This window comes from Trematomus bernacchii, unplaced genomic scaffold (genome assembly GCF_902827165.1).
Source record: "Trematomus bernacchii unplaced genomic scaffold, fTreBer1.1, whole genome shotgun sequence".
Lineage (NCBI taxonomy): Eukaryota > Metazoa > Chordata > Actinopteri > Perciformes > Nototheniidae > Trematomus > Trematomus bernacchii.
The window spans coordinates 12,573,106-12,634,074 of NW_022987727.1; the positions used below are offsets into that span (position 1 = coordinate 12,573,106).

Here is a 60,969-nt window from a genome sequence, read left to right on the forward strand (position 1 = left end):
GTAACCCAAAATGTTAAACAGTAAGAGTAGTAGTCATATTTCGTGAACCCTTTGAAGAGTACTGTCACACCGGTGTGATCATTCTATAATACACAATTTAAGCCCGGGGGAGAAATGCTAACGCTAACGCTAGCGATCTTCTCTACTTCATGTTATCTGCACAAATGGTTGACATTAAACATTAAAAAGACCAGGCAGTTCAGAGAGAATCAAAGGAAGGCAGGCAGGCAGCTTTGCATGACTTTCTTCAGGACGTGTTTCATTGTGGTGATAGTGAGGGTAGTCAATCGTTTTGTTGACAAGACAGTAGTGACGGCCATCTTGGTGACGTGTGTTGTTCTGTGAGACCAGAGATGTAGTTCATTGAGCGTTTCACACAACAAATGTGTTACTTCACAGTTTTCCGACACTTTTTTTTTTTTTTGACTTGCAAAATTATCTTTTAAATTGACAAACATCATATGTGTAATTCGTGGCACAATTGAAACGGGATCGAAAGATAATCTTTCTCTCTCCATTAACTTCAATACATAATTTTTCCGAAATAAGGTCCCATGGAGGTCCACCGGAAGGGGAGGGACTTCGCCACTCTATTGCCGTTCGAAAGCGCTGGAGAAGCTGTAGTACATATGCCAGGCCTCTAGATGGTGCTGTTGCTCACTGAATCTGCCCTTGCAAAAACAGAGCTAACATTTTTCAAATTGAGCGAAATAAGGCATGGCTAAAATGCATGATCTGTTTGGTATTTTGAAAAAAAAAAGTATAAATATGCCTTATATAGGTATGGTCCTACACTATATTATTCAAATATAGCATGATAGGTCCACTTTAAGTTTTCAGAGTAATTGTTTCCTACAGAACATTTTGTGATTTTATTGAACCTGTTTGATTGGAAAATGTTAGAAAAAAGCTGTAAAATAACAGTATAGCTGTAGAACTTTAGGTTCGGTATTTATTTTAGTGTTTGATCATACAAATCTAATAAAAAAAAATGTAAAAAACAGTTTTTCTCATCAGAACTTTATTTAAGGTATTTGAATGTAACATTTTAAGACAATGGATTTTGAAAAGAGAGGAAAGTTTCCTCTAAAATCTTTAAGGACAATTTCTGTATACTAATTGCTTTTGCACTTTATTTCAGTTAAAGTATTTTTACTTTAATTTTATGGTTTTTGTTTGGCAGCCGCTGCTGCCAGTCATTTGACCATTTTTTTTACGGGTTTTTTGCCCGTAGAAGTTTTAGTGCTGGACTTTTATTAAAGGTTATTGACTGTAAAAAGAGCAGATAAATCTGTAAAATTACAGTGTTTTCCTGTAAAATCTTTTAGGACAATTCCCGTAAATTAATGGCTTATTCACTTTATTTCAGTTAAAGTATTTTACTTTAATTTAAGGGTTTTTGTTTGGCAGCCGCTGCTGCCAGTACTTTGACCGTTTTTTTACGATTTTTTTTTTTACAGTGCAGTACATCGTCATTGTATCACCTGAAGAGTCAGCACCCAACGGTTGCAGTGCATGGCAAAATCGCCATCCTCCCAACAAACTATTGTTTCTGTGTTTGCTAGGAGGAGCTGCAGTGATGTGCGTGCAGAGACAATAACTCAGAAGATTAGATTTAAGGTGGACAAGGAAATGACGCGGATAAATGTGCTGGACGGTGAGGGATTTTGCGAGATACTGAAATACATTGAACCAGGCTATTGCAGTTTACCATGGGGTCTATGGTGATGACCCAAGTTTGGAGAAACAGCAGTTTTCGCCATGTCCGCATTCGCTTCATATTTCTGCACTGTAGATTTGAATATGTCAAACTTGTGGTGGCACTAGAGGACAATTGAGGGGATAAGTGGTTCATCTTCTAGGTAACATGAATTTAAGTGGAGAATTGAATGGCAACGCATTGGATAGTTCTAAGAAAAACTATCATTAAAACTATCATTAAAAACAAAAGACATGCAACTACAGGACTGATAGATGGATGAGTCATAAAACAAATTATGCAACCAATCTTGTTTATCTTTTTCATTACATTTCCTCCCGTGCAGTTGAGATACCAGCGCTGCTGGAGCTAGACACCGTACCATTTCAGCGGCAAATAACACGAATTCTAGTTTAGATGGCTGATGTTTGGACACACTTCAGCTGTAATGCAAAAAAGGAGTGCCTTTCCATGTGGGGGTTGTTGGAAAGCACACCTGGACACATGAATAGGGGTTATTTGAGGTTCTTTCCAAGATTTTGAAGTTCATATGAGGACTTCATTTATAATGCTTTCTTCCTCATGTCATTATATGTTTTCCGCAGACATGTAGGGTACAACTTTGTTAAGCTCTGCCTCTGTACTTTTTAACAACCGCATATATACTTCTGCTCTTGATGCTTGCCTATTGTGACATTTAAGAGGTGCTCCTGGGGTCAGCTGAAGGGCAACACAGTTGTGAGTTTAGCACAAAATGAAATCCAATCCTACCTTACCTGCAGCGGAGGTGTACCTCTTTTTGGTCAGAGAGAGCCTCACTGCTTTCTAAAACCATTATATTTGAACTTTTCACCATGATTTGTTACAGAAAGTGGAGCCGGAAACTCACAAGATTGCAGGAAATGGAGGGGAAACACACCAACCAAGTAATTTGTGCCCAAACAACATTAAAAATAAAAACCTACCCAGTTGGCTTGAAGAGAACCACAGCAGTTGGGATAATGATCTGACACAGAATGTGAGAAGAGATTGGTTGATATGCTGGAGAGAGTATGCAGGCAGGTGTGTTCGAAGAGAGAGAGAGAGAAGTGCAGATTGGTGGCAGCTGTTTAGGTCAACCAGGGACCCAGGAGCCCACACACTCACACACACACATACTCAGAGGGGCAAACGGGGACACAAAAGTTACATGATGATAAGGAAACATACGGAAACAAAAGCCGTTATCAACTACAGTTTAGACTATAGAGAAATCTCAAGTGCCTTTCTTGAACCAAACTGACATGATAAAACTAAATGTGTTAGGAAGAGAACGTCCTGAATTGAAAGAACCTTTTAAAACAGTTTACAGCTGACACATCTTAACAGGGTAGATAATTAGTAACTATTATCTTAATTCTCCTGTCTATGATAAAAAGTATTTAACAAAATGACGGCCGTGTCAGTTTTTTAGCGTGGACCTGACGAATCCGTTGTATCTGAATTTGCTGTACTTGAAAGACAAAATTCGAACACATTCACAATGACTTCGGGTTTCAATCTTGTTTGTAATGTAAATGGAATAGAATATTCATTTGATTATGTACTTAATATCAATCTTAACCTTTACATGTATAGATTTTTTTCACAAATACAAATGTTCTCATTTTAGCTGCATTCGTCTGGTGGTCAAATGTCTAGATTTCAAATTATTATTTAATGAATTGCAGTTTTATTTTTTAAGATTTAAAGAGATAGCTTGGCTCACTTGGAACTGAATGATGTCTCCTCAGGGTGAGACACTTGTCTTGTTAACTGATTTATGTCAAAAGTATCTAAAAGTGGACCAAAAAGGTAACCTGCAGTGCAGACTCCCCCCGCCCCAAAAAAAAGTGGTTTGTTGGGACTGATCAAAGGTAAGGTTCTAGAAACACTTTGTTGCAGTTACCTTAAACTACTGTAGAATCCCGATCAAGGAAGATACAATAAACAAACTGTATTGATGGCAAACGGAAATGAACAACTGATTCAGTATAAATTACTTCAAAAATTATAAATAGATTACCAAACAATCCTTTTTATCTGTTTGTTGACTGACTCCAATTAGACAAAATGTGAGATAATCTCTAAAATAGGATTTAGCCCAAATTAGACAGAGTGGGATTACAGGGGAGCAGACAAACTAACGTGTATTTGCTTTTGGGTCTGGTTTTATCCCATGTTCCCATTTATGTTCTTCAATGTGTGCAAATTAGCAAATACATAATTGATAATGCTTCATTTTCATAAACAAACCTAACATGTCAGCAACCTCTTAATTAAAACATATGTAATTAACTGAATTTTCCTGGTGGTATCAATAAATTAACTTTTTACCCACCAGTTGGTTCACCCCTTTAAGAGACAACCATTTTTTTTTATCATTCCTGGCCTCTAATTATTCTGTCCAACCCAAGATTCAGAATATAGATTTGTTGTACTGTGATTTGCTCTTGACATATTCATGGTTGTTTACAATAATTGTGTGGAATTATAAATCCCATACGAAGCAGTGGAAAACAAACAACACAACATTCATTTTTTTCCGTGTGTTCGACCTACTTCCAACATATGGAGCTGTATGGTGATCCAGGGATGATGTCCATGTGTAATCAGAAAACCTGACATACTACTGGATTGATTTCAGTTACAGTCCTGCATCCAAAGTCCAGCTGGACATTGATTCACCACCGATGCTCTAGAGGCGGTCATATGTGAGTCTGGAAGCGCTGGGTCAAGTGGGTGTTCCCTGCTCACGTGTTAGGGATTGTGGTGTGTGTGTGTGTGTGTGTGTGTGTGTGTATTTGTATTAAGCTGTTAGTATAGACTAAGCTCTGGGACATTAGGTTTACGTATCCTCACAGAACCCCTCCGATGAGCTGCGGGTGGATGGAGCTATATGGAGCAGTCTGGGAGAGAGGGAGAGCAGAAAAACAATCACGCTTTTCTAACTTTAACGCAGAAATTCAGTGACCGTGGTAATCTCAGTTTAGATTAGATTCAATTTGTATCGCACCATAAAGAAAAAAAAACATGGCTTAATTACAGCAGCGCCATTTGCAGGTGTTAGGAATAATGCAACCAAGTGTAGACACAGTTTAGGTAAAAATGAATAAAAGACCATAAAGTGCATGGTTTTGCTCAAAAGGATAAAAAGATAAAATTGGTACACTGAATTAAAATATAAACCAAACACTCAATTTATCACACGTTGAAATCAAAAGCTATAGGACATTTATTGTGCACACTAAAGGCTTAATCCTCTAAAAGTTATTTGTATTTGCGCCCACGAAAAGCTGTATAAACCAAAACAAATATATATAGACAGATGAGGTCAAAAGGCCACATGCTTATACACAGAAGTTTCTCTACAAAAACAAAAAAAGGAAAAAAACAGCTGACTTAATTTGAAAAAACAAAACAAGATGAGCAGAAAAAAACTCACCAACCAGTAAACAATCTAAAAAAATAAAATACATTTTCAAATGAATTCAGTATTTTTGTTGAACACGTTTCAACTGCCAAGGTCATCCATCACCCGACAGGTGTGGCAAGAAACAAGAGCACATTTTTAGAGCAGCCTTTTATTGTGAACAGCCCAACACACACCTGTGTTAATCAGGCTGTTTAATCAGCATCTTGATAAGACACACCTGGCACCTGGATGGATGATGTTGGCAAAGGAAAAATGTGACTACAAACAACATACAACTTTGGGGGTTGAAAGAAAGAGCATCTGGCTATTTCTGTGCACAGAAAAAAGTCTTGGAATTTTTATTTAAATTGTGAAAAATGGGAGCAAAAAAGAAAATTGTTGTGACAGATTGTCAGATGGTGTTACGAACTCAGACACTTAGGATGTAGGACCCAATTGCACGACCCGGGAGACAGAGGTAAAGTATTAGTAAGATACTTTATTTTCCAAAATACAGCAATGAACAACAAAAAAGGTAACTATCAAATCTCTAACCGAGATGACAAAAATAGAGGAACAAAATGAAAGCGCTCACGTAGTGAGGAATCAAACTTTACAAGAGTACAAAGAGCATAGACCTGACCATAGCAAGAGACAATACGAACTGACAAAGAACACTTGGGAGACAGGGGAATATAAGCACAGGGTAACTAGACACAGGTGGGACCAATCAGGGGCGGGGCTGACATTGATGAGCACAGGAGACACAGGTGAAAATAATCAGGAAGCCTGGAATGAGAGAAAGCAAACGTAAATAACATGCATCTCTCTAGCATTTCTGTCGGTGCACAACAGTACCCCCCCCTCTAGGGCCAACTCCTGATGGCCCAGGCTGATTGTAAAAATCGTGGATAAGCGTCTTGTCTACGATAAATGACGCAGCTACCCAGCTTCTAGCCTCAGGACCGTAACCCTTCCAGTCTACCAGGAATTGCTTCCCCCTCCCCCTATTACGGACCTCCAGTAGCTTACGGACCTTGTAAACCTCACCCCCTTCAAAGAACTCGGGCGGTGGAGGGGGCTTGGAGGCGGGAACAAGTGTGCTCTCGTACACCGGCTTGATTTTACTGACGTGAAACGTCGGATGTACTCTCATAGTTCTGGGGAGTTGCAAGCGTACAGACACCGGGTTGATGACTCTGGACACTGGGAAAGGACCCACAAATCTCGGAGCCAGTTTCTTTGAGGCGACATGGAGTGGTAAGTCCTTAGTGGAAAGCCAAACATTTTGGCCTGGTCTGTAGGAGGGAGCGACCCTGCGATGGACGTCTGCAACAGCCTTCATCCGAGCTGAACTTCGGAGAAGAGCCTGGCGAGCACCAGCCCAAACTCGTCGACAACGTCTGATCATGGCATGAGCCGATGGAACCCTCACCTCTTCCTCGTTGTTAGAGGAAAAATGGAGGCTGGAAACCATTGACACAATGGAATGGAGAGAGACCTGTGGCTGCCGTAGGAAGAGTATTGTGGGCAAACTCGACCCATGTGAGGTGGTCACTCCAGGTAGTCTGGTTCCGGGAGACGAGACAACGTAGCGTAGTCTCTAGTTCCTGGTTCAGACGCTCCGACTGCCCATTTGACTGAGGATGATATCCTGATGACAAGCTGACGGTGGCACCTATGAGTCGACAAAACTCCTTCCAGAAAACGGAAATGAATTGTGGACCCCTGTCGGAAACAATGTCATCAGGGAATCCATGGATCCTGAATATGTGATTCATCATGACCTCTGCGGTGACTTTGGCAGAGGGAAGCTTGGTCAATGGGATGAAGTGAGCCATCTTTGAAAATCGATCCACCACTGTTAGGACCGTAGTCTTGCCTCTGGATGAAGGAAATCCTGTCACAAAATCCATTGAAATGTGTGACCAAGGACGTTGGGGAATCGGCAGGGGCTGGAGCAAGCCCATCTTGACTTGTGATGAGGTCTTATTACACGCACACACCGGACAAGCCGCTACGTACTCTGCCACATCTTTCTTCATGGCTGGCCACCAGAAACGTTGTTGTATCCTGAACATTGTCCTTGTTACCCCCGGATGGCACGAAAGCACAGATGAGTGAGCCCAGTGGATGACCTTGGAGTGAAGAGCCTCAGGAACAAACAGCAGATTGTTGGGACACTCGCTAGGTGCTGGATTCTTGACATTCGCCTTTTTTACTTCCGACTCCACTTGCCAGGAAAAGGCTCCGATCACACGGTTAAGTGGAAGGATGGTCTTGGGCTCTACCGCAAGTGGTTCCGGATCATAAAGACGAGACAAAGCATCGGGTTTTTGATTCTGAGACCCGGGACGAAAAGAGAGGGTGAAATTGAACCTACTAAAGAATAGTGTCCACCTGGCCTGACGGGAGTTGAGACGCTTAGCCTTTCTCATATATATATATATATATATATATATTAATATATATATATATTAATATATATATATATTAATATATATATATTAATATTAATATATTAATATATATATTAATATATATATATTAATATATATATATTTATATATATATATATATATATATATATATTAATATATATATATATTAATATATATATATTAATATATATATATATATATATATATATGAGAAAGGCTAAGCGTCTCAACTCCCGTCAGGCCAGGTGGACACTATTCTTTAGTAGGTTCAATTTCACCCTCTCTTTTCGTCCCGGGTCTCAGAATCAAAAACCCGATGCTTTGTCTCGTCTTTATGATCCGGAACCACTTGCGGTAGAGCATATATATATATATATATATATATATATATATATATATATATATATATATATATATATATATATATATATATATATATATATATATATATATATATATATATATATATATATATATATATATATATATTCCAGATTCTTGTGATCTGTCCAGACTAAAAACGGCTGCTCTGCACCCTCTAACCAGTGTCTCCATTCCTCGAGGGCAGCTTTTACAGCTAACAGTTCCTTGTTCCCCACGTCGTAATTCCGCTCTGCCGTTGTCAGTTTCCGCGACAGGTAAGCACATGGATGCATCTTGTTGTCTTCTGCAGAACGTTGAGACAGTACTCCTCCAATTCCCTCATTGGAAGCATCAACCTCGACCATAAACTGGCGCTGGGGATCTGGAATGGTGAGTATGGGGGCTGATGTGAATCTCTCTCTGAGACGTTGGAAAGCGAAGTCCGCCTGGGGAGTCCACTTGAAAGGAACCTTAGGAGAAGTCAGAACATGTAGAGGGGCAGCAACAGAACTGAAATTCCTAATAAACTTCCTATAGAAGTTAGCAAACCCTAGAAACTGTTGGACCTTCTTCCTGGAGTCTGGTGTAGGCCACTGGGATACTGCACTGATTTTAGCCGGATCCATTTGCATATGATTAGGTGAGATTATGTATCCTAAGAAGGATACCTCTTTTGTGTGGAACTCACACTTCTCTGCCTTGACATATAACTGATTCTCTAGCAGTTTCTGCAAAACCTGACGGACATGGTTAACATGAGACTTAGTGTCTGGGGAGAAAATCAGAATATCATCCAGATACACAAACACTGAAATATTCAAAAATTCCCGTAAAACCTCATTCACAAGAGCTTGAAACACAGCCGGTGCATTGCATAGTCCAAAGGGCATTACTAGATACTCATAGTGACCACTCTGAGTGTTGAATCCTGTCTTCCACTCATCCCCTTTTCTTATTCTAACCAAGTGATATGCATTTCTTAAATCTAACTTGGTGAATATTTTGGCAGTTTGAAGTAGTTCAAAGGCAGATGTCATGAGTGGCAGAGGATAGCGGTTCTTCACCGTAATGTCATTTAGTGGACTGTAGTCTATGCAAGGTCTCAGAGACCCGTCTTTCTTTCCCACAAAGAAACATCCCGCTCCGGCTGGAGAAGATGAAGGACGGATAATTCCTGATTTGAGTGAAGAGGAAATGTATTCGTCCATTGCTGCTCTCTCAGGTCTCGAAATCGAATAAAGTTTCCCCTTGGGAATGGGGGCTCCCGGTAAGAGATCAATGGGACAGTCAAAATCTCGGTGAGGAGGTAGCGACATGGCTTTGGATTTGTTAAAGGCTTCCTTTAAATCATGGTAACAGGAAGGTACCTTCTGTAGATCAGGATAGTCGGGGTGATCTATAATGATTTTACGAGAGTCTGTTGGTGCATGAACAGGTTGCGAAAGTTTACACCTGCCCATACAATCCTCTCCCCATTCCTTAATTTTCCCTGAACGCCAGTCAATGTGAGGATTGTGGATCTTTAGCCATGGAAACCCCAATATAATCGGGTGCTGAGCCGACTCAAAAATATGGAATTGCATGCTCTCGGTATGGTCCTTATTCACAGTAATCTGAATGGGCTCAGTGCAATGGGTGACTGTGAACAACAAGCGGCCGTCTAAGGCACTGGCATTAATAGGATGAGATAGCGGAACAGTCTTTATTTCTAGCTGATTTACTACGCCCCAGTCCATAAGACTTTCGTCAGCCCCTGAGTCTATTAACACACCCTGGTCAATGGTTTGATTGTTAATACAAATGTTTACCTGCGTAACAGGTCGAGGAGGAAAGTCTGCGGGAAACTTGCTCACCAGCGCCCTCCTTTTGACTGGTGAGCACGATCTTTTCCCGGGCATGAAGCGAGTTGATGATCCGACTGGCCGCAGTAGAAACAACAACCCTCCCGTAGACGGCGCTGCCTCTCCTCCAGAGAAAGCCTGGTTCTTCCCAGCTGCATGGATTCCCCGGAGTCATTCGGAAGTGTAATCCTCTGACGGTGTGGTAACATGGGCTGGACATCCTCGGCTGGCGGCGCGACCCACCAAGATGCATTCTGGGAGCTGGGAATAACGTCTCGGTTGCGTCGACGCTCCCTCTCTCTTTCCCGAAGACGGTTATCGATCCGGATGGCCACGGCGATGAGAGATTCCAGATCCCGGGGTGTCTCCAGTGGAGCCAGCTGGTCTTTTATCGGTTCCGAAAGTCCCGTCATGAAGGCGTCACGAAGAGCCGGAACATTCCATCCGCTGTCCGCTGCTGCTGTGCGAAACTCGATGGCGTAATCAACCACCTGGCGGTTGAGCTGGCGTATATGAAAAAGTTTTCTGCTGGCCTCTGTAGCAGGCGATGAGTGGTCAAAAATACGACTCAGTCTCTATGAAATCGGTCAATGAGTAACATAGTTCAGTTTCTCTTGACCATTCTGCAGTAGCCCAGGCTGCAGCTCTTCCCGTTAAATGACACAATAAACGCCACTTTACCATGGTCCGATGAAAAGGCTCCTGGGTTGTGTTGAAAATGCAGATCGCACTGTACCAAAAAGGCTCTGCAATTAGAAGAATCTCCGGAAAATCTCTCCGGAAGAGCCAGCCGTAAAGGGGAAGAAACAGCCTGACTTGGGAAATCAGCTGGAGCATTGACTGGCAACCTCTCAGTTGTGGATGACGTCACCGGAGGAGCAGTCTGTTGGTGAGTGAAAAAATGATTCATTTGGACAGCCAGTTGTTGCATCTGTGTGGATAATGCTTCCTGAATCCCGGCCTGGCGTCCTCTTAGTTCTTGCATTTCCTGGTTGACTAGGCCCAGCTGTTCCTCGTGATGAAAGATCTTCACGCCCTGTGCTGACAGCGCTGCGTGAAGCGTTCTTGGGTCGGCTGGGTCCATAATGGTCAGTTCGTTCTGTTACGAACTCAGACACTTAGGATGTAGGACCCAATTGCACGACCCGGGAGACAGAGGTAAAGTATTAGTAAGATACTTTATTTTCCAAAATACAGCAATGAACAACAAAAAAGGTAACTATCAAATCTCTAACCGAGATGACAAAAATAGAGGAACAAAATGAAAGCGCTCACGTAGTGAGGAATCAAACTTTACAAGAGTACAAAGAGCATAGACCTGACCATAGCAAGAGACAATACGAACTGACAAAGAACACTTGGGAGACAGGGGAATATAAGCACAGGGTAACTAGACACAGGTGGGACCAATCAGGGGCGGGGCTGACATTGATGAGCACAGGAGACACAGGTGAAAATAATCAGGAAGCCTGGAATGAGAGAAAGCAAACGTAAATAACATGCATCTCTCTAGCATTTCTGTCGGTGCACAACAGATGGATGGGTAGGTTGATAGATAGATAGATAGATAGATAGATAGATAGATAGATAGATAGATAGATAGATAGATAGATAGATAGATAGATAGATAGATAGATAGATAGATAGATAGATAGATAGATAGATAGATAGATAGATAGATAGATAGATAGATACATACATTGGCTGCGTCTCACTTCGGTTATTTCTAATTTCCTCGCTCCTCGGTCTCGGTATCACCGGAAGTTGATTTGTCTGCTCCATCTTGAATAGCGTCCCAGTGGCCTTATTTGTGCCGGAGGACCGAGGATCGAGGATCGAGGAGCGATAACGGAGGAGCGATAATCGAGGAACTACCAGACCATCCTCCGGTGAAATCCTCAGACACTCGCCCCGCCCCCTTACTGTGTATCGCTCACTGATTGGACGATGCAGCGCACGCACTGATCTGTTGCTTCTTTACATGAGAGCAGTTTCCCGGGGTCCTTCTCAGGTCGACTATTTTCATTTCCTCGGTCCTCGTTCCTCGGTATCACCGGAAGTTGATTTGTCTGCGCCATCTTGAGTAGCGTCCCATGGCTCTTATTTCTGCCAGAGGAGCGAGGAGCGATAACCGAGGAACCACCAGACCATCCTCCGGTGAAATCCTCAGATACTCTCCCCGCCCCCTTACTGTGTATCGCTCACTGATTGGACGATGCAGCGCATGCACTGATCTGATGCTTCTTGACATGAGAGCAGAGTTTCCCAGCGGAGTGAAGAAAACACATGAAACTCACGGGACTCACTCCTCAGTTTATACTGTGTTTTGTTTCAATGAATGCATCATTCAGTTACAAATATGTGATATATCTGAACAACAAAGTGGTCAAAAATTATTTTATTCATTTATTGGAAACATTTTCATGATCGCTTTTTCGTTTTACATTTTCATTTATTGTCATTTCCATTCAGTCAGTCATTAAGTGCTATTTAACATGTTAATTTGCTACATATCCACACAAACTAAGTGTGCAATCCAATGAATGTTAATCTAACTGGGTTTTGATAGATAACACATATCTCTTTTTCTTCTCTGAATTATTTTATTTCTATTGTGCACTCTAATCAATATTAATCCAACTATTGTTCGTTTATACATTTTAAGAATGGCGTTTATCTTTTTTGAGAATGAGTTCTTATTTTATTTAATGTATTTAGGTCTACAACAGATGATACAAATGTTTGTGTCAGTAAAAGTGTACTAACAGAGGCGGGGGTGTTTGTGAAAATAACGGGGACAGAGCTGCTGTCAGACGAACAGCTGTGCGGCGTCATCACAAACGGACGTCGCTTCACGTGACGCTCCGGAGGAAAGGACGTCCCATTGCTCTTAAAACTCATTTCCCTGCTTCTCGTGGTTTCCTTGCGTCTCTCCATGCTTCCCTGGTGGGAGGGACTAAACGCAGGGAAACGACGCAAGTGAGGGACGCAAGGATTCCATTTAATCGACCTGAGAAGGACCCCCAGCGGAGTGAAGAAAACACATGAAACTCACGAGAGTCACTCCTCAGTCTATAGTATACTGTGTTTTGTTTCAATTAATGTATAGTTTAGTTACATATGTGATATATCTGAACAACAAAGTGGTCAAAAATCATTTTATTCATTTATTGGAAACATTTTCATGATCGCTTTTTTCGTTTTACATTTTCATTTATTGTCATTTCCATTCAGTCCGTCATTAAGTGCTATTTAAAATGTTAATTTGCTACATATCCACACAAACAAACAAAGTGTGCAATCCAATGAATGTTAATCTAACTGGGTTTTGATAGATAACATATCTCTTTTTCTTCTCTCAATTATTTTATTTATATTGTGCACTCTAATCAATATTAATCCAACTATTGTTCGTTTATACATTTTAAGAATGGCGTTTATCTTTTTTGAGAATGAGTTCTTATTTTATTTAATATATTTGGGTCTACAACAGATGATACAAATGTTTATGTCGGTAAATGTGGCAGGGGTGTTTGTGAAAATAATGGGGACAGAGCTGGCTGCTGTCAGACGATCAGCTGTGCGGAGTCATCACAAACGGACGTCGCTTCACGTGACGCTCCGAGCTCTTAAAACTAATTTCCCGGGCTGCATCTCAGGTCGATTAAATGGAATCCTTGCGTCCCTCACTTACGTCGTTTCCCTGCGTTTAGTCCCTCCCACCAGGGAAGCATGGAGAGACGCAAGGAAACCACGAGAAGCAGGGAAATGAGTTTTAAGAGCAATGGGACGTCCTTTCCTCCGGAGCGTCACGTGAAGCGACGTCCGTTTGTGATGACGCCGCAAGTGAGGGGCGCAAGGATTTCATTTAACCGAAGTGAGATGCAGCCATTGATACATAGATAGATACGATATGCTGCCCCCACACGGCCTTTTAGCATTACTACAACTCTATAACTCTTGCAAAGATACAAAAGTATACCCAAGATAGGTCACACACCAATACAACCTTTATATGGTTTGTAGAAACCTAAACGCTTGTATACTAAACTTAAGTTGTACTGGGCCTGTTATGTATGAAATTATTAACTGGTTACTGGCAAAGAAAATGATGAGTGACTTTAAATCAAATCAAATCAAATCAGGTTTTATTTATATAGCACATTTAAAAGCGATTTTTGGTCGAGCCAAAGTGCTGTACATGTAATAAAAACACATTACTACAAATCACAATAAACGACAATAAATTACAACAGATATATCTTAAAAAACAAAATAAAAATAAAACACACGGAAAAGTCAGGAGTCGCACTCCGCTCTAACTAGAAAGCCAGAGAGAAGAAGTGTGTTTTTAGTTTTGATTTAAAAACCCCTAGGGTCTGGGCCGACCTCACATGGAGGGGCAGAGTGTTCCAGAGCCTAGGGCCAGCTGCTGCGAAGGCTCGGTGCCCTCTGGTTTTGAGCCTGGTCTTGGGCACTACCAGCAGCAGCTGGTCAGCAGACCTTAAAGCTCTGGCTGGGGTGTAACGCTGGAGCAGTTCAGCTATATAGGCCCGAGCCAGCCCATTTAGTGCTTTAAAAACAAATAAAAGGATTTTAAAATCCTTTAGTTGTCACAGACATGCAGTGACGCTGAGTAAAAGTTCAAACGTTTCCCTCTCACAATTTATTGGAGTAACTTCAGTCCTTTAAAGTAGCATAACATCTAAATACTCATTTAAAATACAATTACTGAGTAAATGTACTTAGTTACGTTACAGAAATTGTCAAGCGTTTACACAAGTATGGCTTATATTTGCCAATGACTGAAAATATAATAAAAGCTCAACGTTACCGTGGTTTATTACTGTTCAGGGGTAGTCTCTTATCTCGTTGTGCTCTCATACTCTCTTTGTACGTCAAAGTTTTGGATACATATATACACGTGCATGTCCTCAACATCAACGGTAGTTACTTATTTAGGTTCCAGGATGGTTAAGTTAACTGCGATGTTGCAGTAAGGTACAATATTGGTCTACATTCACTCCGCACCTTTTTTTTTTTAACTTAGGCTACATACTAGGCTTGTTTGAGACAAGCGAGACCTGCGCAGACCTGCGCAATTGCGATCAACGTCTTGCTAGTGCGTTGCATGATGGTTAGTCATTTTGTCCGACTTGCTCAGGAGGCTCGCCTACATGAGACGTTGAAATCTCGCGGGACAAAGACGCCCGCAGACTTGAGAGCGAGGCGCGGCGAGGCGGCGCAGTTTCTCTCCACGGGCTGCGGAAGCGAAATGCTTGATGGGAAACGACCAAGCCCCCAGGAAGTGCGCCGGACTCAGATGAAAATATTCGTGCTGGCCAAACGGCGGTACTACACTTCCTTTTGGTTGCCAGGCCCGGAAACACTTTTTCCCATTGACTTACATGGGGAAAGAGTGGTCTGTAAATCGTTGGATAATTTTTTTTAAACTAAATAAACTACCCAGTATGAACACTTGTATAGCCCTTATTAAAAACATTCGTTCCTCAAGTTGTAAAAATGTGCTAATAACGTTATTCTGAGAGTTATTTCCCTCTGCATTATGAACGCGCATCTAACCCACGGGACCGCGCCGCCCGGCACGTTCATGTTATGTGTTCAGCACTACATGCGTTTATCTTTACCCATGGATGCATAATAAGAACGGGCCCATATCGCCTTACTGCCAGCCCACGGAGCTGTAATAATGGATATATTGCACATGTTTGCTGTAATTCATCATTTGTAAAATAGTATACTACATGGGCTGTATGATTAAATCTTGTACCGTAAATGTTGTATTAAATAAAGTTAATATTACCGACGTAGATTAACGTCCCTGTAGCTTCTTATTGCACTAAGAAGCTTATTGCACTGTATATATATACATATAAAGTGCAATAATTCTTTCATGCTAAATGAAGCTCTGTTGCTTGGATATCACTAGATCCTGTTACAGCGTAATATAAAAGTACATAACGATTGATGTGTAAATTAGCATAATTACTAGCTAACCGCTAGCTGCTAACTGCCGCCTCGTTAATTTAAAATCTATCATAATAACAAACCATTACCATGCTGTCATGAACGTGCGGTGCTGTTACGTGTACGCAAATTGACGTGCTTGATGTGAACGAGCATTTTGGGGGGCATGGTTAAAGTTGCGCATGCGCTATGAGTGCACATACGGGTACTTCTCAGGCATGCCGGGTAATCTGTGACGTTTCGCTCTCTCAAAAGTTGGGCCATTTTATCATCATGCGCGAATAGAGTGGCGAAGTCCCTCCCCTTCTGGTGGACCTCCATGGGACCTTATTTCGGAAAAATTATGTATTGAAGTCAATGGAGAGAGAAAGATTATCTTTCGATCCCGTTTGAATTGTGCCACGAATTGCACATATGATGTTTGTCAATTTAAAAGATAATTTTGCAAGTAAAAAAAAAAAAAAGTGTCGTAAAACTGTGAAGTAACACATTTGTTTGTGTGAAACGCTCAATGAACTACATCTCTGGTCAACAACACACGTCACCAAGATGGCCGTCACTACTGTCTTGTCAACAAAACGATTGACTATCCTCACTATCACCACAATGAAACACGTCCAGAAGAATGTCATGCAAAGCTGCCTGCCTGCCTTCCTTTGATTCTCTCTGAACTGCCTGGTCGTTTTAATGTTTATTGTCAACCATTTGTGCAGATAGCATGAAGTAGAGAAGATCGCCGATGCTAACGTTAGCGTTAGCATTTCTCCCCCGGGCTTAAATGGTGTATTATAGAATGATCACACCGGTGACAGTACTATTCAAAGGGTTCACGAAATATGACTACTACTCTTACTGTTTAACATTTTGGGTTACTTAATGTTACTTCATGTTAAGGCTAATAAAGATGACAAGGCTGTAATGCTAACTAACGTGCTAGCTACTAGCTAGGTAGCTAACTTGATCAAGCCACTCCTGGTCGTTTCATCAGACGGGAAGCAAAAGAACGAGCAAGACCCATTGCTGGTATAATAACAACCTGGTACTAAGCACACAGGCATCTTGTTAAAGTTATCTTATCTTAGCCAGCGCCATATAGATAGATTATATCTATATTGCGCTGATCTTAGGTATCTGAATGGTGGAGGAAAACAATTGTGACATCACTTACGCGACTCTGGGATTTGTAGTCTTTCTAGTTACATATTTTTCATAGTCTTATATTTCAACAGTTTTACGACAAACTGTGACTTTTTTGACATGGAAATTATTTTTTAAGATTGACAAACATCATATGTGTAATTCATGGCACAATTCAAACGGGATCGAAAGATAAGTTTTCTCTCCCCATTGACTTCAATGCATAATTTTTCCGAAATAAGGTCCCATTACCCGGAAGTAAGTGGGCGTGACTTCGCCACTCTATGAGCAACTCTCATAGGAATGAATGAGGCCCCGCCTCCCACGCTGTATCCAGTTCTTATTATACATCCATGGAAACGACTCGCTGGTATCTCGAGCTGAGCGCTCATTGGTGGTTTTTACCCCGTGCTGGTGATGAAACTCTCCATTGGCTCGGCAAAAGTTTGTTGTTGTTTTGTGTCAGTTTTACGTCGCCACTTCCATTCACATTTTTCATCATTGTTCCACAATGTTTATCATCATGACATTAATATCTATATCTTTTATACTATACTTGCACTGCTTACCGTTTTCATACTTTATATATCTTAGCATATTCATATCCCTCACTGTGTATTCATCATTCAATTCATTCTATATTTTATTCTGTAGATTGTGTACATTACTTTTCACTTTACTGCTTTTTGCACTCCTGGTTAGAAGCTAAACTGCATTTCGTTGTCTCAGTACCTGTAATCTGTGCAATAACAATAAAGTTGAATCTAATCTTGAGCAGGAACAAATGTATTTACTTAGTACATATCTGACATTAACGATTAAACACATTTGTGCATGAAGAGAGAAACTTGCTCTGTCATAGGCCTACTGGGTCAGGCTACAAGGAAGTGGAGAGGAAAATATCACAAACAGAATACTACAGGATTGCTGGGAATATACAAAGTTCCAGGGGCGTGGGTTTGGCTGGACAAGTAAGGAGAGAACGAGGGCATATGGAGTGGAGACCATAAAGTTTGCCAAAGCAAGCCCATTTAGCAGTGTTCCCCCATGGCTTTCCCCAGAAGCTAATATAGATGTGAGTATCATAGAAAGGAAAAAAGAGTGGCAAATAAATGAAGTGGGAATTAAAACGAGTATGTACCTGAACGAACATATTACAATATTACAATTACCTCAAAATGTATACAGATGGATCTAAGAAGCAAGAATGCGTGGGGATAGGCGTGTATATACCAGAATTCAAAATATCAATCTCAAAACGAGTGTCACATAACTTATCAGTTTATACAGCAGAAATACTCGCAGCAATTATTGGGCTACAATAGGTTGAAGAGACCTGATAGGGTGGTGATATGCACAGACTCACTATCTGCTTTGGAAAGCATACAGTCGACAATAACTGTTAGAGAAGATTTCATTATTGAACTTAACCATTGCTTACTGAGACTTCAGAGAAGGGGAATAGATGTGCAGTTATGCTGGGTGCCTGCACATGAGGGGGTTCAAGGGAATGAGCATGCTGATAAATTAGCAAAAGATGCGTTACAGAAGGAAATAGCAATACAGTTTCACTGGAAAAGGAGAAGGAAAAGCAATAATTAAGAAGGGTATGGAAATATGGCAGAAAAGGTGGGAGGAAGATCAGAAAGGGAGGAGATACCACAAGTTACAGAAATCAGTCATAATAAAGATCTATACAGAAAGGAACAGATGGGAGGAGATCATCATCACTATAACTCAGATTGGATCATACAGGATTAAACGGCACAAGGTGTATAATGGTAAAAAGCGAAGTTGAAGAATGCAGGGGGTGTGGAGTGAAAGAAAATGTGGAACACATCGTATTACACTGCAACATGTACAAAACAGAGAGGGAAAAACTAAGAGACAGGGTCAGAGAGGCAGGAAGGGAGTGGAGCCTGATGAGGACACTGGGGACAGAAGGTGAGGGGGTAAGAGCTACCAGGAAGGCCATTCTTAAATATTTGAATGAAACGGGATTGATTGGAAGAATTTAAAACAACGTAAATACATGGTATAATTCCACCAGTGGTGATAGGATGATATGGTGATACACACTCTTGTACAGTAGGTGGCGGTATGCACCTTAAAGTTGTTTGCAATCCGCCAAAAACCGAGAGAAGAAGAAGAAGTTGATTCCGAGCTGTCCGACTTCAGGCGAGCTTTTTGAGACCTCCCCCGGCTGCAATCGGCTATTCTCGTCTACTTTCGAGGCGAGCCGCAGCTCGTCTCAAACAAGCCTATTGTATTTACGCAGCCACATATGCGGCGCTAACCTTAAGCATGCTAGCCAGCATGCTAAGCTAGACTCTGGTTATGTAACGAGGGTTCCAGACGGTGCACTGGCCCACGTTAGCTAATATCCCTATTGTACTTATAGTTGCGGCGTTTTACCCCGGAGTATAAGCAGGTGTACAACATATATAATACAAGTACGTGCCATGTGAGGATTTAAAATAGTTATAACATTATATTGTGACAGGCCATCCTGACGATACCATCTGGTCCCATGGTGTAATGGTTAGCACTCTGGACTTTGAATCCAGCGATCCGAGTTCAAATCTCGGTGGGACTATCCTTTTTTCTTTTTTTCCGGTTTATGTGAAACGACATATCAATAATGTACTGCACAATTACTTATGAGAAGGTTTGGACCAAAAGCTAATACATATAAGCTACATTTGTACCCCACCTAAAGAGCTTGCACTGCCGATAATCCGATGATGATACACAGCCTACTTCGCCCAGCAATGTTTCTCATAAAACCTTGTAAAAGATTATACTGACCTCAAGTGACCTTTCTACTTATTCCACTTATTTATACACTTATTTATCTTCTCTGTGTGAAACAATGAAGCAACAGTGATAAGTGCAATAGCCTAAAGTACTGTAACTGAGACAATTATCAACCTTGGAACATCATTTTGTGGCAAATATTAAACAATCATTCTGAAAAACACAGGTTTATGTTCAAACAATTTTATTTCCACACATAAATGGCAGAGTTAAAAATATATATACAGTAATATGCTTGAATTGAACATTACTTTTGTTTTATTGGAATGTTTTTTTCAAATTCTTTACAAATATGTCCATAACAGATGTTTGCCTTCGGGGCCACATAAAGTGTACAGTGTATGCCTTCTTTTTTTTTTTTAAAGAGTCTTCTCTCATACTCAGCTGTTTTCTTACCACAATTGTTTTCCCATGCATGAGTGTAGCTCTTTGTGACCACACTGGAACAATTGTTTCCCGAAAGTCTTTTGTGACATGTGGATGCATTTGCTACAAGCATACAGCCAAAAATAAGACTTGCCCAGTATTCCAGTGGAAACTGAAAAGGCTCTGGTACTGTAGCCTGCTAGTGTACATACAGCACGGTACATGTGTGATGAAAAAACTATGAAATTATATCTATTTTTTAAGTGGCAGTGAATTGTATTTGCAAAAAATAATATTGTAACAATAATTAGAAATAGTGAAACAGACTCATTTAACAGCCAAAATAGTAATATCAAACATGACAAAGCATTAAGAAAACCAAATGTTCTGAACAATTAATTGTATTACTAATTTGGCACAGTATTCTGTCTGCAAAATGTAGATTTGAAACATTTTTAAAAGGTATTTTAGATGTGTAGCTCTGTCTCATCTTTGTTTTTAACATAAAAAGGCAGAATATTAAAGCTCTATCTCACATTACGATTTACCATCATGAAAAAAACATTTAATAGAAGTGAAGATTGTTGGAAATTAAATAAGAAACTAAAGTTGGAGGGACTGCCTGAAAAAGCAAATGTGAACACACTGCTCGCAAACAATATTTCACACATCATAGTGTTTCTAAATCTTTTGTATGTGCTCTACTTTTTGGCCAAAATCCCCCAAAACCTTATGTTGTTAGTGAACTAAGTGAAGGAGTAAAATTGGAGCAATTATTGCAGCACTTAAGAGCTCTATTATCTCTACACTGGTAATTATCTTGCACTTAAAGCTTTCTCCTAGTTTGAATTAGGAGAGTTTTAATCAAAAATGTTCAGCACATCCTTTAGTTCCAGGAAGTAAATCAGTTGGGATAAAAGGAGGCGCAAAATGAGCTACACACTACGGATGTATAAAGAGAAAGGCTTTATACAAGTTGAGCTGTCATGTAGCCAATATGTTATACTGTGGAGAGATTTAATAGAGATTTGTATAAAAACCATGAAAGTCAGAAGCCCTTTCATCTTAGTAGCTATGTTCAGTGTTCAGATGGAGTCTGTTTATCAGCCATAAAAGAACAGTTTTAATTTGGCACATGAATAATACTTTATTACTTATTTTAGGCTAAACCATGATGTTTTACTAAAACTAACCAAGTTGTTTTTTTGCATATTTTTTTGGTTAACTTTAACTACGTGTTTAAAACTGCAACCGTAATGCAGGAGAAACAATGTTTACCTCATAATAATATTGCATTTTGGGTCTATGGGAACATCATTTTGTAGGAGAAAGGGCTGGTCTGTCAGTTTGAGTTCCTCCAATTAATGTTGATATTAAAACCAAAATAATTAATATCTTTACAATTTAATACATTTCAAAATAAAAACCTTATTTAAAAAAAACTTAACTTCAACAAATAACATGAATTCCATCAGAGTTCTACGGTGAGATGATAGCTATCGCTATTTTTGCTTAACTCAGTTAGAGTTAATATTAGCATAAATGTTTTCTCCATCATTAATGGAATTTACTACTGTATCATTTAGTTATATGGAATAACTGGGTTTGACAAAATTGACATGTTTTAGCTTCAGATAACAGCTTGGAAATATCAGTAAAATATGGTAAATGCAATTTTAGCTTTAGCTAATGCTAGCGGTGGCTATTTCATCAACCAGCTTTAGAACTTGTAACTCTCTTATTTTATTTATCATGTTCAATGTTTTTCTGTGACAAAGAGGGAGCCATTACTGTGTTAAAGCAGATATTATACAATATGTTTATATGGTTAAACAGATGTCAACAAGTCTGAATCTGGTATTTAGCCTACTGTGTTTACCCTTTCTAAGTCAGCAAGCTCTACCAAGAGAAGTCATGTATTTGTGGATAAACTTATATTATTATCGGTTACAAATCATATTTAATCAACACAAAAACTCTAGTGTGTGTGGTATATTTTTTCTAAAGGACAGGTTAATTGGGAATGCTGGCCTTTTTGACGCAGTCCAGTAATGATTAGATTATATTTTCTAGGTAAAGCATGTAAAGGAACATATCATATTGGTTGGCCATGACATTCATTGGTCTCGGTGGTTCACAGGTAAAGCATTCAATAGCTCCATACTGCAATGCAACACAAACATTAATGCATTTGTCATTTCAAAATGGCAGTTTTTGGATTTGAAATTTAAGAGGAAATACGTTCAACAATAAATCAAATACATAAGTGGACTTTATCCCAGCCACAGAACAAAACATGTAGCCTATGCAAAAACGTATACTATGCTAAGATTACAGGGTGAAACCGTGATATAAATATATTTGTTTCTGATCAGCTCATTAGTGTCCATAAACTGGAGTTATACAAAATATGTGTTTGTGAACATCACACGCTTTTTTTAAGTGCTTTACTGATAATTTCCCAATCAGTTAACCTTTATTTTGAAAATACACCCACGACCTCTCTGTTTTTTCTAAGTCCTTTATCTTTTTTGACTGTGTGTTTGTGTTTGGCACCACCACAACCTTTCTCCGGTCAGATGTCGGTGGTCTCCAACTTGTTGAGCATGTCCGCCTCTCCGTTGCTGCTTGTCTTCTGCTGCCCGTTGGCTTTCTCCTGCTCCAGGGACAGGAAGTGGCTGTTTTCGTCTCGTTTCGAATTCGCAGCGTCCTCCAAGTTGATGGTGGCGCGGCTGGTTTCGGTGAAGGAGGAGTTGTTGTGGTGGTTGAAGTGGTTGTGGCTCATGGTCGTGTCTCCCCAGCCGGTTTTACCCCAGGCAGACTTCCACTGATGCCACTTCCTCCGCAGCGCTGTCTGGGCCTGGACGTCAAGAGTTTGGTTTTAGTTTAGTTTACGTTTTAGTAATTAGAGGTTACATGCAGTATCTTGAATATAAATATTAACATGATCTTGTATTTATTGTATGATCCGTTTGAATGTACCTCAGTATTGCAGAAACAGAATATAATTGCCACCAGGAGTCCCTGCAAAGCAATGGGACAGTGGTTAAATATTCATACAGGAACAGATGTCAGTGAGATTATCCTGTAAATAATAAATGTATATGAATCATCAGGTTTCATTTGACAAAGAAGAAGCAAATAAGATAACGTTTCTAGAAAGCTGTTTTATTAATGATAATACACAGCAGCTGAAGATCATATTTCCCTCAGAAAGAAGCCAAAATGATGACAGTTTTTTGCCTTTTTTTCTTCTTAGGGACAGTGCACATTAATCAACATTTCTGTAAATGTGCCAAGAGGCTATTTTTCCTCTGGCAATAGATATAACAGCTGAAAATTGACGAGAGAGGGGATACCAATGTAGCAAAATTCTGTGGTGGAATCTGTTTAAAGTGCTTTTTTGTTTGATGTTGCTTAATGAAAATGGAAAGAGTTGAATGCCAGATTTAATACAACTATTTGTGTATAAATAGTTCGGAACATATTTTGTTCCATTGCTTATGTACTCCACTTTAGTTGGCATTGGAAGGAGACCATTTTTTTCATTTGCCATCATTATTATAGTTCCCATTTTGGTCCTAAAAACCATATATGTTTGGTACAGAAAATGTAAAATCTTAAAAGAAACATGGAGATTATTAATGTCAAGTGAATTATGTTTAACGTCACCATAGAAGTTTTTTCGATACATCACATGAGTCTCTGTTCAGCAGCTTGTGCGAACTTTAAATTGCAGTGTATTGTTGCCTGTACCTGGAAGTGGCAGAAGATATTGACAAAGAAGTCATAGATGGCCCGGCTGATGCGTCCCTCGGGTCTCCATGGTAACAGGATGTACTGGACTCCCAGCAGAGGGATGAGGATGAGCGTGGCTCTCACCGCCTTCATGTAGGCTGTGGACTCAGCGCAGTGGGTCTCCTTCAACTTGGTGATTAAAACACGTACGATGTTCAGGAGAAAGAAAAAGTTCACCTACATGGATGATGAAATGAAAATGGAAGAGAAGAGAGAGACAAATATTTAAATCTAGTGTGATTTGACTTTTGAAGGGGAAAACAAATGGCATTGATTTGCCTGATGGTGGCACTAAAACATCAACTTTAAATAACATGAAGTTCCTTTTCTTTAAAAGAACATGTCAATTACCTGGCAATAGTTAAACCACTTAAAGGCAAAAAGACAACCTTCCACATTCATGACATATTTTGCCCCAGTCTTTTACCTTTACAAAGTAACTTAGTCATATCAAATACCAAATACAGTCTGCATAGTGGCATAATAATATAAAAAATGGCAATAAAAGCAGTGCATTGTAACTGCATCTGAATTGACTGTGCATTTGCATCTGTACCATGGTGCATTTACATCAAACGTTTTGAAGGAAAAGTACTCATTCATATGTATATATATCATCATTCTGCAATGGGTGTAGAGAGCAAAACTAAATCTGAAAATAGCAATGATGTAAGCCTTACATTATATAACATTGCTCTGAATAGATTTTAATGTATTATTTTATTTTACATGTATGGTAACTTGTACTGTATGTCTATATATAAAATATAATAATAAAATTGACACCCATGTCTAATACAATATAAACATACTTAATATATAATAAACATAATCTGCTTATAGCAGCAATATATAAATATATTTTAATAAGCACCGATACATATTCATAGAGCTTTATAGCAATAATCACAACATATTATATCATTAACAATTTATAGTTTCTGGTCAGTCACTGATATTTTCATGTTTTTTTTTAATGTACTTATTTTTGAAAAACAGCTTGTTAGATATAACATATCGGCCTATACCTATATCTATATTTTATATATTTTGTATTATTTTATAACCGGCTTGTAATGTATAATATATCCGCTTATACCTTAGGAATGTAATGACTTCAATTAAAGCATCCAATAACAGTAACTTATAATCTCATTAAAATGCAATATACAAAGAATATCATTTATTGTATCTATGGGAATTATATTCAACTATGATCCTTGCATATAAAAAAAGTCAATGAGTATACATCTATTATTACGTTTTATGATATTTGACCTTATAAGCAACTCTAAAATGCTTTATAATGTGTTGTGATTATTGTTAAAAAGCATTAAATGTTTAAAAGTGTTGTATAACTATAATTCGAAGGTGCTAAGGGTAGACATAATGCATAATAATTGTGTTTATAACACAATATACTGTAGGCACAGAGAGGCTACCGTGTGTGTTAATTACTCACTAGTAGTGCAGCCTGAATGGGCCCATGGATGATATAGAGCAGGTGTGTGTGTGAGCTGATCCAACACCTGGAACAAATACAAATTACAATTACTCATGCACAGTCACTCAAATAAGCCTGAATCATTAGTCATCACTGCTACACTTAGCAAACAAAGGGTTTACACAAATTCCTCTTGATGAGGCAAATCAATATCTTACAAATCCTATCATCCTGATCAAACTAAGAAGGTCACAGGAAGGGGAGAGGGAGAAATCCCAGTCTGGAGTTATGCCACTGTGAGAACACACTGCAACATTTCTGGCCTTGATCTGACACATTTGAGACAATAGAAGAAAAATAAACATGCTACATCTCACTTGTCGTTGAAGAAGAGACCGCGAGCCACAGCGTATGTGACGGCAGGAATGATCGGGAAACCTAAGAACAGAGAGAGTAAGTATACTAGAGAGATGTAAAAAGTAATACAGCACCATAATATGCTCCTACAAAGTTACAAGAGGGCTTTATATAAATAAAAACAGTATAAACGTATACAGTTTTTATCTAAACTTAAATAGTTTGACATTTTGGGAAATATTCGTATTCACTATCTTGCTGATAACAAATATCCGCCAAAGATGAAGCTGTAGGTTAGCTTAGCTTCGTTTAAATCCAAACTCAAACACTAACATGTTATACGTCATTTCTTTAGTCTTCAGCAGTATAGTTAAAGTTGTTATAGTTAGGGTTATGTATCGTTGAATCTGAATTTTATTTTATTTTATTTTACTCGATATAATGTGTTTTATTGTTAAGCTAGGCTAAGTGGCTACTGGCTGTAGCTTTATGTTAGTAACACAGACGTAACTCAATTACTGTACTTCAGTACACATTTTAGGTATTTGTATTATACTCAAGTCTTTTGTTCTTAACTTTATACTTCTACTCAACTATGTTCCAGAGGAAAATGTTTTTCACTTTACTGTTTTACTTGACTTTACTAAGTTACCAGTGCTTTAAGAATCAAAATCTTTGCATACGGAACATATGAAAAACGTATTAAAAAGCATGATAAAGTGAAGATTTGCAGTTTTTTGTAATAAAAAAATTGTAATTTCTTTTAATTTAGAGACAAAATACAAATTGTAAAGATGTCATGTTGGGAAATTATGATGGTGTTACTCAAACAAATCATTAACAATAAAAACAATCATTACTTACTGTAAAATAGTTATTACAAATTAGCTCCACTTACTAAAAAAGTAATGTCCTGCTGTCCTGGTAAATGCGGGAGTTATAATAAAAATATTAATATAATATATTGTAGAAGTCACAATTATCCTTTTTTCTGCACTAAGTAGGCTACTATTCCTGATTACAGTATACTTACATATTTTACTTAGGTAACCAGTGGCGTTTCTATATGTACAAAAGTGGTGGGGCACAACAAACTTAGATGTTTATATATAAGCTTCTGCAGTGACGTGCAGTGAGGTTCATGGCTGGTGAGGCACTGGCACTGACTCTTCAGGTTTACAAATATTATATTTTGACCTAAATCAAAATATAATATTATTTTCAAAAGCTTTTTTAGTCTGATGCTTCGATTAATTTTAAACAGACAGTTCAACAAAAGGATACCCAAACAATTGAATTTAATCATTTAAATATTGGATTGTTCTCTCTTAGTGCTGTGCCTCACCTGCCCTTAATGACCAGTCGCCACTGTAGGTAACAAGTTCAATCCAGGGCTTTTATTTTTGGGTGCTTTCATTACTTTTACTTAAGTAAAGGATCTGAATCCTCCACTGCACGTATGTAGGACATGTAATATGCTCATTACTGGCACGCTTTAGCGCACAGATATAAAAAGCTGTGAGCCTCAGAGAGACATAAAATAATCCATAATACATAAGAGCTCGATGAGAGAGCAAAATGAAAAGCACAGGTTCATCCAGGCTTCAAGGTGACTTTAATGTATTAAAGGATGGTGGGAATGGGATGTTCTCAGTGTAGGAAAATAATTCAAGAACAGGGTATAGTCTCAAATCAGAGAGGCTCTCATATTTTCAGGTGTACTTAAGAGTAAATTACTGTTTTGGCCCTTGAATTACAGGACTGTTAACCTTGAGAACAGTGTCTACTGAGGACAACACAGCAACCCCTCACTTGGAGTATAGCTCAAAAGGTATTATGAGCTATAGCAAGCGTAATATTATAAAGCAGCCCCACAATGCAACTGTTATTTAATGTATTGATGCAGTCCCTTTGAATTTGTCTTGTGATTTCCTGGTAGCAAATGCTCATGCACTTTTATACTTAAACATAATCAGAATACTTGATCTATCAAAGCAGACTGTGGTTTTTGGGATGGTTAGTTAGGCTATATTTTAGAATTAAAGTAAAAGATAAATATACATGCTATATCTTTGTAGACCCAGGTTATTACAGTTTTGGAGTTGGAAGTTAAAGTTATGGTTGGAGAACTGTGTAGGAATATCCTGACTGTTTTAACATTTTTGTTTTGAGAGATATCTTCCAGTCCTCTTGAGTCCTTCTCACTACCACACAATGAACCTAGTTTGTTAACAATGGACCTCAACTAATTCTGGTTAAATGGCATTTTATCTAACTACAACTTTGTTATTTAATACTGTTTTACTAGACTGCATAGAAAGATAGGGATTTATTCTGAAACCATTGAAGCATTGCGCCATCTCCTGGAACGTCAAGTCGGTTTCATTTCTGTCGTTGACAGAGAGTGATGATGTCTGCTTTTTTTGGTAGGGATATATTAGCACAAAAACAGATAAACAGATGTTATACCCATTTGTTTTTTAAACCAGGCAAAAATATCTGCTTAGTTTCAGCACTTCTAGGAAAGTATTCATTTACAACAATTTATTTTCAATTATTTGTTATTGTTTTATTTTCAGTTTAAGTTAGAGAAGGTCTCCAAGGATCATATCCCCTAATATAAATACACTGTATATACAGTAAATGCAAATGTTGAGATGCACAAAGAGAAGGAGTGTTTTTAGTAACTTTATATAGCAGTCAGCAAGCGTCCTGAGTTACAATAGCCTTCTGGTTTGTTTATTAGTATTGATTTAAGGTCTATGGTTATGAGAAGACTGAAATATACCAGATAAGGTTGGAAATCATGGCTTGCTGTTTTTGATTCATCGCATCCACCCCTCTAGTCGAAGATACCGACCTCTCGAAAAATCACAGTTGTTTGCCACAGACATGCTTGCGCTGAAATTGTTGGGAAAGGGTAATTAAATATCACATCCTCCAGACTCACCCCATCCCAGGACGTAGTACCAGAAGAGCTGCTGTTCCCCTACGAAGACGGCCACTATGATGAGTGTGTGCAGGTAGATGCCCTCACACAACATCCAGAAATAGTTGGAGGTGGATGTATACTGAGTCAGGACAGCCAGGACCTTACAGCTCACCTGTGGACAGGAAACCGGAAGTCTTAAAATATGTCAGAAGGAATAAAAAGCATAATTAAAGTGGACCTATCATGCTATATTTAAATGATATATTGTAGGGCCATACCTATATAAGGTATATTTATACGTTTCTGTTTTCAAAATACCAAACAGATCATGATTTTAAGCCATGCCTCATTTCGCTCTATTTGCTGTTCTCCAGCACTGTTTTTGCAGGGGGCTGATTCTGTGAGCTGCAGCTGACCACGCCCCCCTGCAGGAGAGGGGAGCGTGCTCTGATCAAGTCAGAAGAGGGGGAGAAAAATAGATCTCCGTCCTCCGTGTTTTATTATAGCCTATTATTATATAGAGTCGTTATTCATTTGTTTTAAAGCTCAATAAATAACAAAGAAGACCTTTGACCGGCACTTTTCTAATTTTGTCCGGAAGATTTAAACTTTAACGGACATCTTGACCGGCGAAAGAAAACCTAACTGAAACTCTGCTGCACGGTCCCCTCGTTCCTTGGAAGAGGCAGAGAGGTGGGTGTTTGTCATCTGCTGGTGGACTAACCGGAGAGAATTACAGTGCTTGCCTCGACGGGGAGGGATTGCATTGAATTAAAGCAGCAGGAGCAAACGCTTGCCTCGGGGAGGGAGAAAAAAAGCCACAGCGGAGAATAAACAGAAGGGTAACCATGGTAACCATGCACGGGAAGTCTTCTTCGCTGCTTTTGTGGCAGACTACAGCGCCACTTACAGGCCTGGCATATGTACTACAACTTCTCCAGCGCTTTCGAGCGGCAATGGCCGGCCGTGGCCCAACCTCGCATTCCCCTAATAGGTGGAGAGTTGGCCCAATAGCCGTAGCGCCACCGTCCTGACGTCAGGACAGTGTTCAAATCTGGATCAGTTTTTATCAGATCTGTTGCAGCCCCTTTTTTAGAGATTTGGGTATGGAGGAAAATAGAGAGGGTTGTGTTTTCTGACACTTGGTGAGTTCCCTGGAACACCGGGGACACATATTCATGTATAAAAGACGTACAAAAGTGCATTTTGCATGATAGGTCCCCACAGTTTGATAGCTGTGAGTTAAGTGTGGGTCATTTCCTTTAATATAGGACAATTAGGCCTGTGAAGTGAAATTCATTTGTTTAATGGGATGAAATATAGATTCAGTAGCTCACAGGGTTGCTGGCGGTTATGGCCTGGTTATTGGCCACAGTGAGCGAGAGCCACATGATGGTAACGATGGAGTTCAGGATGAAGGAGAGGAACATGCTCTTGTGGAGGGAGATTCTCTGGCAGCTCAGACTCCTGGAAGAGAAAAACAGTAAGTAAACAGTTAGTGGAGGATTATTTTTTAAAGGCTGCTAAACATTTTACCGAAATTGCAATAGCTCAAACCATACCTGCCCTAAAAATCCACAAAATGTAACCCAAAATTGTTTTAGATTCATTAGAATGTCACAGGATGGAAACGCCTTTGGAAGATGTGCATTATGTAAGGCTATACATTCACAGTGGCCCAAAACTATTTACTTTCATACAATTGCACAGGATAAGTCACATTCAATCTTTTAAATTCTGATATGGGCAACTTTTATTTGTAGTCCTAAATGAGACAGAAGTCGTAATTTTTGCAATCCGACCTAAGAAGAGTCTCTGGATCGTCATTTGTTACAATACGGTGCTAGCGAGCGTCTTGTAAAAAGGTACTGAAAGCTAAAAGCAGCCCTTGATATTGAAACTTTGGATGAAATCTGTTTCCGTTCATGTCGCAGTCCCTCTCCTCCTGACTCTGCAACCACACACACCTCTGTGAAGAAGTAGCAGCCACTGCGCTGCTTAAAACCATAATTAAAAGTCGTCTCTCTTCCTCCTTATCCTCATTAACATATGCTCACAAATCCTGCTGGCTTCCACTGCACATCCACTGATAAATGAATCCGCTGACTGTAGTAGCCTCCATGTTAACTTCATTACAACATCTTGATGCTTTTTTTTCTTATGCCAGCCAATTCAGGCCCATAACAGGTTTTGTGTTTCTTATTTTGACTGAACTCCAGGCACATTTCAAACATTTCTCAGCCCTCGTACACAAACTGCCACTGTAATAAAGGTTATGACTCACTTGAAGTAGGAGAAGATGATGAGGCAGATGATCAGAGAGACGATGGACAGGCCGTGACCCACCATGGCCAGGTAGTACAGACTGATGGCAAACTGCAGGGACAAACAAATTCATGAAGATACAAAATTCACCAATTATTAGGAATGTTTAAAGTTCAGGAGAGATTCCGTGTTTGCATCCTTTACATCTATACTGTATATCATCAAAAGGCCCTTTGAAACATGAAGGAAAATATTCTGTAAAGAAAAGATGAGCCTTTTGGAGAAATTCAGAAGGATTCCCAAAGGCCATGAATTTAGACGCACTGAAAAAAAGAATCATAGTGTTGTTTTCCAAATGCCAAGGCATATAAATGACTTTGTGAAGACCGTTCATGCATAAATATGGAAGTGCAGGGCTGGGAATAAATCCTCAATGACATGCATGTTAAACTCAGTGTGTAGACATGAGGTGATTTACAATGATTAATCCTACATTGTAAATCGGAGGAGCAAGATTCTTACATTTACATTTAAATCACAAGTCCACGGAGATAGAACTTCCCATGTTAAATGATGAGTTTAAATTCCATGGCTGTAAAGGCGGGGGAATAAATTAAGATGGGCAAGATGCTCCCTTTCTGCAACAGAGTTTGAGGAGTTTTCCTGTGATGCTTATAGTCATGTTGCACTTCCAAATGTGATCCTTTTCAAGGATTTCAAAATATATTTGAGGCTAATATTTCAATTAGGTAAGATTCATTTGTAGTTTCTCCAGCGTCTCCACTCACATTAGTAATGTTGCTCATACCTTATGTCAACATTTATGTAACATTTGACTTTGTTTTTGATGCTACAGCATAGAAAAGTGTGCCATTTATAAGATCTGAAGCACATACAATTGAGTCGACCTTTGTAGAATGCCTACCTTTATTTATATTTTTGAAAAAATGTGAAGAAGGACTGTCTCGCCGGTCTTTCTGCATTATAACCCATCAGTGCATGTCGCAAGTATACACATATTTGATAGACATGAACTAGGAGCAATGCCATTTTCTCTGAAAACCTACACTTTATATACGACAAAGACAGTTCCACTGCCGGCTCCTGCATGAACAGTATGGTAATGGGGTAAGAGCACTTGCTACTCTTCTCAGTACAGCACAGCTCCCTATGGGCGATAAGGAATAGCAATTTTTGTTTTGAAATTACAATTTTTTTAACCGGACAGATGCTCAGAACCGGACAGATGTTTGACAGCCCTGAGACCCCCTCGTGTAAGAAGCAATGTGCAAGCCCACATAGAACAAAAAGAGTATAACATCGTTACAAATTTAAATCGTAGCAGCAGTATTTTAATTACACTTGTTTAAAGATGGTATTTATTGTATTTAATTTTACTTATTTATTTTAATATATCTTTTAATGGTCATTTAACTTTATTAATGTTTGTATTAACATCTTTATTCTATTTATTTTATCTTTTTATTGCATATCCTATCTTGAACTTGTCATGTTGAATATACAGTATATATATATATATATTTTTTTCTTTAATTCTAAAATGGAGCACAAAATCCGATTTCCCCCTAGCCAAATAAAGTATTCTGATTTCTGACACCATCGTATCAGGGCATGCAAATTAAAGTCACACGCTAACCTTTGCTCCTACTGAGATTTTGACAGTTTGGAGACTGTCAAACTACTTTCCAGTCTCCAGTGTTCAGCTCAGAGCACGCATGTCAGAAATTGAAGACTGCACTTCATGTTGTTATGCTCAGCTGTCCGAGCCCCAATGACTTGTGACGATCCGATATCAGCGTATGTCACTAACTCTTCTGGGGATGTTTCCTGTAGTCGGTTCACATTACATTTCCACATCATGCCAGCAAAAGGGTGCCCTGTTGCTGTGTCCTTTAACCTTTCACACCATAGGGTTCAGTGCAAATCTACACTGTAAAAGTAGAGATAATCCCCAAATAATCTTGCACTTAATGTTAAGATTCATTATAAAATTAAAGAAATCATGTCAATATCACCACTGTAATATACTCTTCGATTATAATATGTTAAAATTAGTCTTGTATCATAATTTTTTGCAGGGCCATTATCTGAGCCTTAGTACATGGGATGATCGCTCTTATATGTTTGCTTAATCTCTCAATTTTACATTTCAGATCCAATGTTTGATTGTTTAAGTGAAATATTTCGGACTACCTTAGTGATTTGATTCCCTATTTTATTCTTCTACCTACTGTACCTGCACATTGTGGAGTTTCACTCTCTTGTGTTTTACCTTGAGTTTGTCTTTGGTGTGGGCCTGACACTGGGTGTAGTTGGTCCAAACTCTGTTGCTCTCTGGGTGGTGGAACCACTGGCCTCCCGGATTACACACCTTGGTAACCTTCTCTGTTAAAAAAAACATAAGAAACGGAAGCGCATAATAGGGACCATTCACATTGCAATTATACAAACAGTCAAAAGTTTTCAATAAACTGTACTGAACTGTATTACATCAAATATTGTAATAATGTAAACACACAAAGGCAAACATTGGGAGAGATCTGCAAAAAATGTAAATGCTGATTAATACATTCGTAGGCTTTGGCAATTTTTTTAATAATATGTGGGATTTTTCCCCAGATCACACAATAATAGCGTCCTTGACACACCTTTTCGACCTGGTATGTATGATTTCTGTTGATCATCTAGCCTCTTTTGTAAATAGAAAAACTTTTAAAAAAATCGGCATCTTTGTAGATAAGAATCTCTATTCTTGCATGAATCATTTCCCCCCCCAACCCTAGTCAATTTACATTTCAACACAAACAAACATGAGACACACAAAATCATAACCAGTTGTGCCTGTGCTTGTATGTATTTTTGTTTGTGTCCTCACCAGCAGGGTCAAAATCCAGGAAGTACTCCGGACACATCTGCATGACGGTCCCTTGAGTGGAGTCCCCCCAGCACAGCCAGCCGTCCCACGTCCGGTTACAGAAACTGCCTGCAGAGGGCGGTGTGGACATGACATTGAACTAACAGAGAACACGAGATGCGTTTGTTTATGAATTATCTTTTAAAATTAGATTTTATATAATACTGCTTGCTACAAGATCAGAATTTAGATAATAATCATTCATTTTGCAACTGTTTGTTTCTCAATAAAAAAGTGTAATTATTAGCACATTAAACATTTTCTATAAAGTCTTGCATTTTTTGTTGAAGTTGGACATTTTCTGTTGGCGGAGCTGTTTGTCTATTTACCCACTGAGTTCAAATATCCCTGCTTATGCTAAACTAACAACAAGTCCTCCAACTCATACGACCAAATAGGTCGATTGTTCAGCAGCTTATTACGACCTATAGTCACGTTTTAAAGTTTAGCACCTCTAGTGGTCGTGTAAGAAACAACAATTTGCGGCAATTGCAAACGCTCCGGAGGGTCGTATATTCACAAATAACCCTCTCTGGAAAATCCTAAATTGTAGAATAGTTTGGCCATTAAAATGCTTTTTGATTAGATTTCTAGCGAGAAGTGTATATTGTACTTTTAGAATCTACGTCCAGTGGATGTGTAGGATCTATAGTTTGATAGATATTACGAAGATTATTTGAGGTCTCGCCAGGAGAACGTGTATGTCTTTCCCCCTATGTAAAGTTAGCGTCAACCCTCACCGGGTGAAAACAGTATTTCCGGTCTCGAAGTTTTCATAATAAAACCGTATTCCCCTCACTGTCAAATGATTTTACAGTGATATCTGCCGTACTCATCCACTAAAAAACATCAGTTTATACTTGTTAATTACACAACATTAATTGGTTTAAATTGTGTACACTGCTTTTGTGTTTTTCCCATAGGTTTTTCCCTTTCGATTCTGAGAGACACATTTCTTTTTTCAGAGGTTTTGATAGGCTAAAACATTGAACTACCCATAATCCTCAGCTATCGTTGAAGCTCTGTGATTGGATGTTTTAGCCGCAATGCACGTTGGGATATGGTGTTTATGCAATGTGAAATCCGAAAACATTTAAAGAAAAAAAGGAAATAATACTTTATTCCGAGTGTGCTTGCTTTTCTCTTTGGAAGTCATCACATAACGGCATTGTAATACACGGTTCGGCTGCATTGAATATTACACATCTGCCGTAGTTCTCTTTATAGAGCCCTGATTAGAAGACCTTTTGACAAACTGGAAGAAATGCCGCCGAAACTGAATATGTGACGTGGATCATAAATATATCAGCAATTAAACAACATCTTCAATTTCTCTTCACACAATACGTCTCCTTGCAGTAACATTAATTCGGCTGACTTTTATATTTGATCCAATTGGTAAATAGGCTGTATTTACCCCATAACGGTGCACAGCTGATAGAAAGGGACTTGGAGTTTTTAAAGATATTACTGATTTTCTTTGAATTAAAGAATGTAAATACTGAGGTGCGAGAATAGTCAGGAGTTTTGGGTGATGGGAGACACATCTATGGAATCACAATTTCAATAGCTTACCGTTAAATGACGGATATACCTCAGATATTAATGTGTAGAACTACAATATGTGAAATAATATAGCAATATCCTGTAAAATGATGTGAAAACATGAATAAAACTACACATCTTCAGATGTTATACATACATAAGTGTCCTACACTAATAATACAAAGTTATTATGGCATTGTATGCTGTGTGTTATTTGTAACATCTTCATAAAGTATAATCAATACTCAATCAATCAATTAACAACAGGAGGGGTCACAGACATAAGACCAGCTATTAAATAAAGCTCTTCTGACCTTAGCTGTCATGTGGGTATATATTAATGCTGCCCATTATGGACACAAGCAATTTTCACCCATTTATTAATTATATGTTTTAAATTTGAGTGTTTCCTATCCCCTAAACCTCCAGGGGTGTACACAGTTGTAGTCCCAAACGATAGCTGAGGATTATGGGTATGTAGTGTCTTCGGCCATCCTAAACTCCCAAAAAACTATTTGTTTCTCCGAATCGAAGGTTAAAAACACAAAAGCATTGTACACAATTTAAACCAATCAATGTTGTGTAATTAACAAGGATAAACTGATGTTCTTTAGTGGATGAGTAATGCAGATATCACTGTGAAATCATTTGACAGTGAGGGGAATACTTCCGGTTTTATTATGAAAACTTAGAGACCGGAAATACTGTTTTCACCCTGTGAGGGTTGACGCCAACTTTACATGGACGCTGCCGTCAATAGAAATGAATAGGGGAAAGACGTAGTATATACACATTCTCCTGGCGAGACCTCAAATCATCTTCGTAATATCTATCAAACTATAGATCCTACACATCCACTGGACCTGGATTCTAAATGTACAATATACACTTCTCGCTAGAAATCTAATCAAAAAGCATTTTAATGGCCAAACTATTCTACAATTTAGGATTTTTCAGAGAGGGTTATTTGTGAATATACGACCCTCCGGAGCGTTTGCAATCAACGGGAGCATCAGCCCATATGCCGCAAATTGTTGTTTCTTACACGACCACTAGAGGTGCTAAACTTTAAAACGTGACTATAGGTCGTAATAAGCTGCTGAACAATCGACCTATTTGGTAGTTTTTTGGAGGAGGACAGGCTGTAAACTAACCAGGTGGTTCTATTTAAAGGGGACCTATCATGCAAAATGCACTTTTGTACGTCTTTTATACATGAATATGTGTCCCCGGTGTTCCAGGGAACTCACCAAGAGTCAGAAAACACAACCCTCACTATTTTCCTCCATACCCAAATCTCTAAAAAAGGGGCTGCAACGGATCCGTTAAAGTTTAAATCTTCCGGACAAAATTAGAAAAGTGCCGGTCAAAGGTCTTCTTTGTTATTTATTGAGCTAATAACGACTCTATATAATAAAACACGGAGGACGGAGATCTCTTTTTCTCCCCCTCTTCTGACAGCCCAGCAGCTGATCAGAGCATGGCTCACCTCTCCTGCAGGGGGGCGTGGTCAGCAGAATCAGACCCATAGACAGCAAACAGCACATAGAGCGAAATGAGGCATGGCTAAAATGCATGATCTGTTTGGTATTTTGAAAACAGAAACGTATAAATATACCTTATATAGGTATGGCCCTACAATATATCATTTAAATATAGCATGATAGGTCCACTTTAAATCAAATAAAAAACGACAAAATATACTTTTTGTGCCGCAACATTTCTCCTACATTACCCAATAATAATGTCAAATTATTTATTCTCTTTTTGAAATGAAATGATTAGGGGCCGTTTTTGACTAAAATTGTGGGTTAAATTGCCAGAAATCACAGATCCAAATCACTTAACTATTCATTTCTGCGCTCTATAATTATTGGTGTTAACTTAAATTAAATTATTTTGAGCAACATATCCAGACTTATTGTTAGTTTATGTTGGCAAACCTTTAAATACATTAATTTACTAGATGATGCCCTAGATATCAAAGAAAAAGGTTTGCAATACATTTCAAACAAAGCATTGGAGAAACGGCCTAGCAAAAAAAACAAGTGTACTGTAATGTATTATACATATAACCCTAACCCATAAACTATAACTGTATGATGAATGCTGTCAGTGGCTGACATGTCCACAGAGAATCATAAAGGTAAGAAACATAAATGATTAATAAACTCCCATCGCAGAATGAATCACATAAATGATCTATTCCACATAATTGGTGTGTTCGTAAAAAATGATGTATCCAACTGAAGCTGGCCCGCACCAAGCGTGTCAACAATAGACGGAAACCTGACGATACCAGGTTGTACTGTGGCATGCTGGGAAACGGAGCACATAATAACATTTCAAAGGCAGTGAAGCACTGAGCGCGAGTAACAGGCACTGGGAAAGAGACAAAGGGCACGTTTCCTTTCTTTCATACTCACTTCCTGTCTCTCTCTCTCTCTGAAATGTTGAGTAGTTAGGACAACCAGTAATACATGCATGTTTGTGGGAAATGTACCTCACTGAATATTAAGCTGAAAGGAAGAGAAAAGCACCTAAAAGCTATTGAAAAATGAAGGTTTGAGAACTCACAAGTTGGTTTACTATAGTTCAGCTGCTAACACATCTGCAATGCAATGTTAAACCTATGGAATAAAGTGACCTAAAGGGTATCTATGAAGCTATTATTTTAATCCAGTCGAATATATGAGGCAGTACCACTAAAGCTCCGATTGAGAATTTACATTTTGGACATTGGTTTTATTAAAATACACAGATTGCCAAAGCGACCACGTATTTTATCCAATCAACCCAGATTTCAGCCCGCAAATCTAATCTAATAATTTGAACTAGTGCGTGTCTGGCGTTGAAGGTGATGTTACTGCATTTTCAAACTGCAACGATATGGGAAAAACCTGAGCGTTCCGCCTATACTGAGAGGCTATATGTAGTGGGAAAACAAATGAAGAAAAAACCCTGGGACCAAAAGGGAGTTTGGCAAAGAACCATATACTGCACCAATTTCATCAGGAATCTCTCATTTCTTTTTGACAACAATGACTAAGAGCATCAAAATCATTTAAAAGATGATATAGTGACAGCTAAATGTTAATATGCTATCATGATAATGTTTAGCAGGCATTGAGTGGTGCAGTGAGGACGTGTTTTGTAGGCCAGCCTCGCTGGCGGTCCCACGATAAAAGCTATGTGATTTCTCTACTGGATTTTGGTATTACGGATAATTACCACATGTTTATGATACTTAACACATTTTGTTTGGCAGGGTAATCTCCACACTTTGACAGCACTCTGTGATTTTTTAAGCCTAAATGCAATTAGCAGAAACAAAAAGCTAACGCTAGGCTATAAATGACCTGGTAGCATGGCTGCGTATAACCACCGCTAAATTAAAAGTGAACTTGTGTTGGGATGATGGCGTTTAGTAGTTTATTTGGTTACTCGTTAGCAACGGCTGTTTTTTTGACACATAGAAGCTTTGGACATTCACGAGTGGATTTTCCTGCTGGCGTATTTTATGTCGTAGAACCAACGGGCCAATCTCTTCAGCTCGTGTTAACTACCTTATTTCAGCTTCTAAACACAAAAAAACATTGACTTCGAGATGAGGGAACTGGATCTGGTGAAATGCTAAGTCTTTTCTGGATATTTTAGGACTCATTACTGCACCAATAATGTTCACCATCTTTGTTTAGCATATAAGCAAGCTAACATTTGCTAATTAGCACAATCACATATAGGGCTGATAGGAATGTCAATAGTTTTGCAAGTAAACCAAAGTCAAAGGATTGGACATAAAAACATTCTGACCTGACAATGGCACTATATGAAAACGTAGAGATGACCAAAGTCATTCAAATGTATCATGAGGAGAACATAAATGGATCTACCAGATTTTTTGAGAATCCACCAATATCAGGTCATTACCAAAGTCAGTAGGATTCATCCTCTGAGGACTATGACTGTCTGTTTTAACATTTTAATGACAGTCAATCCAACATTATTGAGATATTTAAGTCTGGTCCAAAGTGCTGAACCGACCACAATTCATAGATTTCTAGCATATTGCTGATAATGGTAAACTGTAATTTACTGTAGACTTAATCATTTTTCTGAGAAAATGTTTCTTTCTAAAGAATGTTATTTTCTCCATTGTATCCACATTTTTGTCGATCCAAGCACGAAAATGGTGCCAGAATATGAGCCCATGGGATAAATGGCAAGGCGATCTAAGCACAATGAATAAAAGGATGTCCTGCAACTCGGATGCAAAATATTGTCATCAACATTTATCTGCCATCCGCCAGAAGAAAAAATGTGTTGATACCAAAAGATCTTCCTTCCATTCGGACGGCTGTTATCAGCTGCACTGTGATTTATCAGAACAATAGGTACCTTCTTCTGTGCGTGGTGGGTCATGGATTATCTTCAGGTAGCACTCGAACTGAGCAGCCAGGATCTGATGTCGGGAATTTCCCAGTACGGTGGAAATGTCGCTGAATTTGTCCTGCTGCACCTCCGAACCATTCACGATGGTCGCCACATCCTCAGACTGGGACACCTGGGAAAACAATCACACATTGAATGTCACATTGACATAAGAGATTTAGGAATGATAAACATAATATTTCTTATTACACACAGACAGTCATTGGCAGATTATGAGACAATGGGTAGCAGACATGCGAAAGGTCCCGCCAGCTCTCCTATTGGAGCAAGAGACACTATGGTATTTCGTTTTTACCCATCTTGTGTCTCTGTGTAGTTGATTTGTGTCTCTTTGAAGTTGCTTTGGGTATTTGTGTGGTTGTTTTTGCCCCTTCTCATAGTAGCTGTGAGTGTCGTTGTGTCTCATTGCAGCTGTTTTGCACTTCTTTGAAACCACTTTTAGTACCTTTGTGGTAATTTTGTTGTCCCTTTCTGGGTGATACATTACTCTTCAAGCGACATTTTGCAGGTGAAGGCCAATCAACCTATTTATGTAGCCCAATATAAAAAATGGGGGCTGAACAGACTGTATAGCATACATACTGAGTCCTGAGACCCTTTGAGCACACAGAAAAACTCCCTTAAACAACCCACAATTGAAGGGGGAAAAAAGTGAAACAAACCTCTCGGATTAGACAACATTATCAAATAACAACATAGACAATCCATATCACAAAAATGATGGTGTGTAGATATACAGTACAATGCAATCCATCAATGAAACACATTGTTGCACTCACCTCTGTGCCCAATGCCAATGCAACAACCAGTGATAGTGTTAGAGTCCTCCACATGTTTCTAAAAGATAAACAAGAACAAGAATAATACAGTTATTGGACATCTTTACACTAGATTACCATATATTACTGCATGTAAAGAGCTGCTATTTGTTCCGAAACTGTGGTTCTCACAAATAACAAAAGTATTCTTTATATATAGTATGAAAATACACAAACTAAAGTATACATGCTAGCAGCTGTTTGAGTTCCTCAACTGAGAGACATATGTGAATGTATTTTTGAGATTTCAATTATTATAGTTTGTGTGAGTTCAGGGTCTCAGTAGTGTGCTTATGTTTATTTACAGTATGTGTGTTTTCCCATCAGTACAGGAAGTTCAAGCCCTCAATGGGTCATAGAAACAGATGTGTTGTAATTATATGTGGGCGAAAGGGCAGCATGTCAGAAAAAGATACTTGTTGTTTGGAGTCATAAGAGAGAGAGGGGACAATGGTGCAGAAAAGCAGTACAATTTTACAAAAAGAGTCCCTTTGGTGGGAACATATGAGGGGCTGTATTTATCTAGGAAACTGACAACATTGTGTATTGTAGTCAATCCCAATGTCAGAGGTTAATTTCAGATGAAACGCAGAGTTGTGCTGCATTTGTTGTAAAGAGGCCTGAAATGAAGCTTTCTCTCTGGAAATAGGTTCAAGGTTCAAGGTTCTTTATTGTCAAACTAACATAGCTACAGAGTAATTATGTCGTTGAAAAGCTTAGGTCACAGGCTTCTCCAACAATGCAACACAATAATACAGATAAGCAGACAATATTAAAACAATAATTCCAAATGATGAGCATTAATCAGAAAGCTTAATATCTCTCCTCAGCAGTATTTATGTGAACCTTTATCATCTCAATGCATTTTTTTCCACGATATTAAATGTAGTGTTGTGCAGAGAAATGTTTTACTAATCTAAGCATACAATAATCTTCAGAATTATTTAAGGGCAGAACTTAAATGTAAATAAATTGAATTGCAGGCAAATGTATAAAAAACTGAATTTAATGTTCGTATACAAATAAAAAGCTTACTATTGTGAGTGAATGTTAAAAGTTACAGTTCAATTTTGTTCCAGAAAGCTCTTCTTGGAGGCATTGCTCATACAAAGCAAGAGATAAAGATTGTCGTGATTTTCAACGAGTATGTCGACAAAATAGCCCAGATTTAACTGAAACAGGACATTTTAATAAATGATATTTCAGTAAACATTTAAAGCATAATTTCATACATATTCAGTGATTTTGTGTTATGGCTCACACCCAAAGGGAGAGATGTGCAAAGCTTGTACAGATGTCAGCGCTTTTGACTTACCCTAAGGCACAAAGGTAATTATTCAAACATTTGCAGTAAATAACTAATCAGCATTCAGGAATGTATTATTCATGATGTAGCCAATCTTTCAGTAATTGTTTTCAGTGACTCATGTTTTGATGCTGGCAAACAGAATATTGCACAAATTAGAGAACATTTGAGATTCCTATTTCCTAAGTATTACCATCAAATCAAGAAAACATAAAAAATGCATTTTGGGGAAATTTGTTTTTTGCTGTTTAACCACTATGTTTGCGTGTCAGAGGCATAGCTCCTTTTGTGTTAGCTTAGCATACATCTGAAAGCAGGAGAAGCTGTTAGCCTAGCCAAAAATATTGATATTGATAAAAAGGTTAGAGTTATTATTCGACCCACTGAAACATCAGCGCTCTCAATGGCATTTTGTACTAAAGGAGACAACAGTATCATCAAATAACTTAATGATGCCAGTAAAAGTTCTTGCTTATAAAGTTTCTTTCAAAAGTTGAGCTACATTTCATATAGGCCTGCTGTCTTACCAAATGTCCCAATATTATAACTAATGGTATTTACCAACTAACTCATTTATGTTTAACATTAATAAAATAATCAAAGCAGCAATGTGTAAAATATTAATTCAGAATTCAACCTAAAAAACATAAACTTTAAATGCATAGGGTTTCAAACTGAAATAAATGACATCAAAGCTTTTTGCCTCACTTCTTGAAAAGGGTCAAAAGTGAGCGATGAACATAAACTAGAACCACACTACATTTTTTGGATTTTAACAGAGGCCTAAGAAAAAGAAAGATGCGCAACACACCAGTCTCTTTGGCATTTACAGTACAAGAAGGTGGCAGTTGTACCATAACACCATGATCAAAAAGCACCACAGTTGCATTATTTTGCTTCCATACTCTTTGCCGTTGTTTTGCCAAAAGTACTTTCAAAACTCTAACCTTGTCTTGAAATTGCCCCTCCAGAGATATCTAAATAAATGAATCATGTGCCACAGACTTGTTTACACATTGTAACATTACCAAGTTGTATCGTGTTTGTTCAGTCTATACAAAAGCTTTAAAATCTTGTGTTAAATTGCTAAATTCTGTGTGGAATAAACAAAGACATCATAATGTGTTAGTTTATGAGCCTTAAAGGTGGAGTGAGGTAGGTTTTTGTTATCTTTTGGACAGAGCCTGAACAGCTGTTTCCTCCTATTTCCAGTCTTTGTGTGCAATGTTAAGCTAACCCATTGATGGCTCTAGCTTCATATTGAAAAGGTCATACATGAGAGTGGTATCGTATCTTCTCATCTAACTCGGTCAATCAGCAAATAATCACAATAGTACAAAATGTAAAGTTATTGCTTTAAACCTAGGCCCTGCGGTTTCCTCTCTTACTTTAATTCAAGGCATGTGTCAATAGAAGATATTATAGATTTGGCTTTTGTTCCATCTTTTCTACACAATGCACATAATGCCCTAAACCTGCTTCTTAACCCACTGTCTTTGAAACAGTTATTATAAGGACTTCCAAGACATCTACACACAGACAATTCTGCAAGCAGAAACAGACTTATTAAGACAATTGCATTCAATAAGAACCAAACAATGAATGCTTTTCGATCTGCTTTGTACCCTGTTGCCTCAACAATTTATTGTTCCCAGTCTGGACATTGTATATCCAAGGACACACACACTCACACATAATAATACCTTGGCAGTGCTCACTGTATTCCATTCTTACCAACAAACACCGGCGCAATGTATCTGTGAACTGCAGCCATCATTGTTTTCTGATACCAAAATAAACAGAAAGGTTGCTGAATTTCTTGTTACATTTTCAAAAATGTTTCCTTTGTCTCATCACATCTGATGAGATATCAGACATAAATAAAATACTAAAGCTGTGTCTCAATTCTGTGTTCTTCAGTAAGCTACTTGCACTATTTGAGTACTGAAAAGCACAGTATATATTAATAATCAAGTGTGTTACTAGTACCCTGATAGTATGGAAAGCTGAAAACGTTCTACAGTCAATAGCTGAGTGGCTAGGTAGCAGATAGGGAGGGAATAGCAGTGGTTGCTAGTTGTGTCTATGGTAACTTTCAAGAAATGTAAGGTTAGGCATTGACCTCCACTGTTTAAGTCCAGGTTAGGTTGTCGGCTAGATAGTCAGTCTAAATGTTTAACACTGTAGCTCAATGGTTAAGGTTATGCCAGCATGTTGGACGGTGAGTCCCTTTGCCTTGTTGTTAAGTTTTACAAATCCAGTACTAGCATAGTTGCTGTTTTTCCAGTGAACACCAAACTATACAAATGTAAGATAGTCAGGTGTATGTTTTTCACCTAGTACTACCATTTCGTTGTTGAATAGATGCTATCAGAATGTTTTCTATTTGTCTGTAATGATTTGGTACTGTGAAAGATGACGCTTATGCTTACTGTGGCTATAGAAATGTTAAAGGTCCCATGACATGGCCATTTCTACTGATCATAATTCCATTGTTGAGGTCTACTATAATAGATTTACATTGTTCAATTTTCCAAACTCACATTGGTTTCTCATACAGCATCTCTGTATAGGATGTGTATTCACTCTCTGTCCTAAACGGCTTGTTGGAGCTCCTGCCCCCCCCCTCCCTATGAGCCCACTGTGCTCTGATTGGTCAGCTCGCCCACTCTGTTCTGATGAGTTCACCAGCGTTACAGCGGAACATCAGTGATTATGTGTTACAATGGCGTTTGTTAGCAACCAGAAAATGACACCAGTAATGACAAACAGATGAGAATGCTGCGTGGGGTCTGGGTGCGGGATGTTGCGGGGGCTCGCTGGTGCAGGACGTTGCGGGAGCTCGCTGCTGCGGACAGTGTGAGCTGGATTACTGGGGTCGTTTCCTGGTTACTGTGTGGGGTCTGCGAGACAGCGAGACATTGCGAAACTCACCTGAACTCAGCCTGAGCACACACACACACACACTCGTAGCCTGGATGTGAGTGTGTGTGTGTGCTCAGGCTGAGTTCAGGCTGAGAAATCCGCGGAGCCGCAGCTGAGAAACGATAAGGCTGAGTGAGTGTGTGTGTGTGAGGAGCTCCACGGATTGGTCCATTTGGACCTGGGCATGGTTACGTCACTATACTCAGGAAGAAAAAAATGGAAAAAGAAAAATCTCCAACGAGGCGTTCTGGGGCAGCACAGACAGGTCTTTTCTGTGTTAGAGTTTTACTCGCTACAGGGTGTACTTTGAGGGTTTTTGACTCTGCAGACGGTTTACATGCATAAAAAGCTACATAACACACAAGGGGACGGGTAATAACCGGAAAAGCATGACATGGGACCTTTAAAGTAAGTGCACAACAGCCGTGTTTAATTTGTCAAATTCAGGCACCATGGAATTAAGTAGACATATTGTAAACATATTCAGAGTATAACATGGAATGTTAGCTACTAACGGAATAATTAGATTGAGACACAGCACACGATTTATGTCTTGTCCTTATATGTTTCTTTGTTAAGCGACCTTGGGTTGATGAAAGGCGCTATATAAATTAAAGTTATTATTATTATAAAAATAAGTACACTGGAACTGGGTGCTAACTGAAAACATGCAAGGAGTTAAATTTTATTTAACATTCTTTTCACAGGTCTTTGTGTATAGGAAAACAAGTGTGTTAAAATGTTTTGTCTAAACTCTATCCATGTTGATATGCTTGTCTGTGACTTCATGATCTGGATAACAACTTTATTTGTGATCAAACATTCCATCTTGTAGGGGGACATCTTGTTGACTCAAAAACACACACACACACACACACACACACACACACACACACACACACACACACACACACACACACACACACACACACACACACACACACACACACACACACACACACACACACACACCACACACACACACACACACACACACACACACACACACACACACACACACACACACACACACACACACACACACACACACACACACACACACACACACACACACACACACACACACACACACACACACACACACACACACACACACACACACACACACACACACACACACACACACACACACAATGTCCCCTCTCTCATGTTTATCTCTTGTTTTTCTCTCATCACTGTTCTTTGAGAGTCCTTCCTGTCAATCTGCCTCTGACCTCTCTGCTTTTTCTCTCCTAAGCTGTCATCTGTCAACATTTATCTCGGCTACTCTGTCTCACGTTAGGACTGTGTGTGTGTGTGTGTGTGTGTGTGTGTGTGTGTGTGTGTGTGTGTGTGTGTGTGTGTGTGTGTGTGTGTGTGTGTGTGTGTGTGTGTGTGTGTGTGCGTGCGTGCGCGTGCATGCCTGCGTGTGTGTGTGCGTCCCCAACTCTGGTCAGGCCTTCTTGTTTTTGTTTACGTTTAGGTGCTGTTGGTCAGCTCAATTCTGGAAAGTGATGAGGACATGAACACCCATAATCACCCACATAAATATCACATTTATAGGGAAACTACACCGATTTGTACACTTTAAATCTGTTTACAGGTCTTGTATAAAGCCTTTTGTGACTACATCGAGATTAATTTCAACTTTTACACACATGATCCAACAGTGTTATATGTTTAAGTACTCTTTTATGAATGCTGTTTCTGTCTTTCATCTGTAGCCTTTAGAATGCTTCATTAAAAAGGTGAAGTACTGTATCAGCTCAGATATTCCAAAGTTTTAGTTTTCTTACTATCCACAAATCCCATGAAAACCAAAACCAGCAATGAAGCCTGTGTTTGACTGATTTTCCTTTAAAGGAGTGTGTATTTCTTTCTGAAGGATAATGTTTAGATGGTCTGAGTGCCGGCATTGCCAACTGAAATGCTTGGCTGGAAACAGCTAACACAACAATGATTCACTAGTATGAATAGTGAAGGAAACTCATAATAACACACCAAAATACAGAAGAAATTAATACAGCTTGATTATAAAAAGATCAACATGAGTATCAGCCTTCAACAATATCAACATCAGACCCTATAAGGCCGGTCTGTTGCTGAGTAGTGATAGACCTGCAGAAGTGTCTCTCGTCATTGAAAGCACATAGCAACAGATGTTTTTATAATAAATGCTTTTTTATATACATATATCAAGATCAATGACCAAATAGTCCAATTAGTTTTGAAAGCAAACTAAATAAATGCTTCCAAAATGTGTTAAACATTTAAAATGCTTCTTAAATTTGGCTGGTCTACAACAACATAAGGGTTAGATGTCTGTCTATCTCATGGAAAGCACAAGAAACAAGACTTGTCTTTGAGCCTCAGGGTCCTTTACTTTATATTTAAAAGCATTCCAAAGGAGGCAAACCTCCAATGAGGAAATTAAACACACATCTCTTCAGCCAAAAGTGCATACAGTATGATGCCTAACAGTAGCAGGAAAAGTCAGTGTCCGCTGTGTTATGGCAGGGATTAGTCATTAAACTTTTGATCCTGCAGAAACAAATATAATTTTAAAGATTTTTGATGAGCCTACCCACTTTTGGCAACAGCCAACAAAGTGGGAGAACATAATCTTCCCTATGTTTTGGCCAGTGTTTAACCCTGTCATCCACTTCCAATATTAGATATTGCCATTTCGCCCACTTTCTCTAAACATGCATCCCCCCTCTAAATCAATTAGCGACGTCTTCCAATTCCCCGCAATACCTTTGGAAATTAGCCAAGAAATGGCAACCTTCATTTGGAAGGAATACGGATTTAACAGCAGATATGATGTGGAGAATCTGGTACCTCTACATCATTGGCAATGGTTTTCTTCCAGTGGGATTGTTGCATTTCGTCTCAAATAACACAAACACTTGTTTAAGATCATGGAACAACTTGTATCCAACCCCATCGTATCCATCTTAAATGGATTTCAAATAACGTTTTGGTGTATAGCATATATAAGACTATTTATTTAATCCTTGTCTTCTTGATCCCAATTCCCTAAACTTCACTGTGAGAGTCTTACTGTTCCCATGGGATCATGGGTCATCAGACGGGATGATGGGAAATCTAAACACTGCTGTTTTGTTAAACTAGATTTAGCTTTATTGGCGATTGCACCAACCGAACTGGTCTGCAGATGCTGCTGTGACGTTTGTCCCGACCCTAAAGGTCATAATTGCTTAAGGTACAGTATGACAGGCAGTGAGTTTAAAGAAGGACTTTAAAGTAGATGCAGGGACGCCTTGAAGGCTTTTTAAATGCTGTAATTGGATGCAGTTGCTTTTAGGAAGTATTGAACTTAATTAGAGAAAACCCAGACACACAAAGCATGAGGGAGAACAGAACAAAAGTTTGGATTTAAGAAGAAAATAAAATCCTTGAGGGCAAATAGCTGAAAGGAATTATTCTGTTGTCGTCTACAACTGAAGAGAAGAGAACATTTTGTAATTACATTTTGCGCTCATTTAGGATAACTAAAACTAGTTTTAGTGTGTGTTTGGCAAAGATATGATAAAATACCTGACACACAAAACCAGAAAGAACCAAAGAGGGCAAAAACAAAGGAATGGCCTTTAGTTTGTGATTCAACACTCTGCAGACACCATAACGTAAACTAGTGTTGCAACTTATTTTCATAAAATATTATAAATTAATTCATCCTCATTCAGGGTTGTACATTCTGAAACGTGGCATGGCATAACATCACATATCACATATATTCAAATCATCCTGATACAAGTTAGATATATAATATTATTGATATCCACATATTAATAAGGATTCCATTTATTAGTTTCACTATCCATAAGTGATATAGTACACAAATATTCGTTGTAATGCATCTGATTATTAGTTTTAGTGATAGAGTATCCAAATAATAGTATTAATATTGAATATACATTTTAAGCATCCAAATATGAGTATCCGAAAATGAGTATAGTTTTATAGTTCTAGTATTCAAATATTAGTGCATTCCAGCAGGGGATCTAGAGAAGCACCAACACCAGGACTGTGTACGTATGGGAAGGGAAGGTGGAGAGAGGATGAAGGTTGAGGAGGATGGTATCGTCTTCTGTCATCCTGCAACCACTTCCTCCCTTTCCCCCCTCTCCACTTCTCAACAGCCCAACAGGTTAAAAATAAGCCATTGTTACACAAACACAAAGGGACAGGGAAAGGACTTGCACACTTTAAAAAACACATAAATTATCTGTTAGACATTGAAAAGTGAGGACGTTACTGAATTAAGGAATTATCTTATAATATATAAGTAGGGCTTAAATATAATCATTATTTTTTCAATTAATCCAGTAAGCATGGATTCCCTAAAGAGTTTTTTTTAATAGAAGAGTCATTTTTTACGCTAGCACACTTTCACTTTTGAGAAGCAGGCACTGGAACTTTAAAATAATTCGAATAATTTCAAATCAATGGAAAAAACTATTAATTATCTGTCATTCAACATGCATACATTTTTGAAACAATATAGCTTTCATTGACTTCATCTAAAATATCCCAAGACTGATTCAAGAGCTAGAAAAGTGAGACTATATATCTTAGATTTGAATATCATATCGTAATATGTACATGTATTACGGAAAGAATAACATATTTCAATGTTTATATTTTAAATATGAAATAATCTGTCTTCAAGGGGGCCGCTACTTTGAAAATAAATATGTACAAAACAAGTATGGAGCACAGTGAGAGTAAACAACCAGTCAACACACATAATCCTGTTGCAATGACCACAAGGAGGTTCAGTTACAGGTCACAGGGTACGTGATGCAGGGGGTAAGAGGAGAAGAAAATAGACAGAGAGCTTTCAAGGAACACATCTTTTAGAATCCGTTGAACAATATGGCAAGACAATAAAATCATTGTTATATCTCACACAGGCTCCGCCCTCTAGTGGACTCTATGGGTACTACTCTCTATCATGTCGTGCGTGCATTCACCTACTGAGTTACGTAAACGTAGCCCGCCAATCGGGGCGAGCCTACCTGAATGCGCGCGCAGGCCCACAGTATATAAGGCGGCTACGCCCTCCGACCGTCATCCTTTTTCTCTTCAGCGAGCAGACAACTGAACAGAAGCAGTAAACGAAAGCAAGGAAGTAGAAATAATAATGGACTCACCACTCCTGGAAGCTCGGCCTTGCCCTACTTGCCCTGGCTTGATCGCGGGCGCCGATCCTCATCGATGGTGCTTTGAGTGTCTGGGGGCTGACCATGCCGTGGAGGGTGGCGGACATTCCCCGTCCTGCAGTGCCTGTCGGGCGCTCCCGCGGCTTAGACGTCAACATCGCCTGGACCATTTCGAGCAGGCGTGTTATGGACTGGCTTATCTAAAGCCAGTTGAGTAGCACTTGAAATGTTTTAGCTCTATGAAACCTGATGTACTTATATGATTCTGTTTTCTTCAAGTTTGTATCTTGTTGGTCGAATGCACTTATTGTAAGTCGCTTTGGATAAAAGCGTCAGCTAAATGCAATGTAATGTAATGTCTCGCCGGACGAGGCACAGGACCAGGAGGACCTCGAGGTGGTGGAGATGGATGACCAGGAGGTGGCCGAGGAGGTGCCATTCGTGTTCGCCATTCCGGCGGGCCGCGCGGCCCCGTTTGTCTAGGAGGAGGAAGACGAGGACTTTTCGCTGTCGGGCGCTTCTGGGTCCGGTGTCCACGAGAGTCGACCGCACAGATCTGCCCGCCAGGATTTTCCGCTGGTGATGGCCATGGCGGCGGAGCGTGTGGGCCTACCGCTCCCCCCTCCGCTCCAGATATCTGGCAGTGTGTGAAGGCGACATGGCGGCACCCTCTGAGAGCGAGGGCTCCGGTGGCCTGCATGGCGGGATTGCTCAGGGTGCAGGGCCACTCGAACACAACGTGTCCCGGTGTGCCCCCCCTCGATGAGAGCAGCAGGTTGGGCGGAGGGGAGAAGACCCCTGCCCCCGCTGCCTTGTGACGGTGAGGCCTTGGAATATCTGGATAAGATATTCCGGCTCGGGGCACAGCTGGCCGCGGCGGCCAATAACCTGGGTGTGTTAGGGGTTTCGTTGATTACTCCTCAACAGGAAGCCCCCGCCTCCCCGTCTCAGGAAGACCGGGGCGATTATAATCTGGTCCATGGTGTGGCAGCCGCAGCTGGCCGCGTGATGTCCCTGGCCACAGTGGGATCACGCCACATGTGGTTGGGACTCACAGTACTTTCCAAAAAGGACCGTGATGATCTCCTTGGAGCCCCCGTATCCACGGAAGGGCTCTTCGGGTTGGTCACCACGGTCACGCAGCGCTTCCACCGCTTGGAGGAGGAAAGAGTGCAGCTCAGCCGTATGCTGCCGCTGGCTCTCCCTCAGCGAGGCGAGTGCGAGCCCATGGTGAGAAGGAGAGAGAGGACCAGGTCCAGAGCACCCACGGCTCCCGCTGCTTCTCCTGCTTCCTCGGCCGGTTCTGCGGGGCGGGTCCGGTTCCAGCACCCGCGGGGCCAGGCTTGGCGATCCCGACGGGCCTCTGCCCCAGCTCCGCGTCGGGATGGGGTGCACCGTCCTCCCGTAGTTGACAGGCGGTGGGAGGAAGCGTCCCGGCGGAGAGGGCTCTCTCCACCCAGGACGCGAGGGCGAACCCCGCCTCCTCCCTCTATGATGATGATGTGTTGGTGTATGCCTTCAATAAAAATGGTTGCATTTATCCCAGTCTAAGAGTCATTCCTTTCCACAATCCCACACTTCACCATAATGTTGTCTGTACAGATTCCCCACTCGCCGCCCCAGTTGTAACTCCAGTAAAGGAGGCAACCATGTGCGTGCGCATGTGATAAACCGCAGGAAGTGCTATCAAAGCGCTATGCGAGTACAGGGGCATTATGACCGGCGTGATGTTGTTAGTAGACACATCGCACCTAGCGTAAAAACTCAGATGAATGCCTTTTTTTCTCTGAGTGAAAACTGCATTATGGCGGAGCGCGCGCTCCCACGTGAGCGTGCTGCGGTGCGTTCAGGGACCTCAGTGGAAAATCGGCTCTTTCTGTGGCAGCCCCTCATGGGTCAAACTTCCTTTTATGGAGGGTTTGGCGGCGGAGTGGGCCACCAGAGAGTACCACAGCTTCATAGCTGCGACTCCACAGCTGATTGCACATCCCCTAACACAATGTTATGGGGAATGGAAGCTCAGCTGTGTATTGACAGAGTGGATGGACAGGACGCTGAGACTGGGTTAGTCACTCCAGTTTTGCAGCAACCCTCCTCCGTTCAGAGGCATGAGAGAGGCAAATCTATCGTCCCAAGAGGAGATAGGTTTCCTCTCGGCAGAGATTCAGGCCCTGTTGCAAAAACAGGCGGTGTCTGTTGTGCGCTCTCAAGACAGAGAGAAGGGGCACTATTCCCTGTACTTCCTGGTTCTCAAGAAGACAGGAGAATTCAGGCCCATTCTGGATCTTCGCAGCCTGAATCGGCACATTGCATGCAAAAAGTTCCATATGTTAACTATAAAACAGTTACTGGGACTGGTGCAGCCAGGCGATTGGTTCACAGCCTGAAGGACGCTTACTTTCATGTCGAAATTGCTCCAAAACACAGAAAGTATTTGCGTCAGTAGAGGGCTCCGCCTGTGCTTATATGACTAGGGTTACAATACGTAACCCCCCGTTTCATGCACTGGTCCATTTACGGGCCATGGTGTTCTTTCATGCAAGTGGGAGGAAAACATCCAAACACACATTAAGGTGTTTATTTAGCTAATTTTGCCTAGTTGAGTATGTTGATTCTTCCTTAATTCATTTAAAGTTAGCATTAGATAATGTGTCACTTTTGTATTTAATTTACAGGGTTTCATAAGACTTACATAAAATAATGATCTTAATGTAAATAACCAGCAGCGGATTTTTACAATACACATTGTTTGGCGGTTTTCTCCAAAACATTGTTTTAATGTTCACTTTAGCAGCACTTACATATACCAGATTTTCAAACATGTATTCCTATGTATATTCATAAGGTTTTTCCAGAAGTGTTCACTAATGGCCTAAATTATACAAAATGTTATCTGCGAAAATCATTTTCTTTTATAGATATTTGGATTTATCGAGTGGTGCAAATTGATATCCAACATTTTATCTGTACAAATTTGAGGTTGATATGTCAAAAAAATAAGAATTTTCAACCTGGTTTTATCCAATTTTTTGATTTATTTTCCAGATTTGAGCGTACAAATTGCATATTTAATCAAATAATCCCTCATTTGCATATATAAAAATAATCCACTTGGGAAGTTTTATGTTGATATCTATACATTATTTGTTTACCCTATTCTCCTGTCTTCTCCTTAACGGTACGTCTACACAGCAGCGTTAAAAAAATCTTGGAGGTGGGCGTATCTGAAGCTTGGGGATTTTTTGCGAACAACCAATCACATGAATCTCCCGCCCGCGACATACGAAGCAAAAAAGCCCGAAGTAAACTGGATATAAACTCCCCAAAACAGGCGAAAACATACCACTGTCTCTGCCACCTCCCTCCATGCCTGGCTCCTCCGGTTTATATCCCGGTAGGTCTGGTCATAAAGCACCGGGTGATTGATTCGCTACCGCTAATTTCTCCTCCATTTTTTGGAATATGAGGAAATGACCTGCGGTATGTCTCTCCCAGCATACACGCCGTTTGATTGGCTAGAGCTTGAACTGTCAGATTTGCGTACACGGGATTTGATTGGCTGACGCTTCCACCTCAGCCTCAAAAGTTGAACATTGTTCAACTTTGAATCCTGAAAATCCTGAAAATCTCCGCTCGCCTGCCCACAATGCATTTCGGCGAAAAGTGAGGGAAAGTGACGTCACCCCATTCAAAGTGAATGGGCAGAAGCGTTTCAAGATTTTTTTAACGCTGCTGTGTAGACGCACCGTAAGAAACCTCTAGCACTTGTCTGGAGCACGAGCTGATTTACACAAATTACATTTTTCCACATCCCTCATTTGTTTTTAAGATTTTGTGTCCCTTTTCCAATATTAATGACTGCACATATTGAGTTAAAGTTCTGGAAACTGGGCTCTCAACACTGGCTGATCCTGTAAATCACTTACGAGGGGGCCATCCCACAGGCAGCACATGGATTTACAGGAACGGAGCGGTCCGTATGAGTGATTACAGTCTTGGTTATTTTCCCATAGCTGGACCCAAATATAGCTCCCCAAGCCTGGAGCTTGGCCATGCAGTGTCTTTTTGTAGTTTTTTTGTTCCTATGGGGCTATAATAGCAGCACAGCCAGTTCACGGCAGAGAAAAGACACATTGCTTCCAACACATGATGGTCGAAACACGATATGATCACATCTCCAACAAACGCAAGCTCTACCACCAGACAGCTGACTGACCCATAGGTTAAAATGAGAGAGGATATCAGCACTGTTAGAACCCCCCCAACTATCAATCAGTGTGGGAGGCAGCTCACCCTGACACAGTTCTCAGATATGGTCATCCTGACACCACGCTCATCACCAAAGCATCTACTCTCATTCTTGTTCATGCTCTCTTAATCTCACTGAGGTCTTTCCTTTTTCCTGAGAACAACCAAACCCTTTCTTCTTTTCTGAACATAAAAAAACTCTCTAATTTTAAAGAGGCCTTATTATGCTTTTTGGGTTTTTCCCTTTCCTGTAGTGGGTTATATAGGTTTTTGTGCATGTCAATGGTCTGCAAAGGCTAAAATCCCTGTGTTCCCTCCAGAGGGAGTTTCTCTCCCACACTCTCATCCCCTGCCTGAAACGCCTCCATTGGACTCACTCCATTATTTACTTCTGTAACATACACTGAAAAAACTGAAACATTGACTTTAATTAAATGTATATGTTTCACATTGTAGTGTAGAGTGTAGTGACATCGCTTAGTAACGATCGTTACTCGCGTTTGTATTGGACGTGATAGGGTAAGGGGCGGGACATTTCTGACACATCTCTAAGCAGTTAACCAATCACAACAGAGCTGGACATCTAACCAATCAGAGCAGACTGGGCTCTGGTTTCAGACAGAGGGTGAAAAGAAGTGCTGCAGCACAGGCAGTATGAGAAAAGTAAAGAGCTTTTTGAACACTTAAGCAAGTTAATATTACATGTCACTATTAGACAAGATGTTTTTCATAGTTAACTGGTCCCTTAAGGCAAGATATTTCAACAGCTTTAGATCTAGAGGGAGTTTTTCAAAAATACTCCAACCACAACCTCTGCGACTATTATTATGCAACCCTGCCGTGTCAGTTATCTTCCCCCTAGCCTGAAATAAGCACACGTTTTTTCAGGGAGCAAAGGGGGGGGATTGTTGGCTTGTTTGTGTTATGAAGTGGGGGGATAGCTGGGGAGCGAGTTGGGGGCTGGGACCAAAGTAGCTGCCTAAACGCTTATTAATACCCTGATAGGCAAGAGCAGCCTGTTCCAGTCAAAGACACGCTGGGGCACGGGGGGGTGAACGTTTCCCACGGATACACAGACAGAAACACGGTCAGATTGTAGAGTGTGAGGTGTTAAAACGTCAAGCAAGGAGCTGGTCTGAGATCCATGTGGTGGGTGTGTGGATTACAACTTGGCAGCTCTTGTCATAGAGGGTATTCCTGAAGATACTCCAATTAAATAGAGCCAATTAAAGATAGGACACAAAAAACTAACATAGAAATAGCCGCTGCTGGTGAAATAACCGCTGCCTTGCAAGTTTTGCATTTGCAAGTACAAGCAGAGGGTTGTACTAAAATAACATTAGTGAGTGTTGCAAAATGTTAAATAAATTAGACCTTTCTTAATTGTCAGTGCTGCAAAGTCATACCTCCACTGTATGATTCTATCCCACATTGAATACTGTTTGACAAACTGGTCGTTTGCTTGTGCCACAAACCTGAAACCCATAGAACAGCTGTACAAGAGAGCTATCAAGGTTTTTGACAGAAAGCCAAAAATTATGTGTTTTTTTTATAAATGTTTCCATGGACTGGCCCCCCCTCCCTTAGGGGAATTCATCCACAAAAAACACACTGGACGCTGCACTAGGTCAGAAACCAGAGGAGACTGTGAAGTCCACCATAGACGGACAACTTTTGGACAAAATGTCCTCTCCGTAGGCAGTTCATTGTGGAATAGCCTCCCAACTGAGATACGGGATTGTTTCACTCTCAATAGTTTTAAAGGTCAACTCAAAGAATGGTTGAGCAACAAACAGACGTGCAATCACCGCTAAATGCACTTTTATACAGGGGTATCTCCTCTTGCACTTTATGTAGCACTTTTATCTTATCTTGCACTTTATATATCGTAGCTGCTACATTGTACTGCCTTGTGGTAAATGCTTGTATGCTGCTGCTCATGCTCTTCCTGCATATCATGTATTTATTTTTGCTATGTATATAAATGTCATGTTCTTATATGTTGTATGTGACGGGACTACGGATGGAAATTAGCTCAAAGCTAAAATCCGGCTTATTTACACTTGTAAGCATTATTTTTGTTTTAAAGTGTTCATCGATGTGCACTGTCCTGGTTCAAATAAACGATTAAATGAAATTAAATGAAATGACTCTATTAAAGCGATTGCAGTATACAGGTGTCAGGAACAGCAGGCAACATTAAATGACTTCTGCTTACTCCCATGCGGCTGTGGGGCTTAATGGTGAATGCTAATGTAAATGTAAACGGAATGAAAATCAGCCCGGAGAAATGCAAATTTGGAGAGAATGAAACAAAGCACTTGTCAACGTATCCCACCTGCAGGAAGCAGGTTCATAGTAGCTGTATGTTTTTAAGCTGCCATGTTGTTTCACTTTTTGTTGTTAAAGCAGACTTCGTGTTAAATAGAACATATATTTAGTAACCAGCATCCAGTGTTTAATTTACACAATTCAGTTTAGTAGTTGGTTCGTAAATTAGACGTGTTTAAGAGTCTTTTTGATTGTTTATCAAATTGGAATGGATTCAATGAAATCTGAAGCCCTGAATCATTAATATTAAGGTTTTATTTATTAGTATGTACTGCGCCTCAGGATACACAAAAGCTCTACAGAGGACGACTAGGGCCACATTTGAATCAGACATCTGAGAAAAATAAAGTAAATCCTGAGATAAATGTCAAAAGTTATTTTAAATGTCTTTAAAAAACGTATTTCAGGTCTGACTCTGTTCTCGATATAAAGGCTTTACCCTTATGATTTAGATTTTAACCTGAATTTTGGGGGATTTTATCTCAAATTTCTGAATTTTCTCTCAGATTTAATTCCCACAAATGAATTTAACCCTCATAATTATTTAATCTCTGAGACGAAAGTCAGAATTTGTACATGATTCTCTCTTGATTCTCAATTTGACTCTGTCACGACCAGGGGCGTCGCCTGGACCTGAAAACATTCGGGGCTTAGCCCACAGTGGCAGCGGCACTACAGTGGCATTTTTTACTGCAACACTCCCCACACGCGCACACACACACAGTACACCCGCGACTGTTACAATGAAGGCTCGATAATCAGCTCACGGCATATAGGCAGCGGTAAAGTGGTATTTTTTATGAGTGGGGGGCGGACCTCACCTCCTCTAGGGGGGTCCGGGGGGATGCTCCCCCGGGAAGATTTTTTTTTAAATATTGAAGTTAAAAGCATCAATCTGGTGCACTTTGAGAGCAAAATGAAGAGATCTTTGGATACCTCTCTCACCACCCATATGAAGCAGAACTGTAAACAGATGTACTTTTTCTTTATGGATATTTTACTAATCACTCCCCTTTTAAACTCTATTCTTGTTTTACTGCCATATAGTATTTCATAACTGTTTTTCCTTTATTCTCTTATTTTCTTTATAACTATAATGATCATATGAAGGTGTGCCGCGGAAATAATCTTTTGAATAATTTGTGACCAAACCGTTTGAGACCCACTGAGATAACTTAGACTAAAGTTAAGTATCTAAACACTCAGAGAGTCCTTTAGCTCACCTGAGTCTCTCAGTCTGAGAGGAGAGGACTCTCCTCCAGCTTATTGTGGAACAAACAGCTCCTTATGTCCGTTAGCGCAGCTAGCTAACCAGATGCTAACAACACGTCCCTGCTGGCACCGGGCACCGGTCCCTCCCTCCCCCTCTCTCCCTCTCTCTCTCTCTATCACACTAAATGCGCTATTGCCACACACACTCTGGGTGTTTCTCAATCGCGAGTACGCTTGCTTGGTAGCACATGTCTGCTGAGCATCTTGCTTCAGAAGCGAGTCAAGAATACTTCCTGGCATTCGGAAAACGAAGAGTGGAACAGGCTAGCAAGTGTGCAGGTGTGCGTCATATGATAGGCCCCGCCTTACATTTTCCGCCACAGATTTTGGAAATTGGTCCGTGCGGAAAGCATTGTGGGGATTTTAAGACCGCGGAGTCTACTCATGTGCAGCCTCGATATTTCTCCAAACGGAGTACGCCGGGCTCGGTAGATTTCCAAGTATGCTGGAGATTGGAACAGTACTTCGGCGGCACTCGATGACGTAGTATGCTTGAAATAGTGGCTCTGGAGCAGCTTTACTCGCGATTGAGAAACACCCACAGAGCCGAGCTTGAATGACACAAGCACACGTTTATTTCCATGCAACTCTCTGATTGGTCTGGTGTCATGCCTCTGTTGCATTCACTGAACACGGGAAATTACAGTGCTGCCGTCCTCTCTTGTGTCATGATGAGGTTCACGTAAAGCACAGTTAATGTATTATATTATTGAGGGAGAATTGTCCGGGGCTACAGAAAAAACATTCGGGGCTAAAGCCCCGGATGCCCAGGCCAGGCGACGCCACTGGTCACGACTCATACATTTTCACAAGTGGCCCCTTTTTGTGAAGCTCAGACAATGACATCTGCTGTCTATCTTAATTGGGTCTCAGCGCTCTGCTAATGACAGGAAAAACTCCGGCTTCCAGTTAATGACTGAATCACTGCAATAATGCCCATCTTTACTGTCATGCAATTCACTTTTACCTCTGTTTTTTCACCCACTGTATATGGTTATATTGACCAAGGACTCATGGGCCATCTGTTGTGTTTCATATTTGTGGAGATAATCACAGTGACTCTCTATTCAACTCTATTCTATTTCTATTCATATGGTACTTAGAATTGCAACTGTAGAAGCAGGCAACGAGCCAACTCAGGGTGTGACCTTCCCTCAACCTGCATTCATCCTCAATGATACACTTTACGACCCTGTGCAGAAAACACAGATTACTATAAGGACCTTTACTGTCTCTATGTCATTCAACGGCTATTTAACAGTATACTATAAGAACATTTACTGCCTCTTTGTCAGTCAATGGCTTTTTTTAATGCAAATTGTTAAATAAATACCACAATATTCCTATCAGAACTCAATTATGAATTTATAGAGTAATTGCACTTTGTACTTACAGTTTATACCCAAACAAAAGTCAGTTTCTTTGGATATAAAAGTTAAGTGATAATGTTCTATTAGTTTCATTGTATATTGATTTATGCAATAGCCGTAGTTCTTTTTCACGAGGGTAAAACATCACATCCTGACTTGTATGGACACATTTCACGCGACCACATTCAAGTGACGCCAAATAAAACCAGTGCAATAAGTGACGCCTGCTTCTCCAAGTGTGTGGCTTCTGAGTGGAAAACAGAGACTTGATGCCTACCTGTTGTGTGAGAGAGCTGTCAAACTGTCTTTTCCAAATATTCCCATGTTTGCATGATCCGTGCAGAGAGGGGTCTCATGCTGCCCTTCTGACAATACTGACCAACCCCGACCACTGAGCTGCAGGCGTCAAGCTGTGAGCAGCAGCATGCGTAGTTCCTGTTCGCTCTTTCAAAATAAAACATTTACCGGGAAAGACAAATAGAAGCAAAGAAGTGTTGTGGCAAACTAACAGCCACAAAAAACACAATCAAGGTGGCAAAACTAAACTGCCCAAAATTGCTTTGTGAAAAATACAGTATTTTCTACCGTGAACAAAGATAAAGTGTATGCACTAGTTTACAAATACATTTCATAAATATCACTTTTTTTATTTATATTTAGGAGCATGGTTAAGAGTTAAAAGCTTAATAAGATATGTTCTACCCTATGGTTCTACCTCAGTATGAACACACTGATATCAGCATGAATTGGATTCACGATCAACTGTTGAGGGAAAGAAAGAACACAATTGGTAGAATAATAAAAAAGGAAATTATGAAATAGAGAAATCAGTTGACAATGCTTTCTAAAGATACTATATTTAATTTTACATCTTTCCCCAGTGACACATTTCTAGCCTTTTATTTTGACGGTAAAGTACAACTTCCGGTATCACTCAGATTCTCTCTGTGGGTCTCACATTGCAAAAAGGCTTTGATTATAATAATTGAAAGGCTGCTGATTAATATCTTGTTACGTTGGGTAAGTGGTTGTTTTAAAAAACCGGCCAGTACAGACAACATATGAAAAGATTACACAGATATTATGTGCTGAAAATATTTAATTCACCTCCCCTACAGAACATATAGTCAAGATAATTACTTTGTCCCACACACAAATAACCATTAAGTAAAAACATAAATAATAATTGTAAATAAATAAAAAAAGTTTCTTCCCAAGTGCAATTTCAGTAAAAGACTGATGTTTTCAATCCATTGTAATTTCATATAATTTTATATTGGTTACAAAAAACCAAAACAGGGAAAATGCTTTATCATTCAATTATTTAGAAAGCTTTCAATGTCCTTATTAAAGATCCAATATTGATTAAATTAAATTAAATTATGGTCTGTGTCTGCAACATAGTAATTTGTCTGAAGAGTACAACAATGCCCTCTGCTGTTTTCAGTCGGTGACAGTTTTACTGCAGTGTCTACAAATACAGCAAAAATCAACATTTAGAAGCAAGAGAAAATAATAAGTCATTCCTTTAACATTAGGTAAAAGTTAGTATAAAACGAGTCTGATATTCCTAAATGATACTACTGTTTTATTTTTAATTAATGATGCCTTTACGTGCTGCTGGGAAATGTTTTAACATAAAGTTGCTGCTGTATCAGGTCACAAAGATGTATCTCGACAAGAAATAGGCCCATATT

General features: G+C 39.7%; 1 protein-coding gene and 1 non-coding gene across 2 annotated transcripts; one reads left to right on the forward strand and one right to left on the reverse strand.

Moving 5' to 3' along the window:
• Positions 1-19,426: 19,426 nt before the first annotated feature.
• Positions 19,427-19,498, forward strand: trnaq-uug. The gene has a single exon. It is a non-coding gene; the product is annotated as a tRNA-Gln (tRNA).
• Positions 19,499-19,886: 388 nt separating this feature from the next.
• On the reverse strand, positions 19,887-59,645 carry calcrl2 (calcitonin receptor-like 2). The gene is made up of 13 exons (XM_034145429.1): positions 59,550-59,645; positions 40,593-40,650; positions 39,760-39,925; positions 33,778-33,885; positions 33,175-33,287; positions 30,901-30,992; positions 29,954-30,083; positions 28,635-28,788; positions 25,705-25,765; positions 25,346-25,412; positions 23,842-24,060; positions 23,068-23,109; positions 19,887-22,945 (listed from the first exon to the last, which is right to left on the reverse strand). The coding sequence occupies exons 1-13, from the start codon at positions 59,594-59,596 to the stop codon at positions 22,661-22,663; spliced, it is 1,542 nt and encodes a 513-aa protein (XP_034001320.1). The 5' UTR covers positions 59,597-59,645; the 3' UTR covers positions 19,887-22,660.
• Between the last annotated feature and the right edge of the window lie 1,324 nt (positions 59,646-60,969).

Bases quoted from the DNA above. Each gene is read 5' to 3' on its own strand.
- calcrl2 (XM_034145429.1), bottom strand. From the start codon at position 59,596: ATGGGAATATTTGGAAAAGACAGTTTGACAGCTCTCTCACACAACAG. The intron at 25,766-28,634 runs GTGAGTCTGGAG...CTCTGTTCTTAG, and splicing joins GTACTACGTCCTGGGATGGG to GTTTCCCGATCATTCCTGCC. The intron at 23,110-23,841 runs GTACAGGCAACA...ATTGCTTTGCAG, and splicing joins ATATCTTCTGCCACTTCCAG to GGACTCCTGGTGGCAATTAT.